Source organism: Ostrinia nubilalis, chromosome 11 (assembly GCF_963855985.1).
Source record: "Ostrinia nubilalis chromosome 11, ilOstNubi1.1, whole genome shotgun sequence".
Classification (NCBI taxonomy): domain Eukaryota; kingdom Metazoa; phylum Arthropoda; class Insecta; order Lepidoptera; family Crambidae; genus Ostrinia; species Ostrinia nubilalis.
The window spans coordinates 5,926,996-5,994,807 of NC_087098.1; the positions used below are offsets into that span (position 1 = coordinate 5,926,996).

The following is a 67,812-nucleotide window of genomic DNA, read 5'->3' on the forward strand; positions in this document are numbered from 1 at the left end:
TTCATAAAATGTTGTGAATACTATTTTTGTCAGAAAGTAAGTACCTAATTTGAAAATCAAAATCTGTAAGTAACACCTAAGATGAAATTTTATTATGCTTTTTTAAGCTTATATATGACTGTAAAAATGATATTTAATATGTTTAGAAATTACATAAATTGTATTACATACTTAAAGGTCGTTTCATTTATAAACCTGCTATTAGGAATTTCTGATTTTTTTTCAACAAGCCTTTCCTAAAAACGTTCATTCAATAAGTAGGTACACTACATTTCCATCTCACTGCCCACTGGTACATTAGCCATTAATTTGACGCCCCAAAACAAAATCGAATCACCGTAATTAATTTAAGTTTAAAAAGCGCCTGCTCCTAACTGCATATCTTCCATTTTCATGCTAATCCAGTAACACGATCCCCATTCTTTGCCCATACAATTAGGGCACAGATAAACCCATGCATTATCTAGTCAGGAGCACAATGGAAAATATTACCCTTGCATCGGGACAAAAATTGTTAGTATAATATTTCAAGTGGGGCGCAAAATGTACCATGTGTGATGTCGAAATGGCTCAAGTTTTGATGGTGCAATGATTGATGGGGTGTTGGTATTATTAATGATGGTAGTAGCCATAATTTTAAGAATTTAACCAGTGCAGTCGAAAACATTCAAAAAAATATTAGTGTCTGTCTGCAGTTTCTGTCTCGGGTTTCTGTGGTAGAGCATCTTCAAATAGTTTCATTAATCTTAAATTTTTGAGCAGTCCTTATGTCGTTCCTAGAGTTATCTTTCTAATAAATACAGTGAGGATCGATTGAACATAGATATTTTTTATTGAAAATACTATTTATTCTCAAGATTATTCTGCAAATTGTTTATTCGGGATTACATTTAGAACTGAACTGATGAAATTAATTTGATTAAGTAAATAAAACAATGTATAAGTATTTACGTAATTTAATATCGTATTTCGTGATAGTTTGTCTCATGAACGATTACAATTTACATTTTCTTATCTGATACAATTGCGTTAAACAATATAATACTACATGTTTTATATTCAAACGAATACACCACAAAATACGGGTTTTTTCCACCGAGCGAGTGAATTGAGTATTATTTTTTTCGTATACACCTTCTAAATGAAGATAGATATTCTTTTCGTTGTATTTTTATTCGAGTAAAATATCTATTTAATAAATACAGGATATGTTTTAGATATGGTCGTTACTTCGGTACTCATTCGATGTAGCGTACAAGCCGTGAAGTATCCTAACAAAATTAAAACCAATGTACATTTAAAATTTACAATTGTACTTACAATAAATATATCACAGATTTTACAGAAACGCAAATTACATTACGGGTAGTAAAATTAATTTGAAACCGGATAACTTTTTACAAGATACCGCCCTGAGCAATAATCAATTTGGTGATTGGGCTTTATAAAAATCTACTCGACTACTCAAATCTAGCAACTGATCTATTAGATATTAATAACTATTTATATTTACATTAAAATTACAGAGTATTTACATTAAATACTACACCCACAGCACTACCGACTCGTCGCCTAAAATTGTACAGTCAGTAACACAAGTATTTGGTTTTGATATCTCACTTAAAATAGAAGTCTAAATAATGATAATTCGTTTACAGTCTATTAACAACATAAAAATTACCAAACTAACATCAACAAAAATATTTACATAATCTTGAATTGTAGAGTCGTTTAATAAAATTACATTGAATATTTCAGTCAGTTAAAGTTAAACAAAACATAAAAGTACAATCAACGCAAAATATAAAAATAAAACAGTCTTTCATCGTTTACAAAAAGAAAAACTTAATAACCAATGGGTGGTTCTATTGTATTACACTCAAAGAAAAACTATTGGTGTATTAGTCAGATGGAGTTAATTAAAATAAAATGGTTCATTATTACAATGATCAAGTATTAAAAAAACTTTTTGACGTTGAAATAATCAAAATGGCGACTAACCTAGCCCATACAACGTTGGCTACTTGGACGCCAGAGGCGCAGTTTGCGCGTACTGCTGAGCGCTGCACGTTGGCAACGAGAATGGGTTTACTGAGAACGGTGATGACACTAGCCCACCCATTCCTGGGAACAAAAGAAAAATTGGTTAAAAAGCTTTAAAAATTTTTTTTTTCATATTAAGAAAATGCAGTTTTAAGTTTCTTATTTTATTTGCGAGTGTACAATAAGCATGCTAAAACAACGAAAAACTCAGAAAAAATGAAATTGATATACCTAGGTTATAAAAACATAAAAAGCTTGATAGGTACAAGTTAGTTAATGGGTGAATACTTTTAAGGAATGGTGAAATTGCTTGGGAATGGGATGAAAAGGAGACATTAGCAAACTTAAAAGGCTCACGTTGGGCACGGAAGAAAAGCCATACAAAACAATACTAACAAAAACAAAAACTACTAACACTGCACTGCAAGATGCTGCCAATTTTGTTGGTGGTGCGGAGGGCTGTGCCTGACTACCGCAAAGGCGCTCCTCAGTTTGCTCTCTTTACTCTGAGGCCCTTTCATATCGCCGTCGTTGCATTTTGTAGTGTTTGCCGGACAGTCAGCCGCTTTAGAATTCTCATTTCTTTCACTGTAATGTCCGCTATCTTTCGTGTTATACGCGTTATAGTGATGGTCAGACGATAAATGCCCATTCATGTTGGCCGGGTGATACGGGCCAAGGGACACTGGACGAGAGAAACAGGGGTTAACACAAAGCGACGTACACAAACAGCAGGAGAAAGCGTTGGAAATGTGAAATCTGCTTTAGGCTCGTATTAATAAACAGGTCTTATTCTTGAGACTTGCCAATGGGATATAGTGTTGTGTGGAAATACGAGTTCTTGAATGTTTTCAGCCAAAAATTGGTTTATTAAAACGTGCCTATTCAAACAAAGGAAAGGTGAAGAACAATAAATAAAAATCATAATATAAAGATTATTTCATCAAAGTTATTTGGAACCTGTTTTCAACTAAGAATTAAATAGGTAAGAAACATCTGATGATAAAAAAAATCGTTGCTTAATCAATAAGATCAGAGATTGTCCTTTCTCGATCAGGCGGGGCAGTACCGTGGCGAGACGGAGCCACCGCTGTAGGTATGGGTACCACTGGTAGTTCCTAAGTCAAATAAATTCACTTACGCGAGCTGGTATTGAACAGCGGAGTCGGCGGCGCGGGGTAGTGTTGCGGGTGCGGGTAGGACGCGGCGGAGCTGTACCGCGGCGAGACGGAGCCGCCACTTTTGACCACTGTTTGGGCACTTCTAGTAGTTGCTACATCAAGCAGTATCACTTACGCGAGCTGGTATTGAACAGCGACGTCGGCGGCGCGGGGTAGTGATGCGAGTGCAGGAGTGCGGTGAGACGGAGCCGCCGCTGTAGGTATGGGTACTAAAGCCTGGTCCGTGAGCACGTAGAATTTTGTCCAATGACCCCAAGCTACCCATCCTTATCGCTCGCGCGTAATTATATTGCTGTCGCGACTGTGCGACAGCAATATGTCATGTTGCTGTTGCGCTCGCACACTCACTGCAGGCGCCCGTCGCACAGTCGCGACAGCAATATAATTACGCGCGAGCGATAAGGATGGGTAGCTTGGGGTCATTGGACAAAATTCTACGTGCTCACGGACCAGGCTTTACTGGTAGTTCCTAAGTCGAATAACTTCACTTACGCGAGCTGGTATTGAACAGCGACGTCGGCGGCGCGGGGTAGTGCTGTGGATGCGGGTAGGAAGCAGGCGCAGCGTGCGGCGTGGACGCGGCGGAGCAGTACCGAGGCGAGACGGAGCCGCCGCTACGCGCGTACTCCTCTAAAAGAAAAAGCCTGGGGTCAACACGAAATTACCGTTAGGACTTTCAAAATGGGATTTTTGGTTTTGGTGGAGAGAGAGCTGTGCGATTTTTTATTTAACTTTCGAATTTTTTTTTATTATACTAAGTTAATTTTCTTTTTTTTTTTCGAACAATTAGAGTTTTTCTATTCTACTAAAGAAAAAACTCAAAAATAAAATGAAATTTCAATGATAACCTAGCTTATTTCGTTATGTGCAGTGCAATGGGCAATTATGTATAAAAAAATATTTTTGTATGAGATGCAAATAAAAATACACATTGATACGCACTTGAAATCAAATGAATGACTGTATTCATTAATCCTTGTCAATGAATCAACACCAAAGATATTTCAAAATACTCGTACAGCGCGAAATCCACACACGCCGAAATCATTTTCGTTTTAGCGAATCACAGCTTTTGCTCGCTTCGATAAATTTTGCGAGCTGAAATTCAACGCGAAACAATAGGGGGAGTAGGCCGTGCTTGTAGTGATTCTTATTTATACTGGCTCAAAGCAAGTTACAAAAGAAATAATAATATGAAATGTTTGTTGTTGTGGCACATCAAAATGCATAAATTCCATTTCCTTAATTTAATTCGAGATGGGGCCCAAAAACGAATACTTAAAGACAAAAATTAAATTCTGGTAACTGGTAGAGGCAGGAAAGTTCTCGAGTGGCGACCACGGGCTGGAAGACGTAGCGTAGGCAGGCCTCCTACTAGGTGGACCGACGATCTGGTGAAGGTCGCGGGAAGAGCCTGGATGCGGGCAGCGCAGGACCGTTCATTGTGGAAAACCTTGGGGGAGGCCTTTGTCCAGCAGTGGACGTCATTTGGCTGAAAACGAACGAACGAACGAACTGGTATAGAGATGTCCCTCCTGCATATCTGCAGTATAGACTGACCATCTCTCGTTTCCACTGTTGGAACTCCTGTGAAGGCAGGATCTACAGCTTGACCGCCAATAAAACCCGGTGATGGCTTCACAGTTTGGATCATATCACATCATAAAGGTAGCAGGAAGGCGCGGGACGCAGGTCGCTACCAATTGATCAATATGGAATTCATTGGGGGAGGCCTATGTTCAGCAGTGGTCGTCCTATGGCTGAAATGATGATGATGATGGTGATGGCTTTTGTCCCGAACAAATGACCTGATGATGATTATGATGATGTATAACCATCGAACTAACCTTCAGTCCACTGCGAGCCAGCTGTGTCCTGGACGCTGACGGCCAGCTGTCCAGTGTAGGAGTTGAAGGGCATACTCGCGGGAGGTGACCTGGGCGCGCTGAGTCCCAACTGATTGTTCCTTGGCATCGAGTATAACGCTTCGGCTAGGTCTGCTGCTCGCTTTAGGATTATTTCCTGGTTGACAATAATTAAAAATTGAAATAACACACTGATTTGATAGACCTACCTATAAAAGGCATTGATTATCTACATAGAAAAGAAAAGTAACAAAGACCTAAGAGCAATAATTGTCCTACACTGGATAAGCTCCTCTATCCCAGATTAATTAAATAAAATAATAAGAGAAAGAATTATATTAAACCATTTTGAAAATTCTGAAAAATCTACTCTTTGCGTTCTGTTTTATTAGTCTCTATAACTTATTGATAAGAAATATCATCTTCTTATGAGGTGTATAAAACATTTTTTTTTCTAATTCCTGCCCAAATTCTTGTAAATATAAACCATATTATTCTATAAACAATACAACCCTACCTTTGGTAACTTCTCCGGGTCCCCAGGATGCCTCGGTATCAGCTTCTGTAGCCTCTGGAATCCGTAATCTATCGTGGGCTCGTTGAGCGCTGCTATGCGAACACACAAAAACAAAATCAATCATTAGTCGCCCTAACGAATAGTCCTAATTGATGGATCGTACAAGATTGCCTATCTTGAGTTCCCAAATTACGGCTTCGAAGAAAAACTCGTAGCCGTAATGAGATTCTTGTAATTCTTTTTGTTTGGGATTTTAAATACAACGTTTATTTTTGTTTGGGTATTCTCAATTGTTTAAACGTTTCATTTTATGTTTTAAATAACTACACCAACATTTTTTTATCAGTTATACATATTACAAGATTGAGGACATCATTAATTAAATATTTATTATTTGCATTTTAACGACATCTTTTGTGTATGCTTTTTACTTTTTTTACTTTTAAAAAACGTATTGAATATGTTTTCTATGTATAATAAGTATGTATTTACAAAAAAAAGTATTTAAGTATGTTTATATCCGTTGTCTAGTACTCATAGTACAAGCTTTGCTTAGTTTGGGACTAGAAGCGCAGTGTAAAATGTCTAAGGATATTTATTTATTTATTTATTATTTATGTAATACAAACAGTTATTGCATTCAAGTAGAATCCCATTATTTAGGTATCTCTTATCTACTACTGTGAAAAGCTTATTTTAGGCTCTAGTAAAAAATAGACGTGTACTCACAAACATAAACAAATCTCCCTGGTGCTCCTTTGCAGAACTGCTTGCTTTTGTAGGACAGCGTCACTTCTACCACCCCTGGTATATGCCGCGGAGGGGTCTGTACTCTTATCGCATGGGATGTTATCAGCTGGGGACAAAGACACCTTTGATTCTATGGGGAAGTGGATTGCTATTTATTGGGCCAATTTACATTTTGTATCTGATCTCTTGATACTTGAGATAATGTAGAGCAGGAAGATTAGTACATTGGCTAATCACAGAAAGTGCGTTTCGACTGCACTTGGACTGGTAATTTGATTTTTGATGCCCACAAAGCCTAGTTTATATTTGCACCAAGACTAGGAACAAACTAAATTCGACTTCAGGACAGATCTTGGACTTAAACATAACCTAACGCCCAGTAGCTGACACGATCCAAGGCGGATGAAGGAAAGTAAAATACGCTTCAGTTAGAAGTGTCTTAGGCGATTTACTTTGATACAACACCAGGCTACTTTTTGGACCTAATACACAATCTAGTACATAATAACTCACCTCACTCCAAACCAGCATCGTCCCGAAGACGACTTGCAGTCCATCGAAGAAGTTGTCCCCGACTATGATGACGGTGGACCCGCCAGAGGTCCAGCCCTCGCTGGGGGATATCGCCTTGATGCATGGAGTCGCCACGGGCAGGGGTGGGTACAAACCCGCTGTGAAGTATACTTGATTTTGTGAGCAACGTATCAAAACAGTGTAAAAATTAGGGTTGACAGTACGGGTCAGGACTTCAGATCATCTTAAAGTTGCCAACACTATTTTTTAAGACGAGACATTTTTATAAAAATCCAATCTCATTAACGACATTATCGAACATAGAACTTTAAAGCTAATTTTATTGGAATATCAACTTGTTTATTTACTCGTGGTTATGATTAAAAGTTTTAAACTGTCTGTATAAAAATGCTTCATCATCAATATGGGGCTGTAAACTAGTTAGCTACTCTACTACTATTTACATAAAATAACTGAAAGTTTTAAATAACTGACGCTCTATCCTAGAGTTATAAGTATGTTAGTTTGTACATTATAATATGCCAACGGAACAACGATCCGCAATTCAGCACATAACTGTTAGTTCCAGCGAAACTAACACGGTCGTAACTAGCAAACGCAAAAATAGCACCCCAAGCTATAAATGGCGACACTCTAGAAAAGTCCCTCGCCCCGCGAACTAAGGCCGAATGTATGCCCGACAACTTAAAAGTTGAATAAACGCCAAACTACTAAAACTCGTTCCGTCCTTCTTGAACATTTATCTTTGACTGCTTAGGAAAAAGGACAATTGCCGCGACGCGTCTGCAAACAAGGTGTAAAGTGATCTGCGGTGATAATTGAAAATGAATTTTAATGTCGTTACATAAAGTTGAAGTCGGATTGGAGTTTTACGGTTGTTATGACGTTGTCGTTGCTTCGGATGCAAGAAGGCTGGGGGGATACGCGTCGTAAGACAGGGGGACTGAAATCTCGCGAACAAAACGGCTCGGTAATAAAGACGAGAAGAGAAAGTGAATTTAAGGGGACGAAAGGAGATTACGTTCGAGGTTCTTTTTTAATTTGACTGATATAATATTAATTTTTCCTTTTCCCCTTCTCTAGAAGTTTTAATGTTCTTTGTAACTAATATCTTGGTATCTATTTATTTTATGATTTCTTATTCTCGATGTCTATGAATTCCTAGTACACTTACTTTTGTACATCCAGCTAAGTATTATTATTTTTATCCTAAAAAAATATAAACTTTTTCTCTACTTCGAAATTGCTTGTCAATACTTATTTACGCAAATTAGAGCGTTATTTCTTCGAGAAATTACTTTAATTCCGCCAAAAATATGCCTGTTCAAAACGCTTCCTACAAACGTTGTATTATGAACAATTAGACACAGGTACACCGTCGGTGTTCCCCCATTCGCACGGCGTAAGGAAAGACGGTTTCACGCCGTCTAGCCGGCGCGAACTTTTGCTGCTGGATAATATGGAGACGTACTCGGTTTATTTATTTATGGGAAACCTTGAATTTTGGTCAAGGTTGGCAGAAGTCCAAATACGCACCAAGTTACACTAGCATGTAGTTTTGTTTTATCTTCAAAGAAGTTTTTCTTGAAGATTTTCTCAAGTCTGAAAGTAAATAAGTCCAATACCGACACTTAAACCTCAGAATGCTTACACTTGGTGCGAAATAGAGCGATAATTTAATACACTTTTACTCTTTAGAAAATAAAAGTTTTAGTAATGTAAGAAAACTATAATTTTTCAGTCACAGCTCTCACTTTTCACAGCTGTGATGTATTCGTACCTACTAAATAAGGTCTCTTGAAACAGAAAATCGAAAAATTCAAATCATGAGAACCTCTTTTCAAAATACATAGAAACCCATCAATAAAATTACATAATCTCTCGCATGAACAAAGACACTCTCAAAAAATATACCTCAAACCGTCCGTCCCTTTTCACAAGGCATAATTCCCCCCTAAATTATCCGTATCCGTTACAGTTCGCCTCAACGCCCCCCGAAGTTGTGAGATGTCTACAGTGATTCCTTGCATACAAACGGCGTGCTCACGGTATTACGACTTCTGCGTTTGTCGTCAATTGACTGTCTACTTATTTGTAACGTTCAGTTTCGCACGTATTTTGGTGAGGTTGTTTGGGTGATTAATTCTGAAATTATTAGCTGCTGGTGTTAGTTGTCATCAAAAATAGGGTACTTTACACGGCAATTATATTGGACACATTTTTATGAACTGACAAAACGTGATACGTGAAGATGCATTGATCAATGCGTCAATTTTCAGTTCTACTCGTAAAGTGAAAATAGATGCTGATGTAAATGGGGTAATTATTATACGCAATTTGTTGTTAATGTAGTTAATAAAATTATTGTATATGTAGTAAAAAAAAGAAAATCAAATAAAAATTAATGATTCTATGGCCTCGGTACTTTAGTCCTTTCTAATGTTGGATAGGTGCCTACACGTACTGTGTTATAACATTTTATAGCTATCTAACACGATTCCACAGGATGTTTATGTTATTATAATTATGCCTTTACCTACTAAAAATAATAAAAAAGTAAATAAAAAAAACAAAACGTACAAGTCATATCTGGCGCGGCGTCAATACCTTCAGTCGGGTCCAGCCGCTTGGCCCTTCGGCCGTGCTTGCTGTTGTTGTGCACAAACATGTTGTCGGATATCGCTAGGAGGGGGCCGTCGACCATCACTTGTGTTGATATCACTACCTGGAAAGAAATGCTGGTTTAGTTTTGATATTTTCGAAACAGATTTTAGCCCAGTTTCATTGGCACCAAGCTGTAGATCCTAACTTAGTTGCGGTTGGAGTGGGAGCTTAATATGTACTCGTATAAACACTTGGCCCTAACTAATATATTGGTTCTTTACGATATAATAATATAGGTACTTTGACGGACAAGGAAAAATAGGATACTTTACTTTGTCGTTTACAACGAATGATGAGTAAAGACGTAAGGCTCAGAAGAGCCTTTCTAACTTACGGCACGCTTTGAAACTTTGCATGTATTGTATGTCAAATAGAAACTACGGGCACTAAACAGTATGGGCAGTAAATTGAACAACTAAGATAAAAACAATAAGCATTCTCTAGATTTCTCATAATAAACAATGTTATCCAGACAGAACAAATATTTGTTCTACAAATGTACGCGATGCTACCTATAAAGTTCAAGATCATCGTACGGTCGGCAAAAATCGTTGAGTTTCTAGTACCCATAAAAAGCAGTTTGAACAAATATACCTACGTCAGTTGTTGTCTAAACCTGACAAAATACTGAAAATACAGAGTACAATAGTATTAACTGACTACTATCATATGAGTTATCAAGCAAAAACTTTATACTAGGTACTTACTGACTATTCGTTTTCAACAATAAATCTTCTCTACCTTTATTATAAATCACGATTCTATCGACTTTTACCTAGTTTATGTGTACACCTGACCAAAAAAAACACGCATCCAAATTGAAGATCGCAGTGCGGTCAGAAATAAAACCGGCTCACAATGGTTGCTTGGTAACGCACGAAAAGGAGAGTCCCTTGGGAGGGGCCACGGCGGCCCAATAGGTATGCAAGGAAGTGCATGTGCATGTGTGCGGGCGATTGATGACTTGGAGTGTAGGAGTGGCTTTATTTTGACAATAAGTTTTTTTTGGTCAAAATACGCGGAAGACGTAGGGATTTTAGATGCTACTGGTGTTGTGGAGTTGTCGAATCGGTTATTTTATCTTTAGAAATAAGTTAATAAAGTGTCGTACATTTTTACGTTCGCTCTTTATATTATGACATACATATTACGAAAACACTATAGTAATTAAGTAAGATAATGCATAGCCACACTTGCGGTGATAATAAAGGTAAAAATGCTAGAGTAAAATAGACTCAAGATTTTTTAACCTAAAGCACAGATTAAGTAATAGTACAAAGGTACCTAAAGTATGAAATTCTAAACTAGAAAGCTATAAATGAAAATTGAAACCAAAATATGATATCGAGAAAACGACAAAACTGCAAATGTGTACTCTAAAATGCATTCACGAAATAACGCTACATATATTATTCAAACCGATAAAGAGACTGCATTATTTCGATTTGGAGTGCCATAAATATGTACATAGATATATATTATGCCCATATATTCTTACCCTTGAAACGGTGGGGAACGACCACTGAATTATTCAATGACACACAGAAAGCCCAAATATAGACATAACCACGCACACATACTTAGATATTGCTAGTACTACTAATGTACACAGAAATGGGTTCTATACGTATGAGGTATAAGTTTCATCTTTGCTTAAAGTTTGGCAAAGGACACGTAAGACAAATATGTCTTAGCCGACGGCAGAAGCAAATTTGTACTCATAAGTAGTCTGAATGCACCTTTAGTTGTGGCAGGGTTGCCGCTAATTAGTTGGGAATTAAAAGATATGGGACTTAGTTGTTTGGTAATTGTGAGTTATGAATACGACGACTTTCAAGTTAACGAACTTTCTGTGTATAATTTGACACACTTATAAAACTGAGAGCATACATACATGAGATATGTACTTAATATTTTTAAAACAAATAAGTAAGGAAGAATCAAAAATAGTTTAAATTTCAAAACTAATACCTATACTTTGCATTCATGACAATCATAAGTAACTTCAATCAAAAGACACAGTTCCTCTTAAAGTTCAAAAAAGGCTCAAATGTAAACAAATCAAATAATTAAGTTGAAAAGTAAAAGAACAAGCAGACATCGTGAGTAAATAAATAAACTCGTATAAATAAATTTAATTTCATCCCTCCCCTAAATTGGAGGGGCTTCAAATATTCAGAAGTCGTGAACGCAACCCTTCCTACAGTTAAGGCGATACACCAATTTTGGGGTCTAAAGAATGAAACATCTCACGTTAAACTTAATTATTAAGATTCATTGAGTAGTTAGGATGAATTTTAAAGCTACCTATGAACTTTGATGTTACTTTCTTAGACGCTTAATCATCCAACAAGTATTAAAACCCAGTTAATCTTTTGTGTGATGTTGCCGCACTTTATCTATGATGCCTTTTTTACATTCTTCGTCTGAAACCCTTTGCAGAATCAAGTGCTTCCCTTATATTTTTAGTAGGCAAACACTAGTGACAATCTTGCCTGAAGATTAAACTAAAACTTATTTAGAGCGAGGACGATATTCGTAAAAGTTACAGTAAATAGTTAAGTGATGTCACTGCAGTGACAAATATTTTGAATCAAGGCCGAAACAAAAGACAAACGCTACTGCCCACAACTTGGAACAATGAAATGAGGTCACTGAACCACAATAAACCTCTGTATTTTGATATTCTGCCTCAAGGTCAAAACAAAAGACAAACGCCACAGCCCACACCTTGGGCCACTCAGCTAGAGCAATACAGACAGACTGGCGTGCGGAACGGGCCAATTTTTCCTCGCGTAGGTAAACAACCTACCGTTTACCTGTCGACAGCGAGACATTATAACTATGAGTTGAACTTTAGACGATGTTTACTATCTCAACTTTATTATGGCGCAAAATTAGCTTGTTGGGCAAATCAGCAGGCCTTTTATAAGAATCTGGTGAAAGGTAGCTCTTAAATGAATGTTATAATTACCTAGGTACATTTTCCACACTGTAGGTAGTATTTTTGAAGAAGATCCTTCATAATCTCTACTGGCCTTTATCTAATCTACCACCTACCAAATGATAAAATTCTGAAACACTCACTTGAAATCTTCTCATGTCTCGTGGATTGCCGGCATTTTTCAAACAGTTCTGGTTGCATTTTAGGAAGAATTTCAGGAAAAATCTGCAACAAAAGAGATAACGTTTAAAAAGTTACTCTCTAAACATAGACTTTAAACGAGTATTATATAATTTTTGACTTTAAAGTTGGCAGGCAAAATGTAAAGATCTGCCCCCCTAGACAAAACGCACTTTTTGATCGAATCGAAAATCGAATCCGTCAAAACTCCATACAAAAAAGGGGCTTTTCGACCACTTATCGACTAGTTTGCGATTATAATTTGCACTTTGTCTAGACCCACTGCTAAAGTTAAAAAATATCAAAAAGGTTAACTATGATTTTTACGCACATATCGAGAGCTGTCACGAGTACCGAGTGGAGCAATAAATATCACGTTCCAGCCGTGTGAACAGATAATGCGATACAAATGATGCGGACACATAAATCAGTTGCGTGAACTGTTTCCTATTAGTAGGCAGTTAAGTGTTCGGCTTCAAAGATGCAATACCGAAAAAGTATTTTTTATCAGGTTTTTTTAATAACCATAGGCGTTTGATATGAGTCAAACAAAACGGACGGCAAAACGTAAGCTCCAAAACGGGGTATTAGTTATCATATTTTAATTAAAGAAATATAGAGATAGATACAAAATATTTCAAGATATATGATAAGTTGAAAAGGAACTGTAATATTTGACAATAACTTTTTTGCTTTGTTTTTTAATTGAGACATTATGTTTATCCTACACAGGACTAATATTTTGACATGTCAAAAGCCATCTGCTTCCACTTCAAACGGCATAGCTAATTTGTTTCTTGTGTTCCCGAATTTGTACTTTCCGCTCTTCCAGATAGTCGTTAAGTTTTTGTCTGTGGTTGTTATAAAAAGCTTATGTTATGACACGTAAAATACATCAAATTAGCAACTGTTTATAGAGACTGCATGGAGCATGGCATGGACAGAATTTAGTATAATTTTCAGGGATTAAATACATGAAATATTTTGCATTGACCTTAGTCTCAAACAAATAAGTTCAACTCTATAAGCAACCACTCAAAAATGATAGCCAAATTGAATTCCCACGTAAGATTGAAATACGAATTCGTATTTTATTTTCATGTCAAAACGAAATCAAACAATTTCCAGCCAGAAGGATCGGGCCAACTATCGGCAGATCGGATTACAACAATAGCTACGCTTTGCAAGTTTGTCTTGCGGTTTTGCTGTGGGATTGTAAGCCTTATGGGGTTGTGTTAAGGTTCGGGGGTAAAGTGGGGTGGTAGTACGTACGATCACGATGAATGCTTTAGCAGAAATATTTTACATGGCCCGAGGCTGCCGATGCCGCCGCCGAATACGACCGTGCCAACAGTCGGGATGTCGATAGAGCGAGCATGTCGATTTTACGTAGGCAGAGTAACCACTTCGTTAATTTTAGAGTTGTATGTCAAGTTTTATACTCATAATATTATTTTTTTCATATAATTAACATGACATAACGTGAGCTATAATAAAATTTGAAATAGGCAAATTGAGTATTGAGAAATAAATTATGGAAAAATTGGTTTGTAAAAGCTCATGCAATGGATAATAATTGATTAAAGAGTCAAACTTTATGATCGTCAAAAGTTTACCATTATTTGAAGGAAAAACACCTTTTCAACACATTTTCAGTACTTATTTATGAACCATTCTTAACTGTTTAAGCAGATAATATTGTTCAGGTAGTTCAATTATACCCACCTAAATGGCGATGTTTACGACACATGTGTGCGCTTTGCTGAAAATTTATTATCACGTTGTATGAATTGAACGTATATTCTAGTCATCTTACCAAGTCTATTATTCTTTGTACATTGTAGTCATCTGACCAAGCATATTTTATTAATATGTATTTTCGTTTGCACTGGTATTAGCAGCTCTATGAGCTCCAGCGAGCGCGAACGTTTGTCGAGCCGGCGGCGACGCACATCTGTTCCCGCATTATTTATGTTAAACACCTTATGTCGCAATATCGCGAGTTAGCTGCCACGACACCTACGTTTCAATGGTTGTATTTTTAGATTGACATTGAGTGATAACGTGCTTTGGTTCTATATTTATAGAAGTCTAGGGCGTAAATCACGGTATGTTTTGGGAGGTTGATGGGATTTTTTGTTAGATACAAATGGTATTACTGAATCATATTTTACGTATTGTGAAAGTAATATTAAGCTTTGTGAGCCACAACAAGAAGTCGTGGGTACCTAAGACTGACTTTTAAGCAAGAAAGTTGACAATGTCTGAGACATCATAAAAAGCTTTCACTACACGTTATCATCGCAAAACGAACCTAAGACGTTGTATCTATGGCTAAATACCTGTTTCACTACTTACTGATAATTTATCTGATTGCCAGAAGGAACTTATCTGTCAGATAAACTAATTTTGGTTTAACGGTCACTAATAGTAGCAACCTTTATCAAATAACTACCAAAAAATGTCAAGAAGCGCTGGAAACAAGCCCCAAACCGTACCTTCAAAATACAGGTAAATTATGTTCGTGATTTGTTTCCATAACACATGGTTTATTCCCGGATGCCTTATAAAACTTTCGAGCAGCTTAAGCTTGACCATTAATATCGTAAGGGTCACCACGTTATCCTGTGGCTCTCGCTAAGCCACCGGAGTTACGATCTGGGGTGGTAAGTGAAATCTATGGGATAGGTGCCATGGTTTTATAATCCACGTTGGATGCACGCAATGGATGTAAAAATATACGATGCTATTTGCTTTGAGTTAACCAATAATAAATAAAAAATACAATACTAGCATAACCCTATATCACTGATATAACCTTCACTTCTGATAGAGCATGTTCTCAATTAGTTAATTCATGTAAGTTTTAGGAGAAATAAAGTTATTTAAACCTAGAGAGAATGATTATTGCAATATACCTAAATGATCCTAATTTTTGTTACCCAAAGCTTAACATTTAGCACCTATCATTATTTATTGAAACACAAAAGTACATATTATAAATTTTCTGCAAAACATTATTAGCAATCAAGTAGCAATTACAATATTTTACGTTTGATTAGGCAGGTTTCCGGATTCAAGACAACAATCGCACCTGACTTTAAGTTTAGTTAAAGTTCAGATCATAGTTTATTGGAAAAAAACTCCATGAGAGTCAATTCTATGTCATTCATTACTGTGTTTATTTTACTTAAATTATTTGCTCTACAAGAATCGTAAATTACAAGCTTCTACTCTGGTTTTTTCGTATAGTTTTTTATGCATGGGGTCAAGCAACTTCCCCCAAAGTTTCGGTAAACAAACATGGCGTCCATAAAGCATCACTCCACTTACATAATAAAGCCGTAAAAACTAAAACCTTAGAGGCAAGTCCTCGAATCAGTCCAGCTCCATAAACCCTGAAGGGAGCAGGGGGAATATTTACCTATCGCATCACAGAAGACGTTCCTCGTAAAACTACCCTCGCTTTTCATCCCGCACCTATAATGGTGGTAGAGACAGCAAAAATATATTAGTTGATAGTTTTGAGGTGATAATAATGGAGAGTAAAAAAACGTGTACTATTTTAAGACTGGTTGGTTAAAGCACAGGAAGTCTTTTAACGCAGATTCACTGTAAACAAAATATACTGTTATATTATACTAGACAGAAAGTAGTTCATTGAGGCAGACAGCAATATAGTCTGTAGCATAGCAACTAAATATATTTACACTGTGACATTTGCAAATTGGAAATAAAACTATTTGTTGATAAATTATCGTTTTCAACACTAAAGGAACTTCAAATAAGTTTGCTCTCTACCCTCTTGGAAACAACATATTATTATCGACTGATGTTTAAATTATTTAGTAACTCTTCTAAAACTTTAGGAATTCCTTAATTTTCATCTGTTCAACTCAAGTCACATTAACGTAAGAATACCAAAAACCTTAGTTAAAAACAACTTAGAAATCTAATTAGAAATCTAAGTGAATATTTGGTTTACAAAACGTTACAATATAATAAAGATCTAAGATACCACTACACGTCTCACTATAGCATGAAAAAATCCACTTCGGCATTAAGTCCGTAGAGCGCGGCTTCAAGACTGAACATTCCCCCTACCCACCCACTGGGCCGCTTGCTATGTTCATTTACATCCGATACCCAATGGCGAAAAAATTTATATTCATAAATCCTTATAAGCTCTATTTCTACCCTCACATCATATAAATGACACATCAAAAATTCTGTTGTTTTGGACAGCTAAAAGTTTTTTTTTAATGCGACTTGTTTTAATGGGCACATTTTGAGGGACCGTTTGTTAATTATTTGCGATCCAAGGCAAAGAACATTTTTTATGAACACTCATTTGTTGGAAAATATTTTCATAACAAGAGTCGTTAACCGCTTAACATTCATAAGTGAAAAGATCTTACACAATATCATACTCGTAGAAACATAATAGGAACATCCTCACACGACACCCGAAAAAAAAATCGCGATCGTACATTCGTAAATCGAACGTGCAATGAAGAACGCGGGATCTGACAACAAGCGGTCTCTTATAACTTTTCCCTTTTAACCTTTCCCCGGGCGGGCCGCGTCTCCCCCGGGAGGCGGTCCCCAGGGCCAGCGAGGCCCCCACGCCCCCACCACTCAATACCGACACGCCATGCGGACGGCAAAGATCAAATAGGCAGAAGAATGTTTTTGAAAAATTGAATTTCGAATAGTTTTTGACTAATTGACAGGTAAGTTGATTTCGGATGATTAATAAAGAAAACTGAAAGTAGGTAGGTAGCACACTTTTAAATTATCTGACCTACTTTTACCTACATGAAAATTATAGCAAAATCAAAATAATACTAAATCTTTTATGTAACCAGACATATTGTTACTTGCACTTGCAGCTATCAACTGTGGAGAAAAAAATATATTCTCCGTGTGTTGGCTTTTATAAGAATCTTTCACAAGTTCTAGCATAAAGCATTCGACAGTAAACATAGAAAAGGCCGAAAAGCTCTATTTTCTTTTTTTACAAGGAAAAAAAATCATCGAAAGTCAACCATTGTTATTTTCTTATTATTATATTGGTTCTAGAAGCAACAACACTGTATTTTTATTAAGATTGTTCTTATGAGGCTTTCTATTACAAAAATGTATCAAAATAATAACATTAGCAAAGGAATAAAATCAATGTAAAAAACACAGTATAAAACACCAAAGATTAGTCACCCGTCTCTTCTGCGCTATGTACACTCGCGCCTACCTAATCTTTGGGAACATGCGACGGACCCATAACGGGGCCAGTTTTTCGACTTTGTTTTTCCGCGTGCTTCTATAGCGCGCTTTAATATTTCAGCACCGAATCCAAGGGTTAACTGTTGCCGTCTCCGGTGTAAATAGACCTTAACAATTGACCGAACGCTATTGTGATCAACGTATGGAAATGTTTGCGTTTCAATAAATCGTTCGTGCTTATTGATAGATTAAAAGTTTTGTGTTTGGAGGTTTTGGCGATACTTGAAAGGTTATTGTTTATGGACTATGGAGCTTTTAAGTGTAAGTGGATTGGTCGTACTAGGATTTGATCGGACTAGAGTCTAGTCGCTAGCCAAAATATAAAGCCAATATAAAATATTAGTCAGAATATAACTTGACAAGGCTTTAGCTTGCTAGTACTAAGATTACTAGATAGTTATCAAATTATTCTTAGTTAACCACATTACAATGTTTACCTTAAAATATAATAATTACATTTGTAGAAGTACCCATAAAACATTAATAATCGAGTCAAATAAGTGTAGACTTATTATGTAGGTAAAGAAAACATTAAGTAGGTGCTTAATTATAATATGGGAATCTGACAACTTAACAAAATTTAACTTAATAGTTTTTTACGCTATAAGTCTATGGGTACTGCTGACATCGCTTTCATTACACGAACATGAATTGAAAATGGAATTGCATAATTTCTAATTTAATATCCCGTGTCAAAATCACCTTATGTTGTCCTCGTAAGCAAAACATTTAACATTAACAAAACGAATAATAATAACGATACCATGTACGAAGGTCGCGTTCAGAATCTATACACAACTTTCACTAGATGTAAAGAACACGCGGGTATCGGTCGCAGTACAGAATAAAGTGGTACGTAGAGCTTAGCTCTGTAATGTTGGGACATCCACGATTTGTGGTTCGATCCGGTATCTAAAAATATCGGTTGCGACTTTTAAAACCTGAAAACGAATAAAAATGAGAAAGTTTTTTCTTGGTCTTGATGAATGTTGGAAAAACCAGGAATTTGCCGTGATATTAGACATAAATAGGAAAAATAGTTAATAGTTCGCTGTCTTCGATGATTTGGGAAAAAATATTAGCATCTGACGAGAATTTTTTGAAGAAGAATTTAATCTATTATTGTCTTAAACACTAACACAAAGCAGTTAATTTAAAATAAATAGCTACTATTTATGTCTCTATCGCCAGATTTCTAATGACCAGTCTAAAGTGTTCTACAGGTAAACATCTACAGATATTGTAATAACGAACACAACAAAAAATCCTGGGATTTCATAGAAAATAAAATAATGTTGTTAATGTTTACCGGTTTTTCCCATCTCTAGTGGCAAGCGGTAGTTTTTCCGACGTGTCGAGCGAGGGGGTATTGCGGACGCAGCGTCCGTTGCCATGGCAACGCGATAAAGCTTCGTCTTTTCATAGCCCTCGCACAGTAAACATACAATTGGCAGAACAATTCTAATTTTGTTTACAGATGTTAAACAAAATAATGCAGTGTGATTATTTTTTAACAATACAGATATAATGAATGAAGTTTTAGTAATAAAAGTAATAATTCCCAAAAGGGTAATCACACTGAAATCAATGTACACTAATAAACGAAAGCAGACTTATTCAATTTGAGCTTAACTATCGTAAATAACGTAACAGGTTTTTGGAAGCATAAAAAATATTCACGTAGTTTGTTCAATATTATTAGGAATGGGTAAACTCCCGCACACCACAATCACTTTTGTGTGCATAAACATATCTGTTGATAGACTGAGGCTGTGTTGCGCAAGTTACTAATAATCATGACCGGTGCTTTTTGTATAGAGTTTGACAGATTTTTGACGTTAAACTGAGATGGTGTAACCCAGCCTGATTGTTTTCTACGTTAAATAATTAATTAATAAAAGATTTGATTATGTTTATTTCTCTTGTAAGCGTTTTTCTTTAATAGGTCTAGGTAGAGCAACCTACATACTCAAGTATAATAATTTGTTTCTTTTATTTTATCTTGGAACTTACCGTTTACTTCGCGTAGTACTCTTTCAAATCTAAAAGCGCTTGCTATGTGCGAGTAGTTTCCAATTGACAATATACCTACTGCTGCTGACGGCGGATCGCTGGCTTCTAAGCCTGGCCGGCGCCATTCAGATAAAAGACGTTTGTTTGTACAGTCGACGGCACGTGAAGTTATCATAGATCTTATGCGGTTGTATAAAGGTCGACTTTGTAAGAAAAATGTCTGATGTTGTTGTTGTCTGTATAGTTGACAGCATGTTAGAGTATACATTTTGTTGCAAAATAACTCTTATTATAACTACTGAAGATGCCCCAGGGTTTGACTTGTTGTGTGTTGGTTACAAGCTAATTTCATGTTTTGGGGATATCTTTTAAGGAGTTTTGTAAACACTGCAATGATATGAAAGATTTGTGTTCAGGCGATTATAACTCATGTCGCCGTGTTAAACTTAGACATGTATAAGGACATGATTTTATAGAGTTAGCATTTTCTGTCTTACAATATCATTAATATTACAAATATTGAATCACTGTATGGATGGTCTTTTAAAATATCTACCATGGGGTAAGCTCTCCAATAACCTTATGGTAAGTTATTCAATACATAGTCATGACTTCATTTTGTTTTTAGAAACATCGGAAAGTCGTCGACTTAAAACCTGAAAACTGCAGAAATAAGTCGAATAATATAAAAGAGTAGAGTATAGTAATCTCATAACTGTAAAGATCACAATAGTACCAAAAGATAGCACCTCAACTCCACCTAATTGAAACAAAATCGCAACTATCAGCTGACCGAAACAATTCGCAAATTCAAAAGTACATTCGCGCTCGAAAGCCATCTCGAGCACAATCAACATACAAAGACAAGGGGCCACATTACGCGGGCATCACTTCATTGTGGGCACCGCTCTAATTGTAACTACACTCCTGGGCACCATCGCCCGCTCAGCGCTCCGACGGGTAGGCGTGGGCCACTAATCTTCGACCCCCACATACCAATACGGTGTCGGTCACACCGCAAACCAAACGCAAACCTATCGAAAACAACTTAAAGCACAAAATCCCCCGACAAAACCCAACCTCTATTTGCAAACGTAGCGAGGGTTAACGCACACTATCAAGTCATTAAATTGCATCGCCTTTTTAATGAGTCTGAAAGTGAACAAAGGATATTGAGCACGATTACATTAAGGACCCGGTTGTAGTGGAGATAGTCTGTTTTCGACTCTTTTAGTATGTTTTGGTAAGTTAGACGAGTCGTCAAGTGGAACGTATTGAGATTTAGTTTGGACGCGCTTTTTAAGAAAAATAAAGAGACAAAGTTGGCGCAGTAGGGAAGATAAGGAAGGAGCTGTGAACATAAAAACTGGAATGGTTCGCGACACATTTTCTTGATTTATTGGGGCAGTATACTATGTTTTACACAACTTCATCGTTGAATTTTTATCTAAAGCTCAATAGAAGGTAATTGGAAATGAAGCAAATGAATTTTAATATTATTTCGACGACTCCAATGTAAAGCTGATGCAAATCCAGACTGTTCTTAGGCACAAAATAAATAAAAAAAGGGACAATCTGATTAAATCGATAGCTATAGATAGAGCTAATACTTTTTAGGAGTTTTATCAAAGACTAAATTAATTGAGCATGTATTCTTATCTTACATTATACAGACTGTCTAGCACTTCGCCCTTCCCTTTTTGCGTTCACAATACACACGACATAACCTTAAATCCTCGCCCAAGACCGGCCCATTTACGAAAGTGACCACCAGCCATAATACCAACTTCTCCATACTTAACGTTTATGTAAACACAACTTATTACATGCCTCCCTCATATTTACACGGTGAATACGCTATAAAGTGATATCACGTGATCGGGTAATAGTTATAAATTACCCGGGTAGTTTATAAAAGCCGGTTAACCCGAGGTAAAGCGGACAAGTATAATTTACGATTCGGAATTCGCGGCTACGCATTTTCATACGCTATTGGTGATAATTTTGACTATAGCAGATTATTTATAGCGTTGTTTTCGGTTGTAGAGGTGCTGAATTGAGTTGTCGAATTCGAGTTTTGTAAATTGTATTGGAATAACTCTATAATAAGAACTGTCTTCTGTGAGATGAAACTTTTAGTTTGGTCACTAGCAATTTGGTTCTTATTCTCATCTCATAAAACTCATGAGCATGAAAACTTATCCGTAATAATAACAAATAATGCGTATACTCTACAATGGGATTTATAAGATGTAGAGTTAGTTTATATCTTTTTATTAAATTTATCAATCAATCAGACCATTTAAGTTTTCAATTAAAACTGAAAATGTCTGAAACATACCTACGTGCTACAGTTTCGATAGTGTGAAGTGCGTTACGAACTGACACACGATCGGGCATTTTGTCATACATCGGGGCCGAGACTGTACTGAGCGGGCCTCTGACTTATTATATCGCCTGTACATTCGGGGAAACGTAGAGCACAGGTTTATTATTGCAGTGAGCTGAGAATGCCACTCTTTGTATATTTCTTTTAGCTCTATTATAGAGACAGATTTTAGTGCGAGAGGAAACTCTCTTACTGACAGGCAGTTCTTTAGACGCTACTTCAAATGTTAAAAACATGCATTAAGTAAGTAGGATTTTATTACAATTTTTTTTTCCAAGGAATAAATTTTATAATAATACATTAACTCAAAATGACTTAAAACTAAAATTTAAAAATAACTAATGATAAAAAAAACTATTTACAAAATAAAAAATACTTCACCCTCAGCGCTGCAGTCAGGAATGGTGCCCAAAAGGCCGGCAGCATTGCCACGTTGAATGGCCAGGCTAATTGTCTTTATTTAATTTGCACATCACAGTGTTTCAAGAAAAACTCAAAAACTAGCAAACTTTTGGTGCACTTAGGTGTGCCTTCTTTCCTTTTTATTTTAAGTTGATTAAAAAATACATTTTTCCATTTTCCATTGACAACAATGTAAAAGATTGTAAAATACTGTAAAACGATGAAGACGCTGCGATCGCCTGTACCGCATTTGATATTCGCGAGCCTTGCGGAGTATTTATCACTGCAAACTTTTAAGGTAAGCATATTTACGTCCCGTCCAAGTTGCAAGATAAAATGCGATCCACAACAATATTTGAGAACTTTACGTTTAGTTTTGGTTAGTTTCGTCGAGACAACGTTAAACGTGTCAGTGGTTTGACTAAACAAATACATTTTATAAAATTATCTTCATTTTACAGTGTTTCGAAAACAATTCTACAGTAACCACAAACTTTAAGATCAAGTATTAAATGTCACAACATGCTCTACGCGTTGAAAAGCTAGTCTGAGAGATATGGATCTCACTACATTTCCTACTTTATTTCCTTGTCCTATAACCCAAAAACAACGAAAAATGAACTTGCTAGCCTGTTAAGGGTTCACATTAAAAATGCCGCGTTCCCCTCACGATCGCAAACAATAAACAGTAACAGAATGTACAAACGAACGCTCCACTTCACTTACATATACGAAACCAAAACATAAACGTTATACCCGGCGATCCGACCAAACTGCTCTATCAAAATATAACGGCGGCGATAAAAACGATGGAAAGAAAGCAAACGTTTCCAACGAATTTCCAAAGATCGTACAATAACTGATCTTTGGGCCTTCTCTCTCGCATAAAAGAGTGTATATTCATCTCTTTTTAACGCGAGTTCGCCGTTTTATAGGCAAGCTGATAATATTTGAACCGCTGAGAGATATGAGTGTTAAATATTTTATGATGTCCAGTGTCGACGCAGGGCTTGAGTAAGTCGGGTTTACAAGATCTTTTGGTTATTTTGCTTGAGAGATTGAAGGATTTCAGGAGATTGAAAGAGAAGGAAAATGAAGTAATTAGTAAACCAAATACAAAATATTTATGTATTAAAGTAATAACTCTCCATAGACGGTACGAACAGGGAAAGTCATTAAATGAAATCTCCATTCTATGTACTTAATTACAAGTCAGTTTTTTGTCACGTTTGTCTCTACAAACTGTCTTGGCGTAATGTCATTAATCTTGGGAGGCTGGCAGCGCAGCAAACGACCTCCCGTTAAGACCCTCCATGAGCTGGGTGCCCCGTAATATGCCTGTAAACCGAACAACTGAATAGGTAAACACCAAAAACGCTGCACGCAAAACCGAGCCTTCAACTAATTGTTATTAGTGTCATTAACGCGTGCACTACACCCCACGATGTATCCTTCTGTACCGAGCGAAATGGAAAATAAGAAAAAGGAATCCCAGCGAGCGAAAAAGGTACGTAAGATGTATTTTTTCGCAGAGCGTGTCTGTACCATTGTTAAATATATCGTCCAATCAGTATCTCGGGGAACGACAGGGAATTAGCGTTCCGAACGGCGAGAGCTCTACCCTTTTATGCGGCGTAATAAAAAAAAGAAATCTTATTTGAATTTGGAAGACGAATTAAAAAGAAAATGAATTCTGCACTAATTTAAGGCAATGAGGTTTCTAGACGATTTTCGGGGCTCAGCCGGATTAATTAATGCAAGAGTCAAAGTCCGCCGCATCGCTTAATGCGTTTGCGTTGTGAAGCGGTGTGGGCCTATTTTCATTCAGCCGTCAAAAGTTAGTTCTAAATTCTACGATGGTATATTTAACATGCTTTTGAATTGAGACAAATATAACCTGAGCCGAGTTTATTACAATATTGCAGATAAACTAAGGTGGAGAAAACTACAAGCATAATTACAGTTTAAGAAATACAAGGAATAATTATTTAAACTACTAATTAATTCAGAATACTTTTTTATGCATTTGGACTATATTTTCTAAAAAGTAAACTCAATATTGCCCAAATTGCCCATAAGCCAATATCTAAGGGCCTAGTATCCAAACATTCACGTAAAACCTTCGAAGACCGTTTTACACGTCCCAAAAAAACTAATCACAGATAAGCCCCCACATTGATCCGGCATAGGAAAGGTTACAGAGGCACTTCGTCTTAATTCGGAATCCCTTTAAGGGCCGTACTCGTATCAGTTGTAATGAAAGCTAATTCTTTCATTAACTCCCAGTGACAACGGGAAAAATTGTAAGCCAAACGAAAACAAATGTAGATTCTTCGTAGGGCTGATAGTTGGATTTTTTGTGGAATTTATTCCAGTTTTTGTTGGACGGTTCATTTGTTACGTTTTAGGGATGATTCAGATCTTACCTGATCTTACTTAAAGTAATATTAGACAGATTTTGATTTGATGAAAGAAGGATGAAAGTCATAAAATCACATTACACCCTTTTACGGCTAGCTGGTAGGGCAAACAATAATAATACCATAAGAGCAATACGTTTATAGATATAACGGTTAATAAGCATTAATTAATTAGCCATTCAGAAGTTTATGATTTTGATATAGATAGGTGCTAGGAAACAATCGCGATCTCGAATCGATTTCGAAAGTTCACATCGTCTACAATCAAAAACGATGTTTTTAAAATATACAATTATACAGTCACAGTCGATAACTTGAGATAGAGTATTAATCCCCACTCGTCGATATAATAAATCGAAATCGGATCTGACAAGGCGTTAATGGGCACCCAATGCAATATCATCTACCCCACTAGGAGCATAAGTGAATTTCTTTCGTGTACCCTCATACAAAATCACGTACAGTAGGAGATTTAAAATAACATAATGAGAAGATTCGCTTTACAATATCAAAGATAGTGTTTAATTTTTTAAACATAAATTGTTAGATTATGTACGGACGATAGCACAACAGACTATACTCGTACTTATGTTGGAAAAAAGCCTGTATTACAACAAGATAAGAAACCATCGTGTTTAGAGTGACGTCTGTCTTAGTTAGTACGTACGAGATATTTTTTTTTCGTAACATCACGTTTTATGAAAGTACATTAATTCCATAAACACATACTCTACTCCCTTGTAAGTCTTTGTACTAGTCTTAGTACTTTTTAAGATATTGCTCAAAGTAAAGTCAATATACAAGTAGGTATCTTTTCCAATAGCAATATCTATTGCAAATCCTAAATAGTTCACCCTACGACACAGAAACTACCGATATAGAGTGGAAATTGAATTTACAACTGACAATTGAAGAAGGCGCTCCCATCAAAGGCAACCCCTGCAATATTTACCGAAATACATTTTAAAAGCTTTCTCGCAGAATAAATGCATGATTCTATGAAATAGTGTCACAATATAAGAAATGTTATATCTGTAGTATAAGTATTATTAGGTACGTAAAAGGGTAAGATAAGTTTGGTATCAGTAGCGTACTTCGTACTATTCGTATTCGTACTAATATTATAAATGCGAAAGTTTGTATGGATGTCTGGATGTTTGTTACTCTTTCACGCAAAAACTACTGAACAGATTTTGATGAAACTTTACAGTATTATTGTTTATAGCCCAGAATAATATATAGGCTATAATTTATGACGATCTGTGACAAACTAAATTTCACGCAGAAGAAGCCGCGGGCAAAAGCTAGTTATAAAATAATCAGATGCAATCGTAGAATGGAAAACTATTGGACAAAAAACTGCAATCATTTTATAATAACGCGAATACAATAAGACAACAAGTTGACATGTAAAATGAGAACAAAGAAAATAGAACTGTAGATTTACCTTGCTTAGACTCATATTTGCCTCCATCTTAGTATAGTAGAACTTAAGACGTTGGCAGACAGAAGATAATAGCAAATAGTGACCGAATCTAAAATGCAAGCCCGAACTCAACGTCAAGCGATACATCCCATCATATTATCAGTTGAACAACAGACGGGTCTACGATAATGCAATTTACAGAGAGCAATCGCTGGAGACGCTTTGTTGTGGTCTAGGGTAATGAAGATCTTCATAATTGCCGTACTTTGTAGTTTAATACTGGTTCATTTGAATTATTGTTTTTCAAAATGACCCAAGCCAATTATTTGACATCAGGGTTGACTGGTAAACACACCTAGTGTTTTTGTATAATGAAGATTCTAATTAAGTAGATGGGAGCTTTTAGGCGCCCACTCATATGAATGGGAACATCACTCCTAAATTGATTTTGTCACCAAGGCATTTGTTTATACTATCTCTTGTAAAACCATGCTATAATTAGAGCCCCTTTCAAAAACACTGTAAAATCCTTCGGCATTCGGATAAGACAACTTTTCAATTCGTGACTTAATAAGTTTCTTCACTCGCTTTCGTATAAAGGTGCTTTCTGTAACTTTCAAAGTCAACTTAGCTGGTACAGTACCTACTTTTATTTATTATCACTGAACAAGTGTATTCATTTTCACGTAACCGTAACCGTACCGAGCATATGTTAGCTTATGAATTCAAAACACCTAATTCCGCACTTAAGCCTGCATATGCAGAAGCAAGTGCCCCGGAGCCCGGAGACGTCGGCGCTTAAACGCCGATTAATTATTAAGGGCGAAGCTTCCTTGCTCTTTGACGCGCACAACAATGCAGCTCTAGTGATTGCTCGCTTTGTAAATTGCATTATCGCAGACCGCTTGTCTGTTGTTTGTGAGGAACATTAACATGGGTGCCTTGTGATTTCAAACATCTTTAGAATTTACAATATTTATGTTACTTTATTTACTTTGTATTTTATGCACCGGTTTTGTTTTACTTTACTTACAACGAAGCTTCTTAGCATAAGCAAAATCTATTGCGTAATAGAAAGCTCCAACTACTTGATATTAAAGGAGATTAGGTTACTGAAAAAACATTATTATTTGTACTACTGTATCTGGCCATATTATATCTGGCCAATGTTTTACAGGCACGTCTGCTATATTTGTTCAACTTTACGAGCAATAAAAATTAAATAAACAAATCTTTAGTTAATGTTATATTATATTAATGTTATATAATAATAACTTCTACAAAAATCTTGTACTGATTTCGACATAAATTCACGAAAATCTCTTTACGTATGACGAATGTCTATGTCATCAAGCTAATGGACATGAAGACTGCGGGTAAAAGTAATTTGATTCGTACTCCGCAATTAGTGGGCACGTGAAATTGAAGAAGATTGAGACCATCAATCAAATAACGGGCATGATTACATCCAAATCTAGATAACTAATTGAATGAACCACTCGTATTAATTGAATGTAAGCGATGTTTTGCGTTTTGGTTTTGGGGTTTTTGAATTGAATGTTTTGTATAATTTGAAGAGGTGTATCTTTGTAGTGGGAGTGTGTGATTTCTGTATGGAAATTGTTATTGAATTAGAAAATGTACCAGATTTTTATCATAGACTAATTAATAAATGATCTGTACGAGAACGTTATTAAAGTATGGAACGAAGTAAATGAAATTCTAACTACATATATTAATGGTGCTATCATTTCAACAAAACCTAATAAGCTAATTAGGTTAGGAACAAACTGTATAAATATTTAAATAACAGTTTGTTTACTACCTGAGCACTTACCCAGCACGCGATGTAACCGTAAAAGGAACAATACATTAGAACTTGTTTTACAACTAACCATAAGTTTCAACAAAGATTGATGTCAGACGTTAAGCTTTTAATAGCTAGCTGGCCTGTACTTAATACTTCATTTAATTACAACCTATGTCCATGATAGGTACACGTGATTACAGAAATTCAAAATTAAACCTCTGAAACCAAACAACAATATCTATATTCTTTTCAGAAAGAATCCTATTATTAGATGTTCCCAATATTATTTAAGCTTGCCAATATGGCCGCGTAACAGTTGAAATTCCCTACGAATGGAAGCAGAGAGGGGATGATAAAACCCCGTCACTAATTAAATGGGCCCGAGACGGCTTGTTCTTAATAGATTTGTCGCTAATTTGAAGTCATTTCATCGAGCTCCACGTAATATGAAACGTCGAATTTTAATTTGATTAAGCCTTCCAAGAATGGCCGCAAAAATTTCATTTCTAAAAAAATAAAGGAGATAAGTTAAAATACATTTATCAAATAAAGGTATGGAACACAAAACCTGAAAGGGGAATATCTTTAGGTTAAAATCGCTCCATAGATTAGATCCAACATCAGGATCGGAGTAGTTGCAATTCATCATTATTATTCCAGACAATTTATCAAGCGGTTGGCTCGCTCGCCGGCGAATCGCACATTCTAACGAGATGGTGAATTTTCACCGAATAATTTGCGAACCGACGAATCACGTATTGGAATCAGGAATGAGGTCGGAATTGAGATAGAAGAGTCGAACATGGTACACGATAAAAGTGTAAAGGAAAAGATTTCGAGGAAGATAATGGGAATGATAATAATTAATTATTGCCAACGGAAGCTTCTATTTCTAGACATATGGTTTGTGTTGTTTTAGTTTGAGAACTAAAAATCACACTCGCAATGATTTGCGTTATCATACTGGTAGTTCTCAAAAACTAAACAATCTATAAAAATATAATCACTTCACGGGATTTTATAACAAAACTTTTATAACGGTAAATAAGATATTTACCCTCCCGACGTTTCCCGTTTTCGTTCCGTTTTCCGAAAATCCCGTGAACTGATAATTTTATAGTAAAAAATGCAACATAATAGTTTTAAATATTATTTAACTAAACAATCTATCAAGTCAATTACCAAAGTCATCAAATTAGCAAATAAAACTTGCTATTGCTTGTCAACGGAGCATGCAATAATGTAGTCGAAGGGTCGACTCGATTACGGAGCTCATTACTGCAACTTTATCATATTTCAATTTACGATCGTCACCCAGACTTATCGAGTAGAAAAATCAGGGGCTCTCGATATAAATCAAAAATGAGACGTCTCATTATCGACGTGATTTATTTAAGCATCGATAGGGATTACGTGGGCAACTTAGTAAATAAAAAATAAAATATTCGTTCTAGTAGACAGGATAAAATTCATAAGCGGCTAATATTCATAGAAATTTTAAGCTGAGCAGAGGCATTAGATAAGTCGGCAAGTAAGAAAATGCTGGTCGGGGGGAATAAGAAAATGGTCCTAGTTGTTAAGTCTTGCACAGTTTCTGTCGCTATCTCGTGGATAAGAAGCCTAATCACCAGTCGTCGTCTGTATCGGGCGCGCGCGCGAGTATCCCCCAGGGTACTCTTTTGGGACCAGTTTTCTTTTTTGGTTTACATTACGTTGTAAGTGTGCCGAATTCTTTTGTCGCGCCCCGTTTTTTGGACAGATTTGCGTGATTTGTATTGTGTTTATTTGGATCGTATGGTTTTTTTAAAGAAAGGGTACATTTTTGAATTTACAGACAGGCGATATAAAAATACACTCATGTGACACATTTATTTAACAATGCATGTGCTTTCTTGTAGAGAGTACCTACCTATAAATTAACACTTCAAGTCTCATAACCGAACTTATTGTGCATTTAAGAGTTGTAGTTGTATGCATTAACACAAATATACCTACATAGTAACTGTGAAAACTAATTTCTATTTAAATAGTAGGCAAAGTTCACCTTTCCACAAACAGAAGAAAGTGCGAAGCGATTAATAAAGAAAGTTATGAAGTTATCGAAACTTCCACAGCCGAGCGCCGTTCCGAGGTCGCGCACCAACAAACTTGTGGCCAACTATTTTACTAATAATATTGAAATTTACTGATCTACTTCATAACCATAACGCTACACAGAATGATGTAACAATAGATGAAATAATTCAAAAAATATGTAGGTACTTTCTGTATTTTTGTCTTCGAATCACACGATAGCCAAGCAAAAAAGGCTACATTTTTTTAAAGTTACTATTATAAAGTGTCCTTAGAATATTCGCAAAAAAAATATTTTTAAGAGGAAGCTTACGGAGCCAGAAATTTCTGGATTTCGAGTAGCAAATTGTCACATATCTTTTAAGTATCAAAGTAAAGTTGCAATATTGTCCTAATCTCACCAATTCGTTGTTTGGATAAACGTTTAACACGGCAATGCAGAATCTTGAACAAGTAATAGAGATATCAGAGGCTGAAGGAATTTATCTGGAGCGGAGCATGGCGGCGTGTCTAATGAGATAATATAATAGCCGAGATTCTCCCCGTTCGCACTCAGAATTACTGGAAAACTGCACCTAAAAACCAATTTAAAGCCGTGTTTACACTGGGGTGTAAAATTAGTTTCATTGCATTGGTTTCTATTGTGTTTACCTACAAGGTGTTTAAGCATTGCATGTACCAAACAAAATTATATGTTATCATCGTGTTTATGATTACTATTAGTGCATTAAAATCACTCAGTTAATAGTACGAGTAGAAACAGTTTTATTTAACGCGATAGATATCGACGGAATAACATTTTGATAGAGCTGTATCTCCAAATGTTTGAAAAAGCAATGTAGTTTAGAAGTATTGTCTACAATCTTAATATAGCTACGATGTCGCTATTAAAATGTTTCGAGAGATTAAAATTTAAAAAAAATCTACCAATTTAAATCAGATTATTAAAAGTGTAGGTAGGTATGCACGAAAAGTTAAAACGAAGATTAGACACCGAGTGTGTAGGGTAGATATTTGATTAGCGCGCGTCGTGGCGTTTAATTTCATTAGACACCAATATTACCGGAAAAGTGTAATAAAAGGAATGGTTTAAGAAAACACACGGGAAATCTTTAAGTGAGAACGTGGGAGATTGGTAATTTTTAATTCACTGTGAAAATTACTACATACGAGTATCATGAAAGTGATTATAAAGTAACTATTAAATGTTTGGTAACCTGGTAAACTTTTGAAAGGGTAATCTTCGGAACCATCTTGAAAAAATATTTTGATCGTTTATTATAGGCTGTAGTATAACTCAAGTCCCAGACGAATCCACAAGCAGAGGCTAAGAAATAAAACAAGGAAAAGCTACTTTCTGAGACGAGAAAATAAAACACGGACTATTATAACTAGGATATTATATTCTGCCTCCCATTAGGGTTGCCAACTTTTTTTAGCAGAAATAAAGTATATCTGATTTTAAAGGAGGTAAATAAAGAGTATGCACTTATAAAAAAGAGTATCATTTATTTTCATCTTTTAAAAAGGTATTTTTTAGTACTTCTTGCGGCACATAACAAATTTTCATTATTTTTAAAGGTATTGAATGAGTCTAAACATTCTAACTCTAAATTTATATATATCAAGAGCTCATTTTTGATTAAATTCAATGAAGCTCTGTTTCTCTCTTCTCGCCACTTCACATTCATGACCGAAAAGACTCTTTCTGTAAATGCTGAAGTGGCGGGAACAGAGAGTATATAGCTAATAATTTTTTTTAAACAATCAAATTCTTGAGGACATTTTTTAAAAATATATTGCCATTTTTCAGCGGTGCATTTTTGTATAAAGTCTGTGTTATTAAACAATTCGGCTTGGAGCAATTTTAAAATTGTTACTTCTGAATATAAAGTATCCATGTCTATGTTTAGTCTTTTTAAATTAAGTTTTCCTTCCATAATTTGTTCGAAATGATTAAATTCAACAGTAGTCTTTAAAGATATTGTATTTAGTGAATACAGCCAGTTATCATTACTAAAATCAAACCATTTTTGTAAATAAGTCAAACATTTGTTTATACACAATGAAAAATTAGTGTTAATTTTATTATACAAGTCAGGTGATGATTGTTCAAGAGGTTTTAATTTCTGTTTTGTTGTATAGCCAAAATAATTGTCTTTTAGTCTTTGCTGTAATTCTGATTTTAAATTTTCCATAATACCAAAAACATCTACAATTGTGACAGAATTACCTTCCAGAGATTTAATAGTTTTGTGAAATATGTTTAAAATATGGCTGGCGAAATGTAAGTAAATTTCAATTAAATCATGCTCACTCCCTAACATCAACAGATTTTGAATTATCATAGGGCAGTCCTCATCAAGACTTTTAAAATAATCAAGTATTGGATGCCAATTCAATAATATAGTATCAATACAAGGTAGTAATGATAACCACCTAGTGCCAATATGTCTCTTAAGCTCATGAAAGTCTCCTTCTACTATTGCAACAAATTTTTTTAACTCTTCTCTTCTACAAGCTGACACTGAAAAATGGCTATATATTTTTAATATGACATTTTCAACATCATAAGTTAGAAAACCCATTCCATGTTTCACACAGTTGTGCACAATATGTGCATGACAATTACCCTTAACAATATCAGGTACTACATTTACCATATTAGTGTATAATGAGTGATGCACACCAAAATTTGAGTTTGTGTTATCTGCACTAAGGCCAGATACTCGATTAAAAGGGATATTATGCATATCCATGGATTTTTTTATAGCATCAAACATGCCATCAGCACTTTCATTAGCATTTTCATAAAAATCTAAAAGTTTGTTTTGAATTCCATTTTCTACAGTGAAATATTGAACTACTAAAGGGAACAATTTGATGTTTTTTTTATTAGATGCATCAGTTTGCAGACAGAAATATATATTTTCATCTTTTAAATCGTTAACTACACTTTCAAGAGCATGAGGTCCAAGAACTTCCATAACCAAAGCTTCCATTTTAGTCCTAGCTAATTTGATATTAGTAGCAGTTTTAGAGTCAACATATATTATTTTATCTAATTTAACGGAGCAATCCATGCTATTATATGACAAATTATGTTTGACTGTATGGAATGATAAAGCTAATTCAGCTGCTGTAACATTATCATTTTCAGATACTGGTCTTGAAGTTGAAGCTGGAGTCAAAAACTTTTGTAGGACTCCTGATGTTCTTTTTAATTCAGTTTTGGCTTTATGTTGTTTAGTATCTTGATGCTGTTTTATCTAAAACAAAAAAGAAACATTGTTGCAAGCATGCACCATGCATATGTATGCATGATACCATAACCAAAACAACACACACACAAAACATCTGCGTCGACATAAATAGATCCAATTAAATGACTGCCAGTCAGTACCAGAACCAGAATAAGCGCAATTCAATTACATTACATTACAAATAGGTATTCACACATCCAACCAACCGACCCACCACAAAATAACACAAACAAAACCAATTAAACATTCCATGAACTAAAATCTAAATGAAAATAATAATAAAAAGTTTTAAGTACATACGTGTCCAATTCCAGCTGAAGAAATTGAAAAAATTACACCACAAATCATGCATTTTGCATTTGTATCATTTTCTGGGTCTTTTCTCAGCCACGAAAATTCATTTTCCCACGATTGTGTGTATTTTTGTGACCTTTTTTTCTTGGCAACAACTTTTTGCTTTTTACGTGGGGGGGTGCTTGGGTTATATTCTTGATCTGCATTATTTTGTTCCTCAATTACGTCATCCATTACAAATTGGATAAAACAAACAAAAAATAAGTCACAACACAGTGGAAACAAAATCAATGTAACCGGGGTAACCTCAAACTCCGGACAACTCAAAATAACTTGTGACATGACATTGACACATTTAACTTAATGACATTAGTGGCTGCGTTCAGGAACGTTCGAATATGGATTGAGGAATCGGCGATACCAACATAATAACAGTAAATAGTGGACTTTTTTATTCTGATTAAGGTTTTTGCGTATTATTACAGACGTGCACTAAACATTTTGTAAAAAAGAGTATTTTAGCGTACTTTATTAGTGTTATAGATTATAGAGTACGACCACATGATATAGAGGACAATACTCTATTTTAGAGTACGGTTGGCAACCCTACCTCCCATACACGCCTTATTAAGTAGCGAACACAAGAGGGTCATATCGAATTGGGAATCGATTTCATTGCTCCGAAATAGGGTGTAAAGGTCCCATTGTAATATATATGAAGGCCATATGTCGCGCGAGTCCGAATTTTTGGCCCCTGTGTCAAATAAAAAGGCATAAAGATACGTCATCATTAACTCAATCGCTTCAATTTCTTCATTGGAAATAATAAGTTATCTGTAGACCTTATTTTTTATTCCAATTTCCTAGATAATTGTCCATTATAGGGTGGCATAAATAATTTTCAATATAAAATATTATTTTGAATTCAACAAATAGGTACAGGAATTGCATAGTAATATCGGCAGTCTTGTACTCTTTGCATTTATCTTCAGTTTCAATTATGTATGCATTTCCATCGTCAATTTGCCATAAAACATCAAAACACCAATTATTATTTTAAACATTTTTTAAAGTAATTTTAAGATTATGCAGAATCGCATCAAATCTCTATCTCCACACCCTTGCATATTTTCTCACGCGTATGACAACAAACGAAGTGTTAAAATTAATTTCCCCTTACTAATCGAACGAGCATGTTCCTAAAAGTTTAATCCTTTAATAGATATTCCGGTCACAATATGTTTATCACAACAATGTCGCCACCCTCGGTCAATCGTTTTAGACTACGAAACATCTTAATCATTACGGTTCATAAAATTCTTAAGTGATTACGTAGGGGACGATTGCGTGGGTACCGATTGATTTCGAAAGTCCATCTAGTAAAGTACCTGCACTATAAATGTACGATCAGAAACGATTTAGGGGTTTATTAATAATTTGGTTTAGTTTTAAATTGACTTTGATTTGTTACAACGCTACCAATTCCTGAAAAAGCAGCTTTACAAAAGTTCAAAAATCGTATTGTAATGTTGAATCACAGCTATTTCTAATCTTTAAGAGATGCCAAAAGAATAATGCTATCCAACTTTGATTAAGAAAAGGTAGGTACACTCACTGACAACTACTTACAATAAAAAATAAAAAATAATTTAATAATCTCGGCAATATACCTGGCCAGCACACGATGAGGTTCTACATAATAATAAAAACATTTTACGCCGTTTTAAAAATAGAACACGTGGCGAATAAATTCGAAAAAATTTCCATAGCTGAACACAGCATCGCATAAGTTAATAGTAGAGCCGGCCGCGGGCAGGCGGGCAGAGATAATGAAATTGTGTACAGGAGCGCAACGAGCCGCGAGCGTGTCTCGGGCAAAAATCCACTTAACAAATTGCTGCTGATTCGAAGGGTTCTGGATTGTTGCCTGCTTTTACCGTTACGTCAATTATTCGTCGTGTTATCGATACTCCCCGGTTTGAGTTGCTGCCGTGTTTTAGGCGCCGCATCGCGCCGGTGATTAGCCTTATACATTTTTTGGTTGGCTTTCAAAGGGGTTTGCTGAAAAATGCTCCGAGTAAGAGTCTTGAATTTTGATTTTGATTTTGTTATTTATCTATTTCTAGAAGTAGGTAGTTCTCGCAGAGATGCAAGATGATGCAACTGATCTAAGATTCTAATTTTCCACATGGCAATTGCCATGACTAAGTATACATAAGGGATTATCTTATTTCTTTGAATCAATGACACCGCTTCATGTGATTTAACTGGGAACCGTACCAAAGGTCAAGGGAAAGACAATGTCAACAGAAAAGAGGAATAAACTAGCTGCACATGATGAAACAATGTCACACAACGCAATAACCGGTGTAATATAATTGAGCCATCAAAAAAGTGTCTATTTTCCACGCTGTAAAAAAACAAATTGGGGAAAAACACGACGGTAATGAATTCGGTGCTGGGAGTTTCGCACGCAATTGCACAATTTCAATTATCGCATTAGTTCGCGAGTGTACTGGGCGAGGCGGGCTGATGGATTATTGTCGCGTTCATTTGTGACTTTTGCCGGCGACTGTACGATAGGACTTGATGAAAAGTCGAATTGTAACCCCGTCTCGTTGAATGCTCTATTTGAGTTTTAATTAGATTTATAAATAGTTTCTCATGTCTAACTTTAGAAGTTGTGTTAAGGACAACAAAAATCTAAACAGTCTAAATAATAGGTATGCTTTTGTAATTTTAAAATGCTAAATGTGTACAGATACACAAAAGCAACATAACAACCATTTAACTACACATTTACACTAATAAATAAAGTAGTTAGAGTTGGATAATAAGTATTTCCTTTAGCCCATATGTAAACCAATAAAGAAATAGAATATTTGGTTACACATATGGGTTTGTTTACAAATTCCTAAACCACTGGCACATCATAACAGCATTATCCTACTCCAAACTCAATGAATATTCAAAAAAACCTATACCGCAATTTCACACATCGCTTTCTAATAATGACTGGCGCTCACAAAGCGGGTAATTTGCATCAAACGGCAAAAATCACAAGTTTTTTCGCGGGTAGGTAGAAATTTCGACAATCAACTCCACGTGAAATGCGAAGGAAAGTTAGCACACAAAGGCCAACGTTGATTTTTTTGTTTCCAAGGCAGAATAAAAATTGAATCGAGTGAATTACAAAACCGACGTACGAGTTATAGGGCTGCCAATTACCTACTACCTACTGTTCGAATTAGTTTTGTACAATCTTTTGGCTCTACACATAACACAAACTTCGTATGACTTACTTGCATTATGTAAGTATGCCAATTACGCAAATGGAATACAAGATACCGATAGCTAAAATGTTCTAAAATGAACATTGACGTCATTTTAGAGAGATTTATTTAAAAATACTACCTTAAATAGTAAATTAAGTCTCATAAGGTGAAAAAGTTACTTAAATACAAAATTAATTAAAACTTAGAAATTATAAAAAAAAAACAAATGCAATGGTGTGAATTCGTCAACCCTAAATTTCAAATATCGAACGAAGTTCCAAACGGGAGACGCCTATCTCTATTGAATCCCCGAAAAAGGACCGAAAATAAAAGCACCGAAGCACACATCCACCCTATCAATGGAACAAATGGCCCTATCAATGGTGGGTATGTCCCATTGAATGGTACTTGTCAGCCTGATTAGCTCAATGAGACCGCAGGAGGCCAATCAACTTTTGTTTTAATTGAAATGCCGAAAATATTGGCTCAGGCACACCTAATCTTTTTGGAATGCATTATTTCCTTAAAAAGTACGAGTTCCTTGTTCCGTAAAATACTGGCTAACAAAAAATTTGGAAAAATATGAATTCGAAAAGTACTTACCCTTACTCAAAACTACTAATCAATAAGGTCATTTCTATCAAAACTTTTGAATGCCCCAAAACAAAAATTAAGGTAGTTCTTAAAACCCAAAGTATAAATAAATTTTGAAACTAACGCTAACTCAATCCAAAATCTGAAACTGGAATACAGACTTAAAAACGAATAGAATTCCTGTGTGCATTCACACCAATTCATCAGGCACAATGACAGCAATCTCAAACTTCGCAATGCATTTGCGCGATACCGCGAACTTTCTGTGCGTCCTCGCATTTTTATTGCGATCTGTGACAGATATGTATTGGAATAGACTCTTTTGTGCTTTTATAACTCTGTTTTGTTTTCTGTTATTTTATTATTTTGTTTTGTTGCGATTTGAGACAAGAAATGATCGCAACTGATGTTTCCAAAACTTAATGTTCATCAGAAATTGAGCTCAGTTGTACTTTCAATTAGGTATTTTAGTTATTAATGTCTTAAAATGCTGCATTTTTTTTTTGTTTGATTTGGGGTTTTACTAACAACTAACACTTACCGATCAATTATGACAGGATCTGATGGGGTTTCGTTTCTATTGCCACAACTCTTCTTATCACAACACCGACTGTAACAAAATACTCAAATTAATCTACTAGTTTTTCTCAAAAAAAATTAAGGTAAAAGTACCACTTTTAGAGCCCTCTCTAAAACCTACAACACGATAAAATACGTGTTATAAAAGAGTGACTGCATCCTTAAAAGGGGAAAGTGTCCTCCGCAGTGTCTCCTTAAATTATATTTTGAAAGGTAAATAAAATTGCTTAAAAGGATATCGGGGGATAAAATCAATATATTCCGGTAAAAGCACAGAGGGTCGGATGCGTGCGATGTCGCTCATAGGCACGATTTATAGTGCCATAACTGGAGGCCACTGGCAGACAGTAACATATAAACATACTGGGGAAAGCAGCAATTGGATGTGTACGTGTTTTTGACTATCTGTAGTTGCAAGGGAAGAAGATGTTCTTCCCTTAGAAATAAGTATTAAGAAGTGTCTAACTAAAAACGATATGCAAACTGCATTACGTCTTTTGATATTCGCAGCATAGCTGAAATTATTAATCTATCAGCTACATGCTATTTTACGGTATAAAGACTTTCCCCAAAAGTTACGCGGTACCTACGCGAGTGAAGCCGCAGACTAGGCTAACATGGCTCACCTATTGCTGACTGTCAGTAATGAGAATTAGGTCATCTTTTAGTATTTTTGGTCTCTATGTCATTGTTTTATTTTAGCGAATTAAAAGTTATTTCTATTTATGTCACCTACCCACATATTTACCAGCAAAGGATATGACAAACATGAAACCATGACGCAACTTAACAAAAGTCTATAAATAAAGACAGAACAAAACTCGCTATGTCCACACTACGGCTACGATCGCGCCCTACCGGGGCTCCTTGACGCAAAGGGCAAAGACATTGAAAGGACAGACTCCCCAGAGACTCCTCCCCTGAAGACGAGTGAGCGGGATGCACGTATTCACCCAAAAGGGACAGCAGCACTGCGTCTAAGGTGGAATAAAATTTTAATTGCCCACACAAACGCACCGTGTGCGTGCTTACACACACTAGTTTACTTAAATCAGGGGATCCCAACCTTTTTTGGACAGCTACAGTCGTAGAGTTCAAAAACAATGTAAGTCGTATATAATATTATTGTTTTTCTTTGAACTCCGTACAAAAAAAATATGTTCCCTACTTTTACTGAGCTAAACTATTAATTCAAGTTCTCACCAGTAAAATCCCTTTTTGGTCTCATGCCTGTGTTGTAAGAAGCTACATTCTGAAAATAATTCAGCGAACCATAGATTGAGAACCACTGACCTAGACGGTCGCGTTACGGGAAACCCACCCCAAACAAATGTTTAAATTAATAAGGACGTCATTCACTTCTTTGTTGTGAGTTCGGTAATTACCTTCTGGGTACAATGAACGTGTAACTTTTTGTCGAATCCTGACGTATGCATTGAAGCATTTTATGTTTGTTTTATTGGGAGTTTTTATTCTTCTGTTAAGGACTACAATATACATTTTTTTACGTGTGGAAATCGTCAGTAGTTATAGTGCTATAGTGACGTAATTAGCCGCATCGTGTGAGCTGCTGACCTTAATATTATTCCGTCCTAAACCGACTACTAGAGACAGCTACTAGACGACATTTTTATATTTTGTTTACTTTACAACATCCAAAGGAACTACAAAGCCCAACCCAAGTTTTGAGAATCATGATTGGCAGAATTTGAAAAATGATTTTATGATTAATGGACCTTAACTTTGACATTCTTTGAGTATTTTTTGCAAATAAAAATAGTATTAATAATAGTTGAGACTTACCTGCACATGACTTCGTGTGTGAGCAAAACTCGGCACATCTCGGGGTTTTTGTCTTGACCTTCGTAGACAATTGGCTGGAAAAGAGAAAACAGTTAGAAACTGAACTTACAACATTTACGGACAATCATAGTATTTTGAATCTTAATGACGTGTAGTATGGTCGAAAAGCTACGAGTATTTAAAGTATCTGCTTCAACGTAGAGTCGACGGCACATCAGATTTTACATTTTTGTTCCAAATGGCTTTTATCACAATTACATAAGAGGCCATAGTGTTTAGCTTGAAATGTCTGTACAAGAGAGGACAGAAAATCTCTACAAACTGAGGCATCTTATGGCATGGTAATACGTGTCATTTTGTAAGTCCTGGACGTTTTGACCCTAACATTCTCGTTTCTTTAAAAGACAGTGGATTCTATTAATTAAAAATCGGAGGACAGATAAGATAAAAGATTCCGTCTTCATCATGTTATTGCTTTTTGCTAATTTATGCACCCCTCGTGCATAATCGCATTTTATTATAACAACCAAAACGCATTTGCATAGCTACCGCGTTGACCTTTTAGAATTTTACTGATACAAATTTAAAGTACAAAGTAATGCCATATCCAATTACATTGATTACTGGGTCAGTGAAATAAATAGTATTATTTAAAAAGAACTAACTATAGTTTAAAAATAGGTCGTGCTAAAAATCTACATTTATTGTACTTACAAAAAATATTTTTCAACATCATTCATTGAATGGCAAACAATTTTTAAATGAAACAATTTTTATTTGATTTAGTTGCCTTGCAAAAACTCCGTACCGAATTCGACACCAGTCGACGCTCTAAGATTTGCATTGTAATACCCCAATCTGTAACCAAAACTACACCTAATCTCGTGCAAAAGTTCGCAATAGTTACACATCTGACATTACCCCTAAATCCGCAAAGCTAAAAGATGGATTTTTCATCCCCAACAAAATATTTAATTGAATACGAAATAGCAGGATCTTATCATCTTTTGTGTGGAGGATTAAGCGGATCTCGTAGGGCGTTTTGTATTCAAGGGTAAAGTATTTAAGAGTGCTGGAATAACCCCTGGATTTGGGGATGTTGATGCGCTGGGGTGGACAAGGCATCAGGTGGGTTGAGATCAATTAGGCATATGCAGAGATTAGGGTAAACTGTGATGCAAGAAGAATTATTCCCTGTGTTATTTTTATTTGTGGCTCTTTAGCACCGATACGTTTTGAATTGCATTGCGAATAGTGGAAATAGAGCTAAACTGGCCTAATGATGCTGTACTGAGCTATAGAGCCAGAAGTAATGTGGTTTTACCGCATGAAGCAAATGCTAGCGTGATGAGTACCAGAATATACAATATTGGCATTTACGTATGTAAAGCAAGTAATAACTATCAGTTGTTTGAAGTTGCATTATTACCCAGAAGCACAATTTGTACATCAACACAGCACGAGCCTCATTAACCTACGTACCCCAAAGCAAACCTCAACGGAAGCATATACCCATAGCTCTTATTGCTAATAAACACAAGGTCTACAACTAGTGCGGCTAATCCGATCCCCAGTTCCCAGAGCGTCCCGCAGGAGAGGGCAGTGTCCCGCAGCCAGGTCGCGTGGGATTCAATCTCCTGGGAATTGGTGGGGATTCAAAAAATATGTTCATGTAGAGAAATTCGAGACATCACTACGACAGTTTCGTATTGCATTGAAGAAAGAGATGACATAGACATAAACAAAAACTGGATTTAGGACTAAATTACCAACATGATTAAAATTATTGTGAATTGCATCAATTTTCAACTAAATGTTAATACAGATAAAATGGCACTTATTTTAGTATCTTTTTCATGTTTTTATGCATAATTAATAAAAAAGACCAAAAATCGATACAGAAAATAGCTAAGGATTTAATAAACCTGATGATCCATAAAGATAGTAAGAAAAAGATTGTGAACTTTTTAGAACTTTCCACATTTTCAGAAACTCTACCTTACTTATTGTCCCGCTACATAAAAATCCCACTCATTGTTCATCACCAAAGCAAAACTAGAAAAACTACAGTCCAAACCCTACTCCGTAAGTATTTCGCTGAAATCTAGAATCTAGACACACAAGGGATCCAATCTCTGGGGAATTTAAAAAAAATGTGTCTAGGTTTCGCAGTTATCGTCCAGACTTTTCTCGACTACTGGAATACATCCCATGGGGACAGACTGTGTCCCGCTCGGGGCTGCTAATCCGTATGGGATTCAATCTCTTGGGAATTCGTTTGGTATCAAAAATAAGGTTGCTACTTGGGACTAAGATCGATTTTTTTGTTAAAATAAATGCGAAAACAATATTATTGCCAAGTATCTACTTTGTTTTATCAGTGAGTGCATAAATATATTATTCCTTCTAATATGATGACACCATACAGTTTTTAGTACGAGGGTATCATGCTGTCGACTTAATTATGTTTTAGGCTAAGAACACACATTATTTCACATTTTATGACATAAATAAAATGTTGATTGTCATTTTTCAACTATCTACCTTATATCAGCTTAAACTTTAATTGATGATGAAAATGGTGATCATTGAAGGAAGATTAGAAAATACAATTGGCGAAAACCCAATTTCACTTTTGCCATTATTAAACGCCAACTTTCCCAACAAAGACTACATAATTAATATGTTGTTTGAACATAGTTATGCAAACACAATCATCGGGTCACGTGCGCCGCGCGCGCCTCTCCATTCACCGCGCACTATAGGATTTGCCCGAATCCCATATACGGCCAGTATCTTAAGACTATGTTCAAACAGAGGGAGCAGATTGATGTTTTAGATATTGATATGATAGTGATTTAGTATGGGAACACAAATAATCCGGTCATTCGAATTTCTCATTAGAGGGAGTGAAAGTAATGCGAAAATGTTAATGGAAATGTTTGAAGACCTGCAAGCCCCTTTGTAGAACGTAAGTATAGATAAGATTTTATGTGATATAACCAATTGGAAATTAACTTCCATCACCATCATCAATCTCTACATTCTAATTAATCGTAGGTTCGATTCCTGCCTTAGGCAGTTCAATTTTTTCAAGTTGTTTATTTAAGATCTCTACATAATACATTGCTCCCACTGCAGGGGCATACCTCTGATATCTATACCTCTTTCTTTCAAGAGTAACAAACTTTGGCTGTCGTTTGAACACTTTACATAGAAATACTCCTAAACTTCTTTTACTCGTCATGATCATAAGGTGCTTAAAACTTGAACATTTTCAAAAAACTAGAAAGGACGGAGCTTTCCTCCGACTCTATAATCGTGTACACCAAGAACTTTGTAGGAATATCTTCGGTCAGATAGTTGCGTGCCCGGCTCGCATGCACCGTCCGGCATTAGCTGATTGCCGTGTACCCCCGGCCTAACGTTTTAATACAATTAATTTGACCGCTCGCTATTATCCGCCATCTTTGCATCGCCATTTTTACAACGACTGTTTTGCGTGTCACTCTTGTTTGACTTTGTCGAGTATTTAATATTTTACTTGGCAGTAGCAAAATAATTTGCTTGGTTTAATTACATGAGTAATTACTTGTGAGTTCGTTAATATGTCAGCGCTGAAAGTAATATGTAATTGATTCAAGTCTTGAATATTGTAAGTAATTTAATACAAAAAGTACCTATTTGAAAATTTCTGTACTTTCATTAATGTACAAGTATTCTCATAAATCGATAACCTCCTATGTTTGGTACTAAAAGACAATAAGGCGTCATCAACGAACAAAACACATTGCACCATTCCGTAATTCTTAGTTAACAACGTTCGGCCTAAGTTAATTATGTTCACGGTATAAATCTTTCGTAATTGGCCTCCTGTTTCAGAACGCTAACAGCTCGGGACGTGTTGAAATTATATATGTGCACACGGGCAAGTTCCATGATGTTTTCGGTTAATTATTATGTGGTAAGATGGTATGGCGAAGGCCGCGTGCCGTTATTGGAGGTTAAACTTTCAACTGTTTTTCTTGGGTTTAATCATGCGACTCTCAGTCTAGAATCCAATCAAGTTATATAAGTTTAAATTACAATAGATTAAAGACGCTATCACAGCAACTACCAAAATAATACAAAACTACAGCTAGCATACTGGCATTGTGCTGGTATGTTAAAAGCACGTAAATTACAATTCCCACGTCACTCAAACCTTAAGCCCACTGCTTAGTGGGCTACAGCTCGACCCATTAACCCCTTCAAAGTCGCGTCTAAAATTTCATGACACGACACACAAAAGGACATCGCGAACTCATCAACGAATCGAGGTGTAGGGAATAAAATTGTAACTGTAGATAACAGTAATGATTACGTATAACCTCGTAAGCCCGGATGTGCCTCAGAAGGAACTGAAACTTTGTAGTCAGTAACGCCGAGACATTTTCGGAGGTGACTTCGAAGTATCGCCGGATGTGCCATCAGATGAACTAAAACTTTAGCGATAAATTTAAGTTCAAAAATTCGCGCCTATCGAAAGAAAAGAGTGATAGTCTATGGCTTAAAGTATTCAAAATCAGGTATCCGAACTTATTAATATAAAAAAAACAAAATGTCACTGTCAAATTATCATTTTTCTTTGACAAGGTGGTTCGTCCAAGAAGACATGATGTGCGATTAATTTTTTTTTCTTCACGTAAACGTAGTTTAATTGCAAAACTGACCAGTATAATTTAAGTTAAAATACTGCTAAACAAGCAAAAAAATAATTTTTCCCAATTTGAAGTAGTTTTGTAAGATTTTTTTTAGTTTAAAAATAAAAGTTCTTTGCAAGGAACATTCGGTCTTGATGGTGAAAGTTTTATTTTTGTATATTTTTTCTATTGAGATGGGATTGAGTATTGGACTTTTAAAATTATGATATGATTGAGAATATTTACCATGAGAACGTTCTGATTTTTAGTTTAGTAAATATTATAATTAACATGAATATTCACTTTACTTCTTGTACATTTTAACCTATCATTAGTGTATGTTATAAAACCGATAGTACTTTTAAAAGTACTAATTATGAAACATTAAATAAAATTAAAACCGTTGTTCCTTTTCAGTTACATTTATTAATATCGTTATTGTATCTTTATGTAGTATTAATTTATTAAGAAGGTTACATTTATGTTTTACTTTAAAGTATAAAATACAATTTATTTACTTTTCATTTTTAAAGTCTGTAATACCGAATGTTCTTTTAAGAGAAAACATTTTTTTATTATTTTTCACCTAAAATAAGCTCTATGCACTATTATATAGGGCCCCTGAAAATATGAATGCAAAAGAAAATCTCTAACATAGAAATTTTTTTACTCGAAGTGCTCGGCGTTTACTACTTCAAATTATTCGTTCTTCTGAAAGCACATTCGGCGATACTTAGAAGTCGACACAATTTACTCTTCGGTCTTACGAGGTTAAATGCGATGCAATTTTGACCGGGGTGAATTAGACCCTAATCGGGAGTCGGCGATGACAATCTGCCACGTGACCGGCACGTGGAGGGTTGTGTTCGTGGTTCAGATGGGATGAGCTGGGCATGTGGAGGGTTGGCTGCAGAACGTTCTATTTTTTGACAACTGTGGACCTCGTGCGAATTGGTAGGCATGTTGCGCACGCGGCCTGTGATGAGAGGCGTGAATGTATGGGAAATGGGACAAATTGACAAGACGTCATCTGTCACTCCGATTTTTATTGGTCTTATTTCAATAAAATATTATAATAAACTTTGTATTTGCTAAAACTACCTCATAATTCACTGAAAAAAATGTTTGGTTACTGATTACACAACAAAAGTGACCACCGAACTAAGTGTTAATTATAACCAAACTAAGTGTAGCTCACTACAGAATTATTTGTTTAATTTACACAACATTTTGTTCCTCATAACCAAAGTGTTCGGTGGTCACTTTTGTTGTGTAAGCAGTAACCAAACATTTTTTACAGTGTTTGATTAAGGTCTTATAATGCAAGTCTTACTAGTAAAGTATCGGATTTGGATTTAACTTAGGTTTCTTACCTGCTTTGTGACTGAATCGATGAGACGGACGAAAATATCTTGTTCTTGTCGAATACCTGAAACAAAAGTTTATATTGAAAATATGACTAGTATCGTCGTAATCGTGTTAATAATGTAATTTTTAATCGTTGCGCTACGAAGATAAGGGTACCTACTACGAAATACTATGACTACGATGTTATCTATACATACAGCAGTACCTATCTAGCACATTTACACACTGGCAATAAAACCGTAGCTACGGCGTAGCACTACACATTACACTATTTGTTAACCTCCTGGAATTGCTCTAGCGATAGTCTAAGAACTTTTTGTTTCCTTACAAATAAGACTTATTTTTCTAAAGGTTCGGCCAAACCAACGCGATCACACGCGATCAGCCGGCGTGCAGCAATGGGGACCAGACTTAAATGCATTGATCGCCATCGCTGCACGCCGGCTGATCGCGCGTGATCGCGTTGGTTTGGCCGAACCTTAAGTAAAAGAAGATTGCTGTATAAAATATAAATTGGTCTTTAAAAACATAATTTGTCTCTATCTCTAGCTACGAATTGTTTGATTGCAAAAAAAAAATTTAATCCTTTTATTTCTTTTCATTGATGACATGCCCTAGTTTTAAAGAGATTGCGTCCAAGATGGGTTTATTTATATGTATTTGTAGTAAGGACAGGCAATATCATAATATCTTCCAAGACTGTATTTATATTATTATCTATTTGTAGAAAGGACAGGCAATATCATAATATCTTCCAAGATTGTTCAATCCGAGAGCCAAGGAGCAATCATCATTCACAGCATGAGCAGAGCCATCTATGCCAATTTTCCATTATCTTGAACTAAGGGCCAAGACGGCAAATATTTACACTTCGACGGTGCATTGTCTGTGGTCTCTATACTGAATACAAAATCAATGCCAAACCTAAATTGAAACTTAAGTCAAAGGACTAGAGCTCAAATTTGGTTAACGAGATACAAACTCCGCGAAGTCACTTGGAGGTCTTGGATTTATTACAATGCCAACATGAATAAAGAATAAGTTATTTTTAGAATTAATTGAAATACAGTTATTCTTTTCTAACAATTTTTATGCATTGTCGTAAGGACTATAGTTGCATGAATTTATGACAATTTAAATAAGCTTTCAGTAAGTAAATGAACAAACTAGTAGTTAGATCTGGTTCAACTGCAAAAAAATATTATACTTACTTTAATAGAGCTTTATTTCATTCAATAAAAAAAATCTTGCTACCATAATAGAATCGATAGTCTATAGAATACTAGTATACCTACTAATATAACTGATTGTACCATTACAATCTGGTCAGGTCATACCAGATATTGACCGTAAGACAATGTTGTTAGGTTATTGACACAGTCCGAGCATCAAACCCGGCTAAACAGGCATTGAATAGCCACCGAGATGGGACTAAATTGTTAGCGACTACCAATCAGCCGCACAAAGCTGTGTCTACTTGCTGTGTGAATGAGGCCCGTAGTGATACACCGATCTTGACATTATTACAGATAACATTACGAAATTATATTTCAATAAAATTATTTCTTTCATATCATTGATATCATAGAGGACTTCTTTATTAATAAATTATGAAGAAAACAAGATAGAAACTTTTTAGCTCCCTGTGGAACCAAATGAAAATTAAGGATGTGTTTGTGTACTTGATGGATTATGATGTGCACATTATTGTTTTTACTAACCGTTAGCGTAAAGTAACTGAAGTCTGTACTGGATACCGTTATTCGTTTTCTGGCCTTCGGCTTCCTGTAACAAAATTAACAGTTTTAAAGAACATAGTCATTAGCTGACAATAGAATGTCTGATAAGTGTTTATTTTTTCGTCTTAGAAACTAGACATTGTTTTTTATCAAAATATATTTTTACTAAGATCTAACAAATTCAAAGTTAAAATTATTTTTTTTTTCATAAATTTTATTTTCATCTGTATCTACTTGTGCAATAAAGAGACACGCGCAGTCTATTAACAATACAATAATGCCTACAACGCCTCACCGTATGTAAAAGTACGTCATTTTCCACGTGTGTTGCGTCGAGAGCGTTCACACTTCTCGTTTGTTCATACGTGTTAATTATTCAGGCGGTAAACAGTCGCGTTTTTACGACGCCACCGCTACACCGCGTGTACTGGGTGACAACTGTACTTGTCGATAGGTATAAAAACGTGGAGGGGTATGTAAATACAGGTCAAAGTGGTTTAATTTAGTCATTGATTGAAAAGTTTTTTTATGTAGATAATAGATTACCTACATGGAATCTTGATACTTATTTGTGTTTACTATTCAGCATTACCTGTCTGAATTTTATTTCCTATAGTATTTTAAGACTGTCTCATTTAATTGCCAAGCAGATTAACAATAGTCTGGTAATTCAACCTGCTTTGTAAATCAAAAAATATGAAAAAGCTCGCGAGTGTGATTCTTTTTTATTTTTTTTATCTTCGATCTACTTCATGACTGTATTCTCTTTCAATCTATTTACTTACAATAATAAATGTAAATATTACCTACTTAATTATGCTAAGCTGAAATAAAACAAACAGGTTCAGATTATAACTACCCTTTTGTACTCCACTGGAATCGAACAGAAACGTTGAATTTTAACACATGCCACCAACGTTCAGTCGCATTATGTAAATAAAGCATTGTACACACAATAGACATCATGTCCGACCGATCCTGATTAATGGCTCTCTGATCACGATAAGTATCGGAGGATTTATTGATAGCACGTAATAAGACTTTATTGAAAGGAACTGTACCTTTACTGGCTATTAACTGTTTGTAAAGCCATGGATGTGATACTGTATGATACTCGTATGTAACTTAAAGTAAGTATAAATAAGGAGTGTTTCAGAATGATGTAATGATAGAGTTCTTAGATATTGTGGAGTCGTATAAGACTTCGTGAAAATCTAAATCGCGGCTGAAATCACACGGAAAAACTTGATTCGAATTTTAAACGTTATTAATAGCAACGAAAATTATATTAAACTACAAAATGGTCGAAAATTAAGTAACATTTAAAAAATAAACGAAATAGCTACTTACATTGCAAGATGTAGTGGCTCTATGGGCCTTACTGTTGCGTGTGTATGTGCTTCGGGTTATCGTAGTTATTATAATAAAATTAATACTCGATATTTGGCTAAAGACTGAATAATAACCTAGTCCTATTTTTACAAAAATAACAGTCTTGGAAATTGTACGAGGGAAACCGAGAAGGTCCTAAGCGAGAAAGAAAACAAAAGAATGTCGATATTGAGCGATGAAAAAAGAATGTAAATTTTCTTAGTGGCCAGCGTCGCGCGGCCAAGGAGGCGGCTGTATGCGGCTGCATCACAAGGTGTTGCCAAATGCGGCGGCTGAAGGCGCAGTTACACGATGCAGGTCATATTGTGTAAACACGCACTTCATTTAGTTTCGTCGTGCGTCGTCCATACTTCGGTGTGCGTGCTCGCGCTTATCGTCTCAGTCAATTTCCCGCATAGTGTAACTGAGCCGTTATTTACTGGTTCATTTATTCCATATCATCCATCTCTAAGATTACCTGGTCTTTCTCAATGAATCCGATGAAGGCAGTCCTCTCGATCTCCACAGGTTGTCCCGCGCGGTCATACAGCGCGACCACGAAGTGAAAGAAGTTGCTCTTGCGTAGGTTGCTAGGCGGCTGCTTCTCGAAGTGGGCTCGGCCGACGCCCACTGTGCTGCATTCAAAAAATAATTAATTAGGAAAAAAGCAGTGATGGATCAATTTTATTTAAAGCTTGAAAACGTGATAAAAATTGATATATTGTATCATCATCCGGCCACTCTATCATCTGCAACGCAAAAGCACGACATTGTTTTAATTTACCGAGGCAAATGGAGTTTTGACGTACCTAATCCTTACGCCTTTTACGATATCCACTGGATTGCCTAGTCACCTAGTTAATTAGACTAGGGTAATTCCAGGATACATGCCCCAGTGGGATAGGTGCCGCGATTTTATAGTCTATCCAATATAGCTTGATTAGAATGACAGCTGTCATCAAAAGTAACGACATAACTTTGTAGTAGCGATCAATGAGAGCTAAATATTGGCGGACAAGAAATAATTCACGTCTGACCTACAAACAATATTTTCGACGACAGTGCTTCCAATAAAAATGATAATTTCGTGTAAATGCAGCGTTAAATTACACCAATAAGTAGTAATTCGAAATCATAAAAATCAAGCTAGAGTATTAACGACGTCTCTACAAGGTTATCTCGAGTTACAAAAATGTTAGTGTTGGGACATATCGACAAAATGTCATATTAAATTAAAACTATTCTTTTAACATATTTAACAAATTTTTTTTCAAACTAATTTTTTAACATATTTAAGTCAAGTTATACGTTTTTCTAAATGTTCACTATTAAAAACCAAAAAACATTTCATTCTTAAATAATCAAACATCGGAAATCAATCACCGGTAATTTTTTGGGTATTCATAGCACCGTTGCTCTAGAAGAGATGCCCACCGCCCTCTAGCGAGAGGAAAAAACCACTGAAGAACACTGATGATAATGACTACGACTTAGGTTGTACATCTACTTAGGTTTACTGTCTTTAAATTTAAATCATAATTGTCATTTTTATGAATAAAGATATATGAAGAAAAATTGGGTGCATTTTTTCATATCATTGTTTTCGAAAACTTATCGATACATCTATGTGAACCGTACGAAACATACCCATCACTAGTCACATTCGTTTGACAGCCGTCATTCTAATCAAGCTATATTGGATAGACTATAATTACACTATGTTACAAGCAACTTAGCCTAAAGTTATAGTACGTATAATAGAAAGGGACCTCCCCGTACCACTTTTCGCCTCGCAAACCATCAAAGAGTGCGTTCGTTTAGCCAGTGAGAGCAAAAATCTTCCGCGGCCAAACCTTAGCGAGCGTCGAAATAAAATTGGTAAGTATCTTTTAATGCATAATTTTTTTGTCAGCTGTAAAATGAAGCAGATTTTTATATAATTTGATTAGACGGGATAGCCATGTTTAATTCGATTTTTAGTGTTATTATATTTTTTATTAAAAAAGGCACCTATCCTATGCTAAAAGGATAGTTGCCTAATTTTTTTTGGGTATAGATGCCCTTAGGGCCATGTCCCATGCACCTAGGGGCATCTATCCTAACCTGCTCTTTTTGTCACAAGTAGCAAGTCGTTAAGAAGAAAAAAAGAATGTAGTACGGCTAACCTTACGAAAGTAATAATAGGGTGCCCTTCTGATCAAATTACCTTTTTACCCGACTACACTAGAAGGAGGGTTATGTTTTTCGGGTGGATGTACTATGTACTATTTTTTTAATAAAAAATACTAAATTTCATTTTTAATTCATTCATAACAAACAATCTTAAATAATAATACTTGGCTTGTTTGATTTCAAAATGCATTTGATCCTTAGAATTCAAAAACTGTATTAACGAGTCATCTATCCCTGCATCAGGCATCTATCCTTTGAAGCAATCATACAGTGAGTCTTCTATCCCCCACATTAGGCGTCTATCCCACTTTTTAGAGGTCAATTAAAATGGTATTTACTCAGAATCGGTATAACTTAAACTAAAATAATTATAGTAATATCATAGACGAAAGACCAAAGTTTATAGATACTAAGGTCATATTGTTGATAAAAACTTACTGACTGAGTTACAGAGCTGTTTCAAAAAGTGGGGCATCTATCCTGGACTTACCCTACATACTCTCAGTTTAATGGTTCGACAATAGTAATTAATTTTTGTAGCTACGTAATTATCGTAATCAAATACTGAGAAACTAAGGATTATTATAAAAATAAACTAAATATCTTCTCATCGCACAGACCATCACGTTTCAAACAGTTTATCTATTGACACCGAAAAAAGAACCGTTCACAAAAATAAAGTCGTAAATCTTCAATTCTTTCGGCGGTAACTTTATTTTCATCCCTCTATTTGTCAATAGACGTCACACTGCCACCAGACATTCGCGCGCTTTTTTCGTTTGACACTGACAACTATAATATACGCGCGCTTTCCGAAACCACAGATGAAAAAACACTTCACAGAAAAAAGGTTCTTTGAAAAACAAAACACTGAGATTATAATCCTTTTAAAATTAATCTATTGTTTACCGTTAGCAAAGAGTTTTTGTTGCGACAACCGTACTCCTTTGTTGTTTCGGTAACTTATTTTGTAATAATGGGCCCAATGATTAGTCATAAAACTTGGTTGTTGTAGTTTTTATAACTGTAAACCACAAACTTATTTGAATTGCACTATGATAACATAAAATTACTATGCAAATACAAAATAGTTTTTTATTATGATTAAATTACAATGAAAATTAACGAGTTGTAATTAAAAAACCACTACTATTATATCGCCCATTAACATCATTATTTTATTTATACCTACATACTATTTATGTCGTTTTATAAATCTATGGTACAATTAATGACACAGTCCAAATGCAATTCTAAAATATTGGTAATGCTAATGAAGTAACGACAAATAAACGGCACCACACAAGTCGATATCGACATGTGTGCGTGTTTATGCGTGAAAACATAATTTTGCTAATCTCCTAATCTTTATTACCACATGATAAGGGAGGATATCGAGTGGCACCAACGCTCGAATATGTGCAATAAATACATCGATAGAGAATTTCAAATGCGCGCAGTTCATCAAATCTTCGGTCTCATTTCTCATTGTTGGAGCAACTGTGTGTTGCTGTGTAGTGATGGAGTAATGTTTGACAAAAAATATAGGATTTGTCGATGATATTAGTCTTTTGCAGTTTTTACTTGTAATTTGAGTAAGTAATCGTTTGTTTTCTGGTAATGACGAGAAAGAGTTTTCCAAAAAAATGTTTTTTCTAAGTGATGTAAAAATTTATTTGATCAAAACTGGCATCTATAAACATAATAATATTATTTCATGAAAGGATAGTGCCAGGGTCTGGACCAAGTGCTGCCCAGAATCAACCCATAGTGCATTTTGTTCCTCAGGCCAATACTAATGTGTAAACCGAAGCGCACTGCAATCTATCCCTGGAGTTAAGAGAAAAAAAGAGTTTTGTTTTGAAATATTTACATACAAAATATCATCGATATATACGTACTACGCATAAAATTTCGTGATTTTGGCATTAAATAACACTCGCTATGTTGAACTTAACCATACTGCATCCGTACACCTTACTTTAGTGCGACTTAGACATTCTTTATAAGCGATCTAGCGCTGTTGCAATAGTTTGGTTAGTTGACAGAAATCATTATTTCCAAAATGAAGCAAGAAGTTTTAGTTCTCTATCCTTGCGAAAAATTAATTTATTGGTGTATTACAATCGATTATTGAAGTTATTGTAAGCTAAAACTTCTTGCTCCATTTTGGAAATAATTAATTTCGGTCAACTAACCAAACTACTGCAACAGCGCTTGATCGCTTATAAATAATATCGAAGTCGTACTAAATTAAGGTGTACGGATGCAGTATGGTTAAGTTCAACATAGCGAGTGTTATTTAATGCCAAAATCGCGAAATCTTATGCGTAGTTACTACCTACTGTAAGTATACATCGATGATATTTTGTATGTAAATAATCTATACTTATAATAAATCTGTAGAGAGGTCAATTCTGTACATGAAATATATTTTCAAAATAACTATCAGGGGGTGATTAGTGATCGATACTGATGCCAAAAATGCAATCAGTAAAATTTTTGTCTGTCTGTCTGTCTGTCTGTCTGTCTGTCTGTCTGTCTGTATGTTCCTTATAGAAACAAAAACTACTCGACGGATTTTAACGAAACTTGGTACAATTATTCTTTATACTCCTGGGCAGGTTATAGGATACTTAGGAATTCCCACGGGAACGGGCATTAGCGGGAAAATCCTTTTGTATGAAAAATCTAAATCGCTTAAGTTAGACGCTTGAAATTTGGCAAGCAGGTACCTTAGTAAACTTAAAGCTTAGTTATAACAGGATATTGCAAAATTCCTACGGGAACGGGAATTAGCGAGAAAAAACATTTGTATGAAAAAATCTAAGCCACGTAACATAGACGCTTGAAATTTGGCATGCAGGTACCTTAGTAAACTTCAAGCTTAGTTACAACAGGATATTGCAAAATTCCCACGGGAACTGGAATTAGCGGGAAATTCCTTTTGTATGACTGACTCACTGACATACCCACGCACAGCCTAAACGGCTAAACGTAGGCACTTGAAATTTATAAGGGACGTAGCTTAGGTACCGTAGAGGTGCACTTAGAAAAGAATTCCCGAAATTCCCACAGGAACAGGAATTACCGGGAAAATCCTTTTGTATGAAAAATCTAAACCGCTTAAGTTAGACGCTTGAAATTTGGCATGAAGGTCTCTTAGTAAACTTAAAGCTTACAACAGGATATTGCGAAATTCCAACGGGAACGGGAGTTAGCGGGAAAAAACATTGTATGAAAAATCTAAACCGCGTAAGATAGAAATGAAGGGGGTAAAATGGGATCCACGCGTACGAAGTCGCGGGCGGCCGCTAGTTCCACATAAAACTCTTTTTTTCTCTTAACTCCAGGGATAGATTTCAGTGCGCTCCGGTTTACAAATTAGTACTGGCCTGAGGAACAAAATGCACTATAGTTTCATTCTGGGCAGCACTTGGTCCAACTTCCATACATGGATTGGCACTGTCCTTTATGACCTAGTTCACATAATTTATACTCGGAGCAATAGTCATCAAATTGTAAACTGACCGGTTGCTAAAAAAAAAAGAAAATAAAACAAACACTAAACTCTTTCATGCCGCTCCCTTAGAATTAATAAAGCCTAGATGGATAGTCTTCATACTAACGCTTCGTCAAGAGTGAGGCAAAAATCTTATGTGATTAGTGTCAATTTTCTTGGAGAGTGTAGACGATGAAGGCGATTTTCCCCGAAAGTAGGGAAATTTTTAATAGGGTTTTTAATTATTTTATAATTAACAAAAACAAAACGCATAATTTATTGCATTCAAAGTACCTACCTAATTACAATAAGATAAATCGACTTAAAAGTCTCGATTTCATAAAAAAGGAATTGTATTTGTACGGCTAAAAATTGGGATATACATTTTCTTGTTACTGGTATCATTCCCGTATTTAACTTTTGAAAGCCAAATTCAGGCAATATACGCGTCGAATCGTAGTACTTACTTATGAAATGTAACACTGGTCACTTTCTTTCGTTTTTCTGATGTATTTAGACACCCTTTCACACACAAGTGACACAGCACAAACCGTCATAATTAATTAAAATTCGTCGGACGTGTTTACCAATTTTTCACTTTGACAGTTCATGTGACGTTCACGAGTGAGCCGTTCCGGCTCACGAAAAGCTGCCTCACCTTTCGTGCACTGACTATCTATCTAGGCTTTATTAATCTAAGGCCACTCCTTTATCTATGTTCCACTGCAACAAAAGCCGTCCATAAAAACAAAAGACAAGCATCGACCCCGCGACGTCACTACGCAGCATTACCAGCCAGGACCGTATTACGCTATGGTCGCCCATTCATCTCTCCGCTGCAGAATTTGCGTAAACAAATTGGTTTCGCGATTGCCATTTTATACTCTCGCACGCGACACTCCATTGTTTTATTTATCGCTACCAGTTTCGGCGCTTGCGTTTAGGCTGCAGTGCTTTTTTCGCACACCGATCGCTGAACGATCAATCTTCGAGCGATTTTTGTGGAGTTATTTCGACCAGTTTACACGATTTAAGTCCGTTGAAAGCGGCAAAGTTCGATTGTTCTTTCTCAAAAGCATTCCATTTTTATTATTTTAAAATCAGGAAATGAAACAATTTAAAAAAATATTTTTCTTATGGGTAAGTGGGCATGGACAGGTACGCACAAAAGCTTGAAATATTTAAGTTAGTTTTAAAAATAGCTTAGTTTACCTATATTTTTTTATTTCCAAGTTATTCTTAATTTTATTAAGTAGGTACTTAGTTAAGTTATTAGTTGAAATCATGACATTAAAAACGTTCCGGCTCAAAGCCTGTCCCTTGTACAGGCAACTTAAAAGTGGTATTTTGTTAAAATATTAACCGTAATCGGTGGGGTGCGCGAGTTAATGATTTTAGTCGGCCTTATAAATGACGCTGTCACCGCCGTCGTTCGGCTATCTGTCAGCATTTGTCATCCGAGTTCCTGGCGATTTTGGGTGATTAGTATAATTATTTTAATTACTATCTTCGATACCCCAAAAAATTGTGATAGTAAAAATAAGGATATCATAATTGCTATACTACTTTGATATTTATTTTGTCATAATAATTAGATTCAAGAATTTCTGAGTTAAGCCACGGATATAATTATAAAGCATTGCTTGTTACCCTAAAAATACTATCTAAAGAAATTACATTTAAGTAAATGTATTGTGTGTTCTAAAAAAATAAAGAAACATAGCTTAACGTTTAAAAATAAATAAAAATAGAAAAATAACTGACATTGTACTTTTATTTTCCAAGCTTCTTCCACAATGATCTTGAATCAAATAATCCTAAGCTACACAAACATGGTTGGTATAATAACATAGGTAGAGCCGACAGATGTCGGGAGAGCCTTCCACAAACAATGCGCACTAATTCGGGATACACGCAAAACGACACATGTTTACACTTGCACAAATTTGCTCTTCAATTCATAATAATTGTATTTTTCTAAGCTATTGTTATTGTTGAGGGAGGAACTCCGATATCAGACAGGATAGAGCCCATATTTAAATCAAGATTTTGAATTTTAAGTACCTAATTCGAGTTATAATAATTTTTCTCTGCTCATTGTAAAGCGGTGTTTAACTACGCAACATTTTTTTTTATGTTTTATAGATTTTTTATTACAACTTACGTAAAATGATTTTGCTTGTTCTTAATGTGAAAAAAAAACAGGAAACGCCTCTTCCTTACGTAACAGAGTGCTGGATAAGTCCTCGCCAGAACATAAAAAACGTATGAAAGAAGATTTTTGAAATTCATTCCGTGATCTGTAGTCTCTCAACGTGCGTTACTAAGTAAGAGGCGAACTTTTAAGATTCGCGACAAATTCCTACTCATCTTTTTTTACTCATCACGAACCGCACATAATGGAACTGCACCATAATGTTCACAATGCGGTGTTTATTACCGCGCCGAGTATCGTCCAATCAGGGCGGGTTGCCGGCGATAATCAACTCGCCCGTAACAAGTGCGTATTCATAAGCGGAAAGGGCGCGATAAATCATGCCGCGGTGTGGGGTACTTCTGCTTATGACTGTACCGGGTTTCGAATAGGGCGAAAGTTTCGATTCGAAAATTAAAATTTTTAATTTTTTACATGTCTTTTTTACGGTTAACGCTTTTGTTTTTGAAGGTACTTCTGAATTTTTGTTGCAAATGTTGGGCAGGATAGAACGCTCTACATTGATATCAAATTCGTTTTTTTTTTAATTTATTAGTGATGCATTTTTAAACATCAAACAGAGAGGTAGATCGAGTTTTGCAACGCTATTATTTAACGCTAATCATGAAACTATAAAATAGTAGCATCTATGTGAAAGTCTTATTTTTGGTTTCATTTCATTGTGTGAAAAACAAGAGTCATTTATTATTGGTTTTATTACACAAAATTATCTAAAATCACTTGAACAAGAGTAATTGTTCTTTGTAAAGCACCTAACATGCAACACAGTTTTTTAACTTTTCTCGAATGTGAAGTACTCTACCTACATATTATCCAGTTTTTCTTTTGTCATTCCATCAACCATTCGTCATAGCATCGACGAATCCCCTCGCACGAGCATTTAATCCGGTTGCTTGTTTAATGTCACACCAAGCAGACATTTGTTTCGGGCCCAGTTTGCGGGCTCTAACGCGATTTGCGAGCACAATGAGTTTAGCGCTGCTCTTTTCAGCCACTAAAAGGTTTAATGTATAAATAAGGCCCCTTTGATGTGTAATGCACCATTGGTATTGATGACTTAATGCTACTTTGGATACCGTTGGTTGTTTTTTTAGAATTGTACATGTTTCTTTATGAATTTTTATATTTAATTCAAAATGGATACAGTTTTTAATAACCTATTTTTTTTGTCGCAATGACTAAGTATTTTAAACATGTATCGTGTTTTTTCATTTCCATGCAAATAATAATACGTCTTACATTAAGATGCACCACCTAGTTTTTCTAAAATATCGATTTGCTCAATTCACATTTATAGGAAAGATTATTCTTATCAAAAACGAAGCCTATAAACAGTTTTAAATTATTTTCTCAACCATGGTTCCGTGGTGTGTTAAAAAGAAAGTAATAAAAAAAAGAACGTTACATAGGTTACTGCACTTATCAAGTTTACGTTTTATTTTTTAAATACACAGTACATCTGTAGTGATTTTTTTTCTTTTTATTGTACTTACAGTCAATTCCCAAGGACTGGCCATTTACGGACTCTACGTAAAAAGAAAAAAAAGTTCCAGCCACTTACTTGGTATTGTCAACTAAGGAACTTGGCGTCATCCACGCGCGGGTGAGCGGTTCCTCCTTGAGGGAGGTGACGGGCCCTCGGGGCTGCGCGTGGAGACCTCCCGCCGCCTCCTGGTGGTGCAGGCCGAACATCAGCCCACCTAAGACGGGGTAGATGATGAAAAAGGGGACTTAGGGGTCCAACTTTCTACCACTTTGGTTTTAGTTGGGAGCCAGGTGAAAATATTTGTGGAAAATTTGCCTCTGCTACATATTCTTATTTTTATTTATTTGTCAGAAAATAAACAGATCTCTACGAATTGAGAGCCTCCTTTTTTATAGTCGTTTAAAAAAATAGCTACCTACTTCTTGAAAAAATACAGTTTGGATTATAAAATATATTTGTTTTAAATTCTTCTTTTAAAAGAAAAATCAAGGTCATAATTCTCTTTTAACTATCAAAGTCATACTCCTTGTTATTATTAAAATTATGACTATTAAGAACACCAATATTGTCTGCAGACATTAAACTTTTGGTACCCTAGTATTTTTATTAAAAAATAACGTAGCAAAACCTTTCTCTTGAATCAAAAATTTTGACAGATTTTACTATGCCTAACTAACTATAGATACATTTACCACACGAGTTTTAAATTTCACGTCAGTAAAAGTTACTATTCTTCTATTGTTGTTTCTGATTTAACAGCTAAACTTATTTTGAATATTGAAAACCAGTCTAGAGAGTGATTTTTCATTGAATCCAAGTTGGTGGAAGAGCTTTTTTACCAAACTGAAGTTTTTTTTCACGTGACTCACCTGAAGACCTCGGCGCTCCCGACGGGTACAGTTTTCGGCCCCATCCCACGGGGTCTAGCTCCAGCGGCGGCCACGGCGAGCCGGTGTACCCGCCCGCCGCCGCGTTTAGCTCGTCCGACCGAATCGCGAACCACGACCCGCGCCCGGATCAGGCGCTCGGCAGCGCACGAACACTCACGGAAAATCGCGGAAACCGCGCGGAAATTTTTTGAAATACGAATTTGGAATCTCGCCGAACTCGCGGTTTTGAAAAAATAATTGAGGTTTTCGATAAGAAGTTTCGTTTGCGACTGTACTAAACTATAAATGCAGTCAATGTAAAAATATTTTCAATTTTTTCCAAAAAATAATTAAATAATGCACGATAAACACTTTTGAATTATTTTCAAAGTAATAACACAAATAGTAGACCCGAATAATAAATTGTAGTTCGACTTGTAAAAATGGTACCAACAACTATCCGGTAGGCGGCTCTGTATTATCGTATGTGCGTTCTGGGATCAGGGTCCCGGTTGTGCGGGCGATCCCGCTGTGGATTTGCGGAGCACTAACAAGCGTCGCGGGAGCGCACCGCGGAGTGCCCGGGCTTCGCGGCGCGGGGGTGCGTCCCCGCGGACTGTGGGAGGCGCCCTTGGGACACGCCCTCGCCACAAGAGCGAGACGACACCACTGCTACAGGTGGCGCCACTTCCGCGCGTTCCAAATTCGAAAATTCGAAAATTTTTGGAGCCATTATTTTTAATTGCGGCTATTTTCGGCCAGGTATTTTTTTGAGTTGTTGTTTTTAGCTAAAGAGGTCGTGCGCGAGTGTATGTGTGGGCTCCGCGTATGGTAATGCAGGGTCGTCCGGAGGTTTCCCTCCGAGACCGCGAGCGAGTGAGGGATAGCGCGCAGGTGAGACGCACAGCATCTCACTGGACCAGCCGGCGCCAGCTCAGGGACGGCCCACAGCTAGTATTACTTATTAAACCAAGTTAGATTGACGATGATGAAATTTCACTGGGAATTGACTCCAACTGGTGGAATGAGGTTTTCTCTCGTCATTAATTTCAATGCGATCGATATGAATTCTGAATATTTGTCATAAAAAGTACTGGCTGCTTGTTGTTAGCTTAGCTCTGCGAACCTTTTCATAAGGTATTAACTTTCTCTACCAGAAAAGCTCCAGATCGGATTCATTGACGGAATTTATATTTTACACCTGTGATTCTGCATTCAATGTCGCAGTCGGCACGCAGTCGGTGAATAGAAAAAAAATTCCTTTGAAGATAGATTAATATTGGGCGAGGCTTTTTAGATGTTACCATTTTTTTACGTTTTAGCACCGATTAAACAAACATTATCTTTGACTAAAATGTAGTGATTTATAATGTACAGAAATAGAAATCCCAACCTACATATCTCTTTGTAGGTAAACGACTATGTATCGTAATATAACCAATATCAGTGTTTGAAACTTTAATTAAGCTCCTGTACCTACTTACTTCCATACTAATTGCTTGGATTATAATGCACTATTACAAATGTTTACATCATGCCAACATAAGTATGATGAAAAAATATGTTTAATAGACAGTCCTTTTAAATAAATCCCTCTCTTTGGAATCACAATTTGACTGTTGAAGTTAGGACGTTTAGAGTTAGAAGCTTGACTCTACATGAGACCCGATAACTTTTTCACAGTGCGAGCCATCGAGTTCATCTTAGCATCATTAAGTATACATAAAAATGTTTTTATTATCCTTCCCATTGTTTTTCCTTTGGTTTTTTTACTTTTAATCGGTAATTAAATAATTGACCCTTATTGCCAAATAAATTATTTGGGAAAACTCTTCATTAATAATAGCCCTGAAAACCGAACTTAACTATTAGTTTTCAATTTAATACTAGATTTTTTTAGTAGCTTTGAAATCAAGTATATTATTATCATGATGTTCTAGTTCGTTCGTTCGTTCATTTCAGCCAAATGAAGTCCACTGCTGGACTAAGGCCTCCCCCAAGGTTTTCCACAATGAACGGTCCTGCGCTGCCCGCATCCAGGTTCTTCCCGAGACCTTTAATTTACCAGCTCGTCGATCCACCTAGTGGGAGAACGTGTCCTAGTGCTCAGTGTTAAACAAAATGTATGGGAGACTCGCGTTTTGACAGCTTATAAAATCACCAGGTTTTCTGCTGCCTTATTTAGGTAAATAAGGCAGCAGAAGTAGACATGTAAGTACAGGTGTACTTACATGTTTGGCAGCAAATTCACAAAATAGGCAAAAAAGCGTTCAATCACCTTCGTTTAATTACACGAATACCTTCCATTATGAAAGACATTATGTTTCATCGTCTCTGGAAGTGTCTGTCACTAGTTCTACTTACTAAATAATATAACTTACTAGTACCTAATTAACGTGCTTTTAATAACCGACTGAAGTACTGATTGCGAGCAGCGCAGAACTGTGGTGACTGGGGCCTAATTCACGTATTTTGACACAGTCGAAATCTCGCTGGACGTTCAGAAGTCATCCCATTGAAAAACAAATCCGTCATTTCGATAGAACTATTACTCGATAGGATCGTAACTCAGCGGTTTGTTGTCGTTGAAGTTTTGTTACGTGAATAAGTCGTTGTGGAAATCCTTGGATTGGTAGGCATTTGTCCAGCAGTGGATGTCATTTGGTTGCGAACGAACGAATACCTAACCGACGGGTTGCAAAGGCTTGCTAAACTATAGTAACTAACTATGAGCAAATCACTTTCGAAATCATTAAGTTTTGTTTAACTCTCTTAAGTGGACATTTATGCAAAGGTGTCAAAATTAAGGTTGGAAAAGTAGAGACTTTAAGACCGTTTTGAGATATTGGTTGGTACCATTTAACGAAGAATGTTCAGTGCTGTCTTTTTTTTACGTTTTCTTAAAGCGTGCGGTATGAGTGATCCTATTTATTGGCCATAACATTTTTATTTCAGGTTTAACAATTTTTTTACTGCACCGCAATGCTTTAACATACTAGTATTTTAACTAAACCTTCCTCGATTTTTGTTAAGATTGAAGCAAGGATCGGTCAATCCACATGCACATGTGCATTCACATTTGATATCGCCTTACGTCGAACTTTTTACGAGTCTTACGCCTATATTAAAAAACGATGCTTGCTTAAGTGAAGCAGCAAATCGAACGCACAGCGTTGAATAGAGCTCAATGATTGGTTCGTATTTCACCCTGTGCGTCCACCCACACTGTGAGACCTCATAGTAATGTTTTTGAATACAGGCGTTGGTTATTTAAGATTAATGGCTACTAGAAACTACTTTTCAAGTATAAAAATAGAATATGAGTTAATTACAGGACATGAAATACTAAAACATCGCACCGTTATTCTTCGATTCGACAAGTAATCGCAGTTCAGCCGTTTTTATTTTTCATTGATTAGATATTTCAGCCATTCTGATTTTCTTAAAAGCACGCATCACGTGCCGAATCATTATCCTCTTGTAACATTTAATATTACCATATTTATAGCCAAATATAATACATCAACAATAACTAATGCAGAGTTTCAGCAACAACAACTCAGAACTCCTCTCGGGACTCCGCGCTGGGAGGTCTCAGAGGGCCGAGCCTCGCCACGCCCACTCTTGGCCCCGCCCACTCTCAGCCAAGTACCAAGGCATAGCTTGAGACATGATCAATTTACTGACTCGTAAGTTCTTATAATAAGATAATGGGCGAGGAATTTCATGTCTTAGAAGCCAGGATTACTTGTGCAATTTAATTTATTACTTACTTTTTTTTAATTACCTAAAAAGTTAAGATATTTTGAAAGAAAACTGTGCGATTACAGTAGCTATGAAGTTAAATGCAACTATTATAAAGAAACTACGACATATATATCTCTTCGCAGTCTAGAAATCGATCCCTGAGTCGAGACTACAATATTCACCCGCATGAAATTTCAATTATGTCACAGATCGTCATAAATCTATACTTATAATAAATCTGTAGAGAGGTCAATTCTGTACATGAACTATATTTTCAAAATAACTATCAGGGGGTGATTAGTGATCGATACTGATGCCAAAAATGCAATCAGTAAAATTTTTGTCTGTCTGTCTGTCTGTCTGTCTGTATGTTCCTTATAGAAACAGAAACTACTCGACGGATTTTAACGAAACTTGGTACAATTATTCTTCATACTCCTGGGCAGGTTATAGGATACTTAGGAATTCCCACGGGAACGGGCATTAGCGGGAAAATCCTTTTGTATGAAAAATCTAAACCGCTTAAGTTAGACGCTTGAAATTTGGCAAGCAGGTACCTTAGTAAACTTAAAGCTTAGTTATAACAGGATATTGCAAAATTCCTACGGGAACGGGAATTAGCGAGAAAAAACATTTGTATGAAAAAATCTAAGCCACGTAAGATAGACGCTTGAAATTTGGCATGCAGGTACCTTAGTAAATTTAAAGCTTAGTTACAACAGATATTGCAAAATTCTCACGGGAACGGGAGTTAGCGGGAAAAAACATTTGTATGAAAAAATCGAAAACGCGTAAGTTAGACGCTTAAAATTTGGCATGCAGGTACCTTAGTAAACTTAAAGCTTAGTTGCAACAGGATATTGCAAAATTCCCACGGGAACTGGAATTAGCGGGAAATTCCTTTTGTATGACTGACTCACTGACATACCCACGCACAGCCTAAACGGCTAAACGTAGGCACTTGAAATTTATAAGGGACGTAGCTTAGGTACCGTAGAGGTGCACTAAGAAAGGAATTCCCGAAATTCCCACAGGAACAGGAATTACCGGGAAAATCCTTTTGTATGAAAAATCTAAACCGCTTAAGTTAGACGCTTGAAATTTGGCATGCAAGTCCCTTAGTAAACTTAAAGCTTAGTTACAACAGGATATTGCGAAATTCCAACGGGAACGGGAGTTAGCGGGAAAAAACATTTGTATGAAAAAATCTAAACCGCGTAAGATAGATGAAGGGGGTAAAACGGGATCCACGCGTACGAAGTCGCGGGCGGCCGCTAGTTATAGCCTATATGTTAATCTGTAATACTCGTAATACTGTGAAGTTTCAACAAAATCCGTTCAGTAGTTTTTGCGTGAAGGAGTAACAAACATCCAGACATCCAAACTTTCGGATTTATAATATTAGTAGAATAGGATTAAGAACCAAAAAGAAGTGTTTGTTTAACTTAACATTCAGTAAATTCTATCAGTAATGTACAGTAAATTAAAGCTACTTTATAACTAGGATTGTCAATATTAGCGAATTGATAAATGTGTCTAAAATACTGCGTGTTAGCTATCCACGTGACATTCCCAATAGGTTCTGGATATACGAACCCGCTCTAAGGGGTTGTAACATTTTGGTGTCAGAATTTATCATTCGTTATAGACAAATTACATGGAATTGAAATTTCCCCTATAGTATGCAGATGCTCATAATGTCACATCAGGCATTTTTTCTAATTTATTATTGAAAGAAACAAGAAATTGTAACGTGATACTAACATAAAGAACTTATAACGCTCACTATCATCACTCGCATAAACCACACCGCACTCTCTCAACTTGATAATTAATATTTCCCAACATATCCACAATTTCTAAAGCCATATTTGCATACTGATCTACTTCCTGAATGTCCTTAAACAGAACAATGCATCTAGATCCAGGCATCACAATCAGGTACTATTGTGGGCCTAACGCGTCGGCCGCAGGGAGATGCATTTGCCTAGACGGGTAGTGAATTGAATAATAATATTACTGGTGTCACGTAAATTTAAACAAATCAATAACTATAATAAAATATTTCTAAACCTATATTTATTTACTTTATTTAAGTAGTGCTAATCATCATCATCATCATCATTTCAGCCACAGGACGTCCACTGCTTAACATAGGCCTCCTTCAATGACATCCGCACGGTTGGTAGCGGCCTGCATCCAGCGCCTTGCTACTTTTATCAGGTCGTCGGTCCACCTTGTGGGTGGACGTCCCACGCTGACAGCTAATAATAAATTGTAATATGCAATGACTATAACTCTAGTAGGTACTTATAGTTTCAATGAAGTTAAAATCAAAAAAAAATCAAAATCAAAAAATATTTATTCAGTTTAGACCACAAGTGGCACTTATGAACGTCAATAGAAAATAATAAAAAAAGAAAAGGTAGCCCTTATGGGGCACTTTACATGTCTCCTTATCTTTTGGGCCCTACCAGCGCTTCGAGACAAACATATGGCAAGTGCTGAGAAGAAACGCCGGAACAAACTCAGTCACCACTTATTGCCAGGAATTATCTAACGGTAAGAATAGTCAAATTTAAGTACATCAAATATGTGCAGACTGAACTGACCACGCATCCTTGTCATCAATATAGTCTCGAACCTTGTAGTACCCTTTGGACATAAGGGTATTTTTTATATGTATCTTAAATTTGTTTATTGGCAATTCGACAAGGTTGTGTGGTATTTTGTTAAATATGGTAATACATTTCCCCAAGAATGAATTACCTATCTTATGCAACCTAAATGATGGAACAGCAAGTTTATTCTTATGTCTCGTGTTAAATGAGTGGACGTCACTTTTCTTAGTAAATAAAAGTTTGGTGATGAGCCGAACAATCTGCGTTCTTAATGATAGGGGAAATGTTCTGACAGGCTACTTGAAATCTTCTGGAAGGCTATTAAGAAACAAACAAGAAGGAATTAATCGATTGCAATAATATCGGAAAATTCTCTTAAGAACTAGTTATAGGTATCACCTGTTAAACCCTACACTAAAATATTAAAACTTTACCAAAAACGCCACCCTACATCTTCAACTCTAACTCCCCAACTTCGTACCCAATCAAATAGCGTCTCTAACATCTGAGCCCATCCTCGCTTCCTTAACGCGACCTTTCATTTTAATTCGAAACCTTAAGTCAGTCTTAAATTGCAGTTTTTGCCGGGCCTATGGCACCCCGGACGGCCATGCCGGATTAAGGGCTACCGTATACTTTTTCTTGACGGTGTCAAGGAATATCGTTGTCCCTTTAACTGCCCCACGGGGGTAGTTTCAGACCCTTAACGTTTACGACCCCGCGATTGCTTTTCCATGAAGGGATGGGATGTAAGTGCAAAAATGGACAGATGCTACGGAAGTTGATAAGAGGCTGATTAGGTTTTTTCACGGTTCACACTTCTCAAGTGGCCAGTGGCGCTTGAGAATCTTTTTTTATTTCAACCGTCAATATTAGCGTAAACATGTGCTGATTTGTGGTTCGGATGTGATATTTATGGGTTTTTGAAGAAACGGATTTATAGTTTACAAATCCTGTTCGGAAATTGTTAGCAAAAAGTTCGATTTGATACTTATTCGTATTACATTTTATTTTCTGATAGGCTGATAAAAACATTTTTCATTAAAAGTCATAAAGTAATAATCATAGTAAAAGTCATAATAGCTTTTGCAAATAGGCTTTTAAAAAGCACTATAACACGTTAACTCTACCTCGTCTACTTCGATAAAATAAATGAGCTACAGATGAGAAGAAATGCAGACACAATTCTGTTCTTAGGTTGGTTCATAGACATTATTGCAGAAATGCAACGCCAAACAACACACAATTATCCGCCTGCCATTCACGATACGCTTGGAATTTATTTTAACAAAAAAGACATCACGCTGCGAACGCAAGCCCGCAAACATTTTGACATTATTCAGCTAACGAGGCAAAGAATACGTCGTCAGCGACATCCTTTACAAAACAAATACCCCAAATGGGAACAAAAAACGCGAACTACTGCAAATTGTAAAAAAACATAACTTTTGCAATATAAGTATAATAACGCGGCAGTGGAAGGGTTAACGGTTGTCAATCATACTCCTGTTTCAATTTCGCCGACAATTTCGCTGGAAGATGACTTGCTATTTCTGATATTGTTCTGAGAAATAAGTGTTGTAATAGATATGCACGTAACAGAATAATTATGCACACACGTCCAAAAATAAATAAAACATTAAAGACTTTTCATGCGCAACTGTCTTATCAATTATGCATTCAATAATTGCAGTATATCAACTGGTAGATTCTTGCTTGACCTAAGCAAATAATATGT

General features: G+C 35.9%; 1 protein-coding gene across 1 annotated transcript; it reads right to left on the bottom strand.

Annotated features, from left to right (window-relative positions):
• Window positions 1-3,176: 3,176 nt before the first annotated feature.
• On the bottom strand, window positions 3,177-59,784 carry LOC135075974 (transcription factor collier). The gene is made up of 15 exons (XM_063970420.1): window positions 59,707-59,784; window positions 58,913-59,051; window positions 49,941-50,097; window positions 48,074-48,137; window positions 46,358-46,413; window positions 40,303-40,376; window positions 38,462-38,530; window positions 12,642-12,723; window positions 9,471-9,615; window positions 6,870-7,027; window positions 6,336-6,462; window positions 5,607-5,698; window positions 5,072-5,246; window positions 3,717-3,854; window positions 3,177-3,292 (listed from the first exon to the last, which is right to left on the bottom strand). Exons 2-15 carry the CDS (start codon window positions 59,041-59,043, stop codon window positions 3,177-3,179), a joined length of 1,584 nt encoding a protein of 527 aa, XP_063826490.1. The 5' UTR covers window positions 59,044-59,051; window positions 59,707-59,784.
• Between the last annotated feature and the right edge of the window lie 8,028 nt (window positions 59,785-67,812).

Coding starts and splice junctions, on each gene's coding strand:
- LOC135075974 (XM_063970420.1), bottom strand. CDS start 59,043: ATGTTCGGCCTGCACCACCAGGAGGCGGCGGGAGGTCTCCACGCGCAG. Junction 50,098..58,912: donor TCCTTAGTTGACAATACCAA/GTAAGTGGCTGG, acceptor TTTTGAATGCAG/CACAGTGGGCGTCGGCCGAG. Junction 7,028..9,470: donor CGCCGCGCCAGATATGACTT/GTACGTTTTGTT, acceptor TATACTTCACAG/CGGGTTTGTACCCACCCCTG.